This window comes from Trichoplusia ni, chromosome 21 (genome assembly GCF_003590095.1).
Source record: "Trichoplusia ni isolate ovarian cell line Hi5 chromosome 21, tn1, whole genome shotgun sequence".
In the NCBI taxonomy this organism is placed as follows: Eukaryota; Metazoa; Arthropoda; class Insecta; order Lepidoptera; family Noctuidae; genus Trichoplusia; species Trichoplusia ni.
The window spans coordinates 7,349,799-7,421,887 of NC_039498.1; the positions used below are offsets into that span (position 1 = coordinate 7,349,799).

Sequence of the window (72,089 nt, forward strand, 5' to 3'; positions counted from 1 at the left end):
GCACTAGAGACGGTACCTCGGTTTCATAGTTGCAGGTTTGCGCGATCTTAATTTTACATCTCCCCACCCCTTTAATATTCGACATAATTGTGCCAAGACAAGGCAAAAGAAGCGTCGGTCGTCCGGGAGCAAGATGGGTCGATGTCATTGTAAAAGTCTTGGGTCAAGTCTGGATGAGGCAAGCACAGGACCGTAGAAATTGGCACGAGAAAGGGGAGGCCTATGCCCAGCAGTGGGTGGATAAATGCTGTAGATACTGATGATGATAATTGTGACATCTATTTTCTTAGTTAAATCACGTTTTATTTTTTGTAGACCTGAATTATTTTCACATTTAACAGCCTATATTATCAAATTCTAGAGTCTCGTTTAAGTTTTCTGTTGGATATTCAATAAAATAATAATTCTCAACCAACCAGAAGATATTAAATATTCACAAATTAAAATTGACATTGAAAATGTATTTTAATCACTTAAATCTACCTTGACAGAACCGGTATACATTCTAAACTCAGAGACATCAAAGAAATATAGAATTTAACATTTAAATAAATACTTCTTCGTTATAAAGCTTCTTCTACACTATGGTCTAATAAAAAATAAAAAAGTCCCTCTGTTTTTCAGTGTTACACTTTTTGGGCTAAATCTTAAACTTTTGCAATTACTTGATATGAGATAAGCTTCGAGTCCACAAGAAATGGCAAAGACGGTCATCAACATTCGCGCGGGCGGAGCTGTATCATAAAGCTGGGCTAGCTTCACGTATAAATTTTAGATTAACGATTTGCCTAATGGGTCAGTCAAAGGTCAAGTTACACTAGACGGGTTTGTTACATGGATGGATTATAAACAAATCCTGACCCCATCATACTTCATAAGCTGTTGTTGTCGATATGTCTGTCAAATGTTGATCTTTCTCCTGTTAAGTTGGGGCAAGTGTGTATGTTAAATGTGGATGAGCGCTCATTTGGGACCAGACATTTTTAAATTTAAATATTTTTGCAGCTATAACCGAGAATAGCTTCGAAACACTAGCCTCTTTTAAATAAGTCGCTTATGTTTTAATCCAAAATATCAGCTATATCCATACCAAAAGTTTATCAAAATCGGTATAGCCGTTTATCTTTGAAAAGGTAACAAACACACAAACCCTTGATCAGCCGAGTCTGTTAACCCTGGAACACCCTACACATCGTTCTGCCACTCGTATCACAATGTAGACTCAGCCTAACATCTAAATCTGCTGTAGCAAGTGACTGTGTAAGCCGCTGACGTCATCACTTAACGCCCTTGGACCGAACGGCTATAATATTTAAAAGTCAAATAGTTTACCTGTTTTGATACAGCATTTTGTTAGATATGTTTGTGTTACTATGTGTGTTTAGTTGTGTGTGATTTTTTTTGTTGATAAAAGAATCCTTATTTCGTACTTATGTATATTTTCAGAATGGCTACTAGCCTGTGTGAGTTTTTATGCATGCGGTGCAGGCTCGATCGAGAAGGGGAAAATAATGTGACTTTTAATAATTAATATAGTATATTCTTCATTTTTCAGACACCACTGACAAAAACGGAGAATAAAAACATCGTGAGGGAAATTTGAAACTGAAATCGCTCGCAGTGAACTATCGTGGTGACCTGTACACGAGAAGAGGCCTGTATCTAACAGTAGGACGCATATACTCCGGCATTATATTCCATATTATAAAAAGTCGTCAACAGTTTTAACCTTTCGTACGTACTTGCGAAATTTCCATTTTAATTTTGATACCCAAGGGGTAAAACCGAACACAACTTGTTTTAGCCTCTTTTAAAGTAATCCTCACGTGTTCCGAATTTGATTCGCACTTGCGTTTTCTATGTGTATATGCTACCGTTTTTAAATCTAAGACCATTGGATTGCTTTTCAGTATTTTTGCCATAGCCTAAACGAAAAGGCGAGACGTAAGGGCATTCTTTACGAAGGTTTTGTTATGCTATGTCTATGCATAAATACAGACTGTTATCTAGTTATAGGCATGTTCTATTAGCAACCTTTCTAAGAAACAGTGACCTCACTGCATGACGACACTGTGGCGTAATCTTTGGACATTTCGTTAGCGCTGCCTCTGCCAACACACCCACAATATAGGTAGGTTGTAAGATGGTATTCTATAAGGTAAGTAGATGTGTAAAGTTATGAGTATTCAAGGTATAAATCAGCCCTAGTGCTATTTGAATTTCATTTCTGTGCGAAACATTTGTATTGTTGCTTCAAATTTTCTCTATCTTTTCCTGTAATTTGTAAATTGTCATGGCCTAACCGTAGGTCAAAATCAAGAACAAAAAGGTAACATTCACAAAAAAACTATATTTGTTCTATGAAATGAAGTTAAAAGAAAAGTCACTTACCTTTTCTGGAACTCGTGTTAGTACCTGGTGTCAGTGGTATCCACCAAACACGACATTTTTTTTTAATAAAATGTATGAGCGCTATTACTGTCTAACACTGTCAGATTACCTGAAGAGAGGTGTATTAGGGGAACATTTAAACATCTACTCGAACTCATTAATATTTAGCTGGCCTCGTTAAATTTAAGTGCACCTTAAATGTAAATGAGTTTAATTCCTGTAAATCCCATTGTGAATAAATAATTATAATTAAACAAAAAAAATAACATTCTAAAACAACTATAATTTAAATACTCACTTCGTAGTTTTTTTTCATACATTACACTGCAAGAACAGTAACATTAGTTTTTTGGTGATTTGTTTACATTTTAATCTACTAGATGGCGCAACCATAAATCTCGAACTCTTCTTGTCACCGCTAGATGGCGCTGTATCAACCTGACGTCAAAGTAAAGTTACAAGCGTCGTGTCCTAACATTTTGAACGCGAGTCTGACAAGGTTACGTGTCAAGGGTAGCGGGTTCGAGACGAGTGCGATAGAATAATATCACAAATTAACGATGGCTGATGGCTAGCGTTGAATGTTTATATTAGCTTTTGGAAATGTTGCAACGAGAATGTCTCAAGTTGAAAACTTTGTTTGTATGCAGACTAGTATATTTATATTTTTAATCTGTTCGTTTGAATAATAAATGTTTTTAATTGTGTTTTATTTTATCACCTACCAACCTTAAAATTGATCAGAACCAATTAATTGTGTAATTTTTTGCCCCTTATTGTCAAGCTTACCGATCACATCAAAACTTAATACAAGGTTCAAAAACCTAAAATAAATATCTGAAGAGAGACTTACGGCTACTAAGCTTAAATGGTACTGAGGTGATCACATCTTCCAGATACCGAATTAACTTTGGGCTGGTGAAACGACACACTGGTTGGTAAATAAGAAAAAGAGAGCGACTGAGGGAGTACCGAAGGACGGAATAAACTAGAGTAATTTTGAAAAATACGGTCTCTTTTAGCCATAGACCGGGATAAATGAGAGGAAAAAGGGGAGGTCTTTGGCCAGCTGTGGGAAGCTTATGGCTTATAATGTATAACAACATAGTAGACATTTCAATGCAAAGCCGTAACAGACACTTTAGTGGGACGGTAAGGTATGTATATAATGAACAGAGCATGGAATTAAATGTGAAATAAGACACTACTTTAAATTAAAATAATTTATTAAATAAAATATAAATAAGTATGTACATTTTAATTTAATTAATTCTAACATATATTTGTTACTGGTAACGTTACACAAATCTAGTTAGATAGCTGTCCACAATGACTCATGAGGACAAAATGTTGGTTTTGCTGTTTAATTTAGTTTAGGCCCAGATTAGAAATACGAGAAATTGTCTGGCATAGACCTACTCTAAGTAACTTCCGCCCGGTGTTTAGATAAAGAAGGATAAATACTCTAACTATTTGCTGAATTTTGATTTTAATGGCGTTTACTATTTTTTTAGATTTGACTTAAGTTAACGCATAATTCTAGGCTATCCATCTTTCCCAGGATAGAACTGTCTGGATCAACAGTTTTAATAAACCTTATTATATCATGGGTCATTATGTAAAACTTACAAAAAAAATGAATTTCTAAAATCAAGCTAATTGATCGATGATAGAAATATCTTACTACTTATAGGACCTCCTTATATTTATACAATACTTGTGCAGAAAATGCGACATTGCAAAATTAACCTTTGAAATTCGCAAAGGGTAATTTTGAGTCGTCACAATGTTGTTTTTAACAATTATGTTGGTAATTGTTTACTTTAGTTATTAATTTATGTTGGTTTTACTTAAGTATGTGTGGTTCAACAATTGGCAAAAACCCAGTTATGATTTAATTGTTAGCATAGCAAATTTCTCAATTATAAACAAAATTGTTCCTCCCATGTAACTAATGATCAGCTGATGACAATTATGAGAAAGACATCTTTTTCTTTACAGAAAATGCCGATTAAGCTTTAAACAATAATAAATTCGAATGCAATCCAATGAAATGAGGTTCGCTTTCAATAAATTAAACATTTGTAATCCTTACAAACAAACACAACTAAAAGCAACTTTTTCTGAATGCAAAACTAGAGTTTCAAATACAAAACTACCTGTATATAGCACCAATACAATCTAACAACATTCACAAGTAGCATTAACTAAAACTACATTTCAATTCTACGATACTATCGACTCTATTGCATTAGGTTGTCCTACCCTTACATAATTCCCGAACGGCGTGCTGATGGTCTGCGGGCCCGTGGCGGCCGCGTAAGGGTTCACAACGAGGTTGATATTCTTGTCTGCTGCAGTACCGGCTGTGCCCTCTCGACTCCAAGCGGCTGTGAAGGAGTTTTAGGTTAGTTTAACGCCATCTGTTGGTGAGTAGTTGGGTAGGAAGTTGGTTGAGCGCCATCTAGTGGCGAGTAGTTAGAAGTAAATTAAAAACTATTGTATCAATGTACATGATAGCTGAATCAATTCAATATATATTTGCGTATTGCAGGTGCATTTTAAATAATATTTATGAACATAATAGTTTTGAACAGCGACATCTAGTATACAAATGTTGTACTAAACAAATTATTTGAATATATTACACAACGCAACATAAAATTATACAATAATTTTACTGATTATTCATCATTTTAGAAAACTGCCTAAACATCATATATGATAAACACACGCGAAAGTAAAATGTAAACAAGTTTAAAATAGAAAACTGTAGCAATGATTAGCATACACGAAACGATTTTACTTTTAGTTAGCTGCAATCACTTTCACGTTTGAAAAGTAACAGTTAATACTTGCAACTAAGATATATTTATCTAATACACATACTCGGAGTAACTGTTATGAATACTAGGTGATTATTGTCATCATTGGCCTAGCCTTTTCCCAACTATGTTGGGGTCGGCTACCAGTCCAACCGGTTTCAGCTAAGTACCAGTGTTTTACAAGGAGCGACTGCCTATCTGACCTCCTTAACCCAGTTAGCTGGGCAACACGATACCCCTTGGTTAGACTGGCTGTCAGACTTTTTCAAGCTTCTGACTACCTGTAACGACTGTCAAAGATGTAGGAATAACAGCCGGGACCCACAATTTAACGTGCCTTCCGAAACACGGAGGAACTCGTTATGACAAAGATGGTCACCTATCTACGGACCAACCGCGTCAAGCATAGCTTAACCTGTGATCGAATCACTTATGCGGTTATAGCTTAGCCACGAGCTCCTCTACTAGGTGATTATTGTATCTGATAATAATCTATACTAATATTATTAAGCTGAAGAGCTTGTTTGTTAGTTTGAACGCGCTAATCTCAGGAACTACTTATACAAATTGTAAAATTCTTGAATTTAATTTTATGTTGAATAGACAATTTATCAAGGAAGGTTTTAGGCTATATAACATCACGCTGCGACTAATAGGAGCGAAGATACAATGGAAAGTGTGGAAAAACTTCTAAACACGTGGACGAAGTCGCGGGTAACAGCTAGTATCTAATATTTACAATACGTAAGTAAATAGTAATACTAGTTTTAACAGTAATACTAGGTTGTTATTTAACTGTTACTTGTGTTAGGTTTGTATTTTCTACAAAATATTAGGTATGAGGGAAAAAGTGGTTAGTCAAAAAATACTTTAAAAATCTATTAGGACAAATTAGTTTACTAATATAATTAACAGATATAATTATCATTAGTTTATTGTATAATTATTAAATGTCGTCAAATTACTATTTTAATTTAGATAATTAACCGGTAATTATCTAATCTCTTTATTTCATATTATTTAACAGAAAGTAAAAGATATCCACGTTTCGTCTATTTCTGCTACCACGTTTTATTTGAATCTCAACACCTAGAAGTTAACTTAGACTAATTCTAGCGCGGGTATTCTAGTAAAGGTTTCTTATGTCACTAAACTTGTTTCGGATTAAATAACATTTCATATACATATAGGAACAATCTGTCATTCATCTAAAGCAGAGTCGTTAGCAAAAGCTTGGACAGAGAAATAGCTTTCACTATTTTCATTTTCAATATCAATCATGATACATCTAGCAAAAACTAGACAACTTTCTCATGCAATTAATAGACTTTATTACATGTATGACCTAGATATACCAAGTTAGAACATTATGGCATTATCTACGCGACTGTGGAGGATTGAAAGTGATGAGAGATAATAATAATAAATAACGTCGTCTGTAACTTTGGATTGAAAAATCTGTGGTACTAAGAATCATTCTTATTTAATTTGGGTCTACTGTTACAAATGGTGTGTGGCTATGCGTTTCAGAGTGATAAAGAAATAAGAAAGTAAAAAGCTGGCATCGGTAAAAATAACTATTGACAATTGTTTGGAGCGTGATAAAAAGACGCTTCAAAAAGGCGAGGAGCAAGCAAACAGTGCAGTAGGTACAGAAAATATGCGATGACAATTAAGCCTCGTAAGACATCGGTAAAAATGAGTACTGACAATTGTTTGGAGCGTGATTAAAGAACGCTTTAATCTATACTAATATATAAAGCTGAAGAGTTTGTTTGTTTGAACGCGCTTATCTCAGGAACTACTGGTCCAAATTGAAAAAATCTTTTTGTGTTGAATAGACCATTCATCGAGGAAGGCTTTAGGCTATAAACCATCACGCTGCGACTAATAGGAGCTAAGATATAATGGAAAGTGTGAACAAAACCGGGCAGGTATAAATCATAACTTATATCTTCTAACCACGGGGACGAACTCGCGGGCAACAGCTAGTAAAATATATGTGGCGAGGAGCAAGCAAATAGTGTGCAGTACGTACAGAAAGTAACGTATTGAAATCCAGAATCTAACTGTCGAGAATTTGAAAAACAAGCAGAACAGAATAAGGACTTAAGAACACGAAAACAAAATCTTGTGAAAAAATGTATCAAGTGTAGATCTCTAGCACAAGAAGAAATTGAAGACAATTTTCACAATCGTTAACCTAGTAGACCATTCAAAATCAAATATAATACACAAGAAAAGCAGAACCTAGCACAGCAAGATTGCAGACGACATGTGTTCAGAGGAACAAAAAAAGCACCAAAAAGAGAAAAAATAAAGAGAAAAATCATAAAATTTTCAAGAAAATGCAAAAATAACCAGAAACAAGCGCAGGTAAACGAAAAATAGCAAGACTGGAAGACAGTTGTTTAGTCTCATGTCTCACTTACTTCTAGAACCTTCTAGAGTTCTCTAGAGCTTAAAGGTGAGGATCCTTCGACTGGGCACAGCCTGCGGGACTTGCTGGAGCTGAGGGTTTATGTAGTACCCATTGTCTGTTGGCTTGGGTTGGTGGTAGGGCTCTTGGCTTTGATGCCAACCAGGTACTGGACACACCAAAATAATATGTAGCGTGAATATTAAATGTCCTCTTCCTATTGGCAAAAAATCTATATCCTTCTGGGACAATAAAGGCTGAAGACATAATATAACCTAATTTATGAGTTTAAATGAATTGGGTTTCCGGCTGAAGGCTTCGAAAGCTTTTTTTCTATTTTCCTTTTTTTGCGCTTAGGAATTTTACTACTTACTGATATTTTCCCTCTTGTTACAAAACAATTTTACATACGAATTACATACCTACCAAGCTCTAGATTACGAAATCAACTTATAAGTACTTGAAATAAAATCTTTTCATTTTAATCGAAGCCATCTAACCCCTTTATTACCGGGAAAATCCTTATGAACCGGCGAAACCAACGAACTGTTTCACCCTTCCCTTGTACTAGGGACCACGGGAACGCGATAAGACATTTTCTCCCTATTTTCCCAGGGAAATCCTCATGGACTTTGTCTGCCCTGGGGAAGGTGGGAGGTATACCGGACTCTTACCGGCTAAAACCACGGGAATGCTTGTCCGATCCCCTTAAACGGGGATCAAATGGTAACGCTTTCGCAGACTACCGCAAAAAGCATCTTACCTCTGATTTAAGTGTACGTAATAGGACTGTATATCTTACATATAGGCACGTGCTCCTCATGTGCTTGCCCGTTGTGTATGTGAAGGTGGATCTCCTTCTGATGGGGAGCCTCCCAGCCGTGCCCGTGGGACTTGGAACCGAAGAGAGCGCCGATCTGGAATGGATGAGGGTTGGTTAGAAACTATATGTGTTTTATAGATAGCGGTTTTTTATTTGAAGTGATGGTTTTGTGATTGGAATATTGAAAAATCTGATCAAGTGTGAGTAGGATTTGCTCACTGAGGGTTTTGGAAAATAGGCTAAAGAAAAACTAATTTTCAAAAGGAATCGGTCATCCATCAAAGTTTTAACCGTACCTTAACTATTTTTTTATTTTAACTATTTGTTGTTATATCGGCAAGAATGAAATTTCAATGGTCTAGATACACATTAAGATACTTGGATATGGAACTCAAAAACACCCTAATCAGCTCTGCAAAAAATCTATATACTGAAGTATAGGTGTTTTTTTCTTTTTTTTTCGAAAAAAAAAAACAAGAATAATAATCTTCGTTTTGAGGCTATCATTTAAAATAGAAAATTTGTATTCGACAAACTGTTATAAGCTATCTATAAAAATAATACCGTTATTTATTTTGCACATTAATATTCATAAATCATGTATTTCAAGAGCTCTTATTCCCACTTTAATAAAGCCTACATTTGTCCAATATGACATTGACCATCAATCTATCTTTTCGTATATATGGTCAAACGTGACAAAAACCTATTGACACACATAAAAGCGATTCTCGAAATCAGACATCTTGACATCTCCCATCTCTGTCTGACACGAATATATTTCCATCTCTCTCTCGCATGAAGATGCAAAACTTTCTCTTGATGTGTAGAATGTGCATATAACAGGTGTTGTGACCTTGGAGAGGTCGTTTCGTCACGCACGATGTAGATTATGGGGTAGTTATATAGATTAGTGGTATAGGAGCAAATGCATAGTTATATATGTTTATACAGTTATATGTGCGTGTTCATTCTTCACGATATAACTGTATTTGTAGTGACGTAGTATTGTGGTCGCTTGGAGGTTCATGTTTTTGAGTACCGAGATGATTAGGAGAATGGTATAGGTCTTTATGTTAATAAAATTATTTCTGTGAACTAGAAATGCTTGCTCTAAGTCTTCTTAGGTGTTATTAATGCAATCATTACAATGTTTGTAAAGATTAACAAATAAGATTTGCTCTTTTAATAGATATAATTGGATTTTTAAAACCTCTAACGACATAAGGATTTATGTCCTTAATGTAAGAGCTTTATTGAAGAAAGATGTATTATCATGTAACGAAAGCTCACTTTGCCGCGTATAAAAAATACGATAAAATTATTAAAGGAAAACAGCGTGAGAAAGCTAAACTTTAGCCAAATGACAAATCTACAACCGTAGGTACTCAAACGTAAGAAAATGATATTTCTTTAGACATTGACGATAACAGAAGTTTCACTTGACAAGAGGATCTGAAAATTTTAAGGAGATGTTTAGATCCCTGTTAAAGGCCTGTAGGTGGTGTAGTTTAAAAACTCTGACACATGGTTGTACATCAACCATACGAAAAGAAGTTACGTGTGTGCCTCAAGGGCCAGTAATGTGTGTTGCTAGCCGGACGTCTCTTACACACGGGTAACTTCGAGATCACTTTCACTGCACAAATGTATAAGTAATTGCCTTTTCTTTGATATATATAGAGAAATGTATGGAGAGTAATGGAGACGTTCTTGTTTATTTTTAAAACTTTATTATTGTAGGTAATTTGGTATCGTAGCGAAGTTTGGCCTAATGAAATAGCTTTGTATAAGTAGTAACTGTTTTTTTAATGCCTCTGATGGATTTTCTATATTTATAGGTCTATATATTTCGACTTCAAATAAATCTGTTCAATCCCCGCGTAGGACAAGCGTTTGTCTGATCCACGAATGCTTGTTCTGAGTCTGGGTGTCATTGTGCATGTGACTAGAATGTTTGTGATACTCCCCGCGACAGAAGTATAAAATTCCTTACAGCGGGACCAAGTGACATGATCGTCACTTGGTATGATCGTCAAATGAAGGAATCAACAAATCGGATCACACAGACGTAGTTCTGAGGTAAAAATAAATATACCGACAAATGGAGAACCTCTTGAATCGCGTTGAGTTTTATAAACATACAAGTAACATGAACAAAGACACCCAGACTCAGAACAAGCATTCGTGAATCTCAAAAATATCCTACGCGGGAATCGAACAGCGAGTTGTCGTGCAGTCTGATGGCATGGTGAACTTTAACAATCGATTAACCGTGCAGTCATCTAAAATGCAGTTGAACGAATCGATACAATAGCTTTTCTGACAACGTGTTTTTAGGTTGCTCACACGATCTTCGATTTGTAATGCATAGATACGGTCAGCAAAGAAGAAATGTCACGATAAATAGGGGACTGTGTCAATAGATCAACGCAATTCAGAAAATTGTTTTTTGTATTGTGATATCAGATATGGTGATGTTGCGGGTGTATGAACGGATTTGTTTGTAAGAGGTTACAGGTACAAGCCAGTCAAAGCCAGACAATGATGAGACTTTGTTAATGTTATTCTTACATTTTTTATAATTTTAAATCAGTATTGAAAATGGAAAATAAACTGGATTCCAATGCTGAAATATGGAATCCAGAACCCGCAGCAAGCTAGCGTGGATTAATACTTAGACCTCCTCCAGATAATAGCCTTTATCCAAAAGTGAGAGATTTTTAATACGAGATATGATTTATAATGCGAGCTTATAACCATCCCTGTTGGGCACAGGAAGCTGTGACCGTTGCTCAACACCATATCTCACTACAATTAACATTACAACATCTATCAAGAATACACAATTCTCTCCAACTATATCTTACTCCAAAGCAACGGCCAAGTTTACTTCGTCCCAAATAACCCATGTCAACCAACCTTAGCAGCTCCAGCCACGAGCAGTATCTTCAGTATAACCAGCGTGACGACAAGCGTCTTGACGCCGACGAGAGCGGCGACCACCGCCCAAGTGGACGCCGCGCCGATCTGGAACACCAGCGGGATCAGCGCCTGCATCAGCTTCTTCATAGGACGACCGAAGGTTCTACCTGAAATGTGAAAATTAAGGCTTAAAATAGATTACTTGAATCTGATCGAGGGTTGTGCAATGGGGAAAAAATTGCCTGTCAGTTTGACAGACAAAATCCTCAAATCGTAAGCTCGAAAACATCCAGAACTTGAATGACGCATATTCCTATCCGTTAATCAAAGCTGTGGTCTGTGACCTATTATTCTTCAAGGAGTATCTATGCAGTCTCGAAATAGTTGCCGGTAAAATAGTATTCAAAAAATCCTTGGGGAGATTCCATCGAGAAGGAAACAAAAGAGTTAAAGTAATAGAAAACAGAAAACGAACCGGGATAATTTCCCTTAATCTAACAGGGATTCCATCATATAAGCTACTAGCTTTTCACCTGCGACTTCGCCCGCTTCGAGGTAGGTTAAATCGCGTTTCCAAGACAACTCTTCAAAAGTCCGGGATAAAAACTATCCTATGTTCTTTCTCAAGATCAACTCTATCTCTGTATCAAATTTCATTAAAATCAGTTCAGTGGTTTAGACGAGAAAGCGTAACAGACAGACAGACAGACAGAGTTACTTTCGCATTTATAATATTAGTAGGGATGTGACAAATAAGACCCAGATAAACACAACTTGTGACCCTTTTTTTGGTAAGGCCCCCGGGGGACACCCACTACCTCAGGGGAGGAAATGGCTAGTGTCAGACTCTTACTGACTAAACCTGAACCGCTGTGCTACGTCATGCGCGTTTTTGTGTCGGTGAATGGCAATGCGTTGCAATCCTTCATACACAACTTGGGACCCTGCTTCAAAACTTCGCACGATTATTAAATCATACAGTATTTTTATGTCTTTTATTAAGCACTACGGTGAATTAGGTCCATATAAGCTCAATCATCATTAACCCACTGACTCATACCACTTTTTGACGGTAAGTGTATCTTCTCTAATACATCAATTTACTTTGATGTGATTATATGGGGCAACACCTTCAATTAAGTTTATTGAGCATGACGATATTATAAACTAATATAGTAGTCACTCAATTGTTATACGAAGGGCTCTGTTAGGAACTGCGCTCTGATTCCAATTTAATTATATCGTTATCAATCATCGCTGCGTTGCGGTTGTGGAGAAACTTTGTTAAGGTATTACTCTCAGTTTTCCGATTGTTTTTGAATGTAAGAACCGGTCAAGTAAGAGTTGGACAGCGGACTCGCTACACTGAGGGTGACAAATAGGCTGAATATAAACAAATCGCTTCATCAACAAACTAATTAGAATTATGATAGTTAAAATTTTTGCTCAATGTCGATCTTTATTTTCGGTGTTTGTTATTACAGTGGCTATTTTTCAACTATCTTGCTATCATTGTGAGATTGAGACAACCTTGTGACCGATGAAGGGACAGATACTCTAGAGCCTCAGTAATAGGGTTCCGTTTTTACCTTTTCAATGCGAAACCCAAGAACCCCACCCGAAGTTTTTATCACAGAGGTCACACACTTGTCATACGTGGGGATCGAATCCATGTCATATAATGGTCGCTGGTGGTCATTTAACTAAAACCGTATCCTTAATCACTTGGCGGTCAGTCAAAGCAGTTCAGGATCACTGCTATATAAATGAACCACTACGGCAAGCACGGATATTTAGATCAGCAGGCATTTCTGCTTAAGAGATAAGACTATGTCTCCACTGAAGCTATCAAAACATCTGAGTGGTGCAATACTACGTAGCGCAACTGATGACTAATGTGAGCGGTTCCAGTAGATGTGTACACGGTACAGTATACACTAGGTCACTAGGTGGTGCGTAGTGATTGTGTGGGGAGCATAAAATAATACAAATCGCATAAATGTTATACATGTAAAGTCTGTAAGTGTTTATGTTTGTAACCACTTCACGCATTAATGGCTGAACCAATTTCTATGAAATTTGGTATGAAGGTAGTTGATACCTTGGCTCATACATAGACTACTTTATCCGACTTCATCAAGGGAGGGTCATATTTTTGCAGCTGTTAACGACATGCGGGCAGGCGAAGCCAAGAGTTTCCGGCTCGCATCCTGCCTCTCTTTCTTTTATTTGATCGAAAATGATCCCATGGGGACAAAATCACGGAGGAATACTTACACAACTCAGATGGAAACAGTTAACTTGTTAAACCTAAAGCTAAATAACCGGTCCGAATATGTTACAGTATGCGAACCACTCTCCGAGCTCCGATACTGGTTTCATCATAGTTTCCGTATTGCCGATCGATGTTTGCAAAATAATTCTATACTTACTAGCTGTTGCCCACGGTCCCACCTGCTTCAAATCGAAAATAATCCCGCGGAAACATAAAATCGGGAATAAAAACTATCCTCTATAGTGTTAATCCTGGTTATAAACGATCTGCGTACAAGTTTCGTCGAAATCCGTTCAGAGGTTTTTGCGTAAAAGAGGAACTAACATCCATACATACAAACATTCGCGTTTAGAATAGTATTAGGACGTTGTCCTAGCCTAGTAACATAATGAATACCTTTTTCTTTTTATTCGTCCTCCTCAACCCAGTTACCTGGACAAAAACATACATCTCAGCAAGACTGGTTGTCGGACTTTCCAGCTTCTGACTACGCGTAACGACTGTCAAAGATGTATAAATAACACCCGCGACAATTCAACGAAACTTCCGAAACACGGAGGAATTCGTTATCACATAGACGGCCACCCATCCACGGACCAACTGAATCTAGTTTAGCTTGATCTGTGATCAACTTGTGTAGTTTTAGCTTAGCTACGAAGTCCACACTCATAGTACATGTATAGTTAAAACTTTTTGGAGGCTGCAACGTGTCAATATAACAAGGTTAGTGCTCTTCTATGACCTATAGTCAACTTAACCATATTGTGACATGGAAAAATAGACCTTACTGCCTTTTTATAAGAACGCAATGAAGTTTGAAGGTAAATAAATATTGTAAGTACTCGCTAACGAGGTATAAGGACTTCTGAAGAACTTTATTAATCGCTGTATTTGTCGACTTTGTTTATTTAATGTTTATTATGACAAAAAGATACAAAGGTCAAGTGTTATTTCTATGGGTTTGATGTTATTTGGAGGGCAATAAAACGTACTCATAACATAATTATGCATTATTGACATAATATTTTGTTGTAGTCGCAAAAATTTTGCAATATTTACTGTCATGTTTCTAAATTGCATGCATAGCGAAGCGGCTGAGGTCACTACGCCAAACACAACATATGCGAAACGTTTATTGCAGCGGGTTCGAATCCGGTGTAGAACAAGAGTATGCGAGGTCCACGTATGCCTGTCTTCAATCTGAGTGTCTGACTGTTTTGAAACCCTACAAGGATTACCTTGCAGGAGTATTTTTTTTTAAACTTTGTCGTCTTAAAAGAATCCATCAGAGTAAGACTCTATTTTTGCTAGCACGTACCTACTAAAATCTACCATCTGTGGTTCAGCCTAAGTATGCGGTCATATTTCTAAATGCTAATAATCAACATAACTTAATTTAAAAGAAACTCTTGTGCCACATTTCATTTATTCTGCCTATCTACTGCTTGAAGTTCAAATTAAACCTGTTAAAAGTCTGATACTCTGCCTTCTTTTAGGAAGATTATAAGGAATGCTCCGGAGCTCCAGGCTAAGCTATAACCGCATAACTGAATCGATAACAGGTTAAGTTATGTTTGACGCGGTTCGTCCGTAGATGGGTGACCATCTTTGTCATAACGAGTTCCTCCGTGTTTCGGAAGGCACGTTAAATTGTGGATCCCGGCTGTTATTCCTACATCTTTGACATTCGTTACAAGGTAGTCAGAAGCTTGAAAAGTCTGACAACCAGTCTAACCAAGGAGTATCGTGTTGCTCAGGTAACTGGGTTGAGGAGGTCAGATAGGCAGTCGCTAATTGTAAAACACTGGTACTTAGCTGAAACCGGTTGGACTGGTAGCCGACCCCAACATAGTTGGGAAAAGGCTAGGCCGATGATGATAAGGATAGCTCCGTCTAAAATATTGACGCTACATTAACTTTTACCGTCTGGTAATTATCCGATGCCGTCACGAAGAGACTCGGGTAATTTCAGTTGCTACAAAAAATGGAGAAATTCTTATCTGATCTATAATAATCTCACTTTCCATAATTGTGAACAAAATAGAACACTGGATGGCCTGAATGTGGTAATCTATATTAGTATTATAAAGAGGTTAGTTTGTTTGTTACGCTGTGGGATGTTGTGGGTTCTCGGGGTTTACTAGAATGATTTTGGAAATTATTTTACCTATATAAAGCTAGATTATTTATGAGTGTTATAAGATACCTATACTGTATAAGTTCTCCTGAAAAATATCGCAAAAACAACTGGTCACGGTTCACCTAGGGGATACCTTTTACCTAATCTGCATTTAGTACATTGGTATTAACTATTTCCATGTGGTGCATTTGCATGTGTACAAAAATGTTCCCCATTAGAAAATACGTCTGTGCCCAGCAGTATACATAAGGTGGTATATTAACAGTCGTTGCGGTCAGAAACTATCTGGAAACTTCTATTGCATCTTCACCAGAGCCATTATATGTGGTGTATCCCCTCAACAACAACGAAACATACCGTTATAATGGTATACAACGAACAAACGTATCGTATATAAGTAGTTAGACGAGGACTACTACTATCTATAAGATAGAATCCCCAACCCCCAACAACTTTTAAACAGCTCGATCGATTTTTATCAAACATGTCTAAGACCGCAGCAACATTCTAGTTTAATTCAAAACCTTATTGAAATCGCTCAATCCGTTCGGGTGCTATGATGCCACAGACAGAACAGATAGACACATCAAACTTATAACACCTGTATTTTTTTGTAGTCCATCATCAATCCCCTGCCCTTATCCCAATTACTTTATTTGGGGTCGACGCAACATGTCTTCTTCCATACCTTTCACACCCGTCTTTTTCAGAGGTTTAAAAGACATATTGTTTCAGCTATAAGCAGGACAGCGTACACCGTGTAATATGCTATCTTACTTCCACACCTGCTGTATAGTCTTGATTCAAGAGATGGCTGTTGTCGTACAGGTCATTGGTCTAGTATCGTAGAATCTCTTTCGATTTTCCTCAAGACTCGCGAGTTCGATACCCGTTAAGACAATATCTATTTTAATTTGCATGATCACCCGTTATAATTATAAAGTGTGTAACAAGTGTGTTATATAAAGTGTGTAACATTGAAGTGTTATGTACCCAAAGGGGAAAAGTAAACATAGATGAAATTTTCGCTGTAATTAATTGTAATAACTACTTGCAGAATCGTTATTTAGTGCTTATCGTTTATTCGACTTCAATTTTACCGGTTATTTAACCGACGTCAAAAAGGGAGGATTATATTGATATTTGTTACCCCAAAACTTCAGGGTGGGTGACCTGATTTTGTTTTCGTTGATCATTTAACGTAAAACAGCTGTCATTTGGTGCCGTAAAAGTTTTATCAAGTTTAGCGGAGTAGTTTTTTATTCGAACTTGGTTGTATGTTTTTGTTGTTAAAAGAGAGTATTTAGACATACATAGTGTGGTGATAGCAACACGATCAATGTTCGTGTTCTTTTGGGACAACCAGTGTAGGTCTAGATGGGGTCTAAGGGTAGGGTCAGTCACAGGAAAGCACACCAACGTAGCTATCAAAATTAAGCGCAGATCCAAGTCGCTGTGGCCGAAATCGGCCAGGATATATATATATGTAGATATAGTAAGGGTGGTGACAAATGGTCATTCTATTTTTTATGTAAGTATGCTATATAATACGAGTGATTATTTACATCATTACTGGTATTATTTTCATCTGTCAAACGCATGGACGGTCAAATGATAGGATTTATTTTTGATCTGTTGACATTTAATAGATATCCGATATCTTTTAAGTGGTCTCCGCTTTCTCTAGCTTCTGGTCGAACTTATTTCCAAAGAGAAATTGTTTCCTATCATTGATTGATTTAATATTGTTATTGTAAAAAATATTATTTATAATTTAATATGTGATCTACAACAAAGAATACACAAAAACACATTTGCAAACAAAAAATTGTGTACATTTGAGTTATGGATAGGTAAACTGGTAAAGGTGCCTAATAAAAAATGTTTTAGTTTTGATCAATTAGGCCGATTTTTCAGTCACCTACCAAATAATATTTATAAGGGGAATAAATAACAGATTTTTGTCTTTACAAATTTTCGCAAGTATGGTAGGTACTAAGTAGGGACTGTTTTTTAACTACTCCGACCCTAAAAAATTTAATCCTTGAGTTGCATTCATTGGGGTTTTCTCAACATCATCAAAGCAGCAGTCGAAAGCCACCAAAGCTTAGAATAACTATTTCTCGATCACAAATCCTTGTCCTATGCGGGAATCGATCCCCGGCACTTTCCGCGCAATGGTGGTTTGTGGTGACCTGTACCATTCGGCTTTGTAATGCAATAGGTGCAAAATATCCTTCCGATAAATTCTATCTAATGACTAAAAGACAGGCTCAAAATAAAACAACTAATCACTCCTCTTTTACTTACCGACTGATGTGTCCATAGCTCTGCCTTCGTTTCCCGTATTTTTCACACCATAAAAGTCACTTTGGTTAATTTTACTGTCTAAATACTTAAAACTAACTACATTTTTGGTATCAATATCACCACTAACTAGGCTGTTTACGCCCGCGCCGTAACCGGGTCGACAAATAAAAAGTAAAAACAAACAAACGTAAACAAAATTAAACATTTTCACTCTTTTTAGTAGCAATATATGAAAACACGGTATGAACCACTTTATTATTTCTTTTAAATCCATAGTTTTATGTGACAAAGTAATTATTAACGTGTTAATTTTCAAAACACGCGCGTCGAAATTCTTAATATGGCGGACGTCATTTCGCGCCTACCGCCGCGTCAAAACTGGTTGTGAGCGCGCTCGCTATCCCATTTCTTCTTTCACTCGGCAAAAGCGATCTGCACACAGCCTACAAATAAAAGAATCGTCACTTTCGCTTTTAGCATTTATATTCAAATCCTGTCCGATTTAACTTAAAATGTGCAAGCAACAATCGATTTACTTAATGAAAATGCTAGAAAACTAAGAAAGTTTTTTTAGGTCGTTTTTTGTTTTCACGCGTTTAAAATTGGCTGAATGTAAGGTGCCTTTGTTTTTGCTTCCGCGTTAAGTGAAAATCCATTTTACATTGTTTTTGTTAAAACGTCAGTCAAATTAGTCAGTTAACGAAAATTAACGTAATATTAGAAAGTCGTTTAGTTACTTTTTGTAGTTTGAGTTACGTGTAATGTGTTCTGACGTTAATGGCCTGGTTTTTGTGCAGGAATTTGCTTTATTAGTAGGCTAGTATATTACCATAGGCATTTCCTACATTCATGTTTATGTAACTTAGTTCTCGATGCCGCATTGACCGAGCATTTTACCGGAAGGAATTTACTTACCAAGTCGTCGTATTATTAAATTAATGTAAATATATTTTTAAGTAAAAGAAACTAATGTGGAAAGGAAGATTTTTATCTTCAGCTGTTTATTTCCTGTATATTCTGCTTTCTTAACTTGTAAGTAATATAGATAATCTCGAAACAGTAATTTAAGTATAGGCACCATCGCCTCATGTGATAACAATTTCGTCAAATGTTAACTTTCTCGTCGAGTTGTCAATATTATTTTCCTTACGACTTTGCAGTAATACTGTGACTAATAATTACGTACACTTCTTGACTTCAAAGCGTAAATGTCTAAGGTAAATAACTGCAGACGAAAACAAATATAAATACCATGCCCTGTAATTATCCCAACACAGGACAAAGGCAAGGCACAGTGGACAAAGGACCCATGCCTAAAAAATGGCGCCAATTTCACAACGCGAAAATGCGTATTTAATTTTAAAATAAATATAGTTTTCTTCTAAACCTATAACTAAAAACTACTTGAAAGTCTTAAGTATATCTAATGACGGGAAAGATGATATAAATACCACGTGATTTATTTTAGTTTATTGCATGTAATTAACCTTAAAAGTACACGTAATTAATAATGATGACAGTTTGTCATGTGAATTTCAAGACATGTAATAGCATCAATATTTAATCTATTTGAAGAATAAACTATTTCATTTTGTATAATATCATAAGTTAAATCTTAAGACTTTTTCCGGAAAGCTGTAACGTGCACCTTTAGCTGTTTAAAAAGTTCATACAAATCGGTTTAATCTCCTTGCTAATAAGTCTAATAAAATTTCGTTTCGTCAACTCTCGTGATACGTCATTTTCATTTAAATTGACACGTGTATGATATTTACACCAAGAAAAAAAATCAATTTCACAGAGATTTTTCCACCTGGGCCACCGGGCCTTTCCGTATAGTCTTAAGATTTTACTCATGCTATTGACCCACCATACATCTCATACATCATATCTCATGTAAAGGGAGACTGATGAAAAGTTAATTATTAATCATAATAATCCAAATAGTTTTACTGAGCACCTACAATTATGTTTTTCTATAAAAACTACAGACATTACTAATTAGGTAGATATAATTATACTTTTCTAATCTACAAGACATTGTTATACTCACTTACTTTCACCAGATCTTTAGATAAGATGTTCATAACACAACTTTTAAATAACATTATAAAACTTCATATAAACGAGACATGAAAAGACCGCCAGTTCAGAAAGAGACAACGTTATATGCCGTGTATCTGCTATCTCTCTTCAACAGCAGCAACATTTTTACTTTAATCGTGGTAGTAGGCCTCAAGGCATTCATTAGCCATGAAAAAATAAACAAAACAAGTGAAAACTGTATATTTTAGAAAACGTTATGAGTAATATAGTCTGTGGGGAATCTCCCCAAGAGGTCTGGTACGTGATGCAGTAATAAGGGCCCTGTGAGGGTCAAATATGTTGGAAGTTGAGGCTGTGTTTCCAACAAAGATGTGACAGAGAAAACGACTCCCGCATTTAGGAATTTTAATCCTTGTGTCAAATTCGCGGGGCGTACGTGGCCGGAAGTCGCAAAGGATAAAGAGGTTTGGATGAGATTGGGGGAGGCCTTTGCCCAGCAGTGGGACCTAAAACGGGTTAGATAAAAAAATCCTTGCGTCGCGAAGAGCTTCACAAAAATTTAAGTCACATGTAGAAAGACAGACTCAGAACAAGCACTCGCATAATTCACCTATAATACAAAACAAAACAAACAAAAAATTACTGAGTAAATTTGAATCGCTCAATCCGTTCGTGAGCCACAGACAGAAAATCAAACAGTCCTTTTTTGCGTCAGGGTTTTTAAAAATACGTGTTTGCTATCTCAAAGACCTTTTCGACTAAACTATTCCGATAATTATTTTAAAACAGTTACTATCGACCAATTTTCACGTCTTCTTACCAGTAAAAGTCATATTGTCTTGCTATTATAATGCGGAAACCGCAAGTACATATTACAAAGATGCATAGATGAGAAGTCGATGACGCGTCGCGTGTTGCTCCGTCTTGCTTCGTTGAGCGCGAGAGTATTGCACTGATGTGCAGGTTGACAGCCCTATACACGAGGGCGATATTTAAAAGAAAACGAAAAATACTTATTTAAACTCCAATTACCTGAGGTCCAGAACAATGTTCAGAAGAAAAATATACAGGAAGAAATGTATGTATTTTTCGACAAGTGATTTGACTTGTCAGTTCAATATATTTGGATAATACTTCAGCTTTTAGTACTGGAAGCAATGTAAATGCCCTTTTAATTTTTGTTCGCTTAGGGTTGAGCGGAAGGGAGTGTCAGACTTGTATTGACTAAAACGTTCACCCAAGTTTCTTCCTTTGCGTACCGGGGAAACTGCAAGCCTTTGCACAATCCCGTTGGCCCGGCAGGCTTCTACGTGCCATGGTGTTTGGGTATATACATAGCTTAAGCTGGCATGTTACAATTCTGTTTTCTTTTTTTAAGTAATGTTACAATTCTTCTGATATGAAATGTTTTAAATGCAAGTCACATTTACAAAATAAAAAAACCGGCCAAGTGCGAGTCGGACTCGCGCACCGAGGGTTCCGTACAAACCTGCAAGGTTTACAAAGTTCGTTCATTACGACAATCGAGTCATATAAATATATATGACTCGATTGTAAAACGTTGCTTCATGCCAAATTTCAAGATTCTAGGTCGACTGGAAGTACCCTTTAGGTTTTGATTCCCTTGCGAGTACTTGCGAGTTTCAAAATATGCAGCTTAAATTGCTGTTTCTTTTGATTGCGTTGACATAGAAGTTTGATTTTGTTACAGCTTAAAGGTATTATAGACCTGAGTATTTGGTATGAATTTCAATTTAATACCTCTACGCGTTTATGAGGAAATAGGTAGTAAGTTTAAAATTATTAAAAAAAAAATTATTATGTGATGTAACTAAAAATTTAAGGTTTTCGGAATTTTTCCTTTATGTGTGCTATAAAACGTTGCTTCGTGCCAAATTTCAAGATTCTAGGTCGACTGGAAGTACCCTTTAGGTTTTGATTCCCTTGCGAGTACTTGCGAGTTTCAAAATATGCAGCTTAAATTGCTGTTTCTTTTGATTGCGTTGACATAGAAGTTTAATTTTGTTACAGCTTAAAGGTATTATAGACCTGAGTATTTGGTATGAATTTCAATTTAATACCTCTACGCGTTTATGAGGAAATAGGTAGTAAGTTTAAAATTATTAAAAAAAAAATATTATGTGATGTAACTAAAAATTTATGGTTTTTGTAATTTTTCCTTTATCTATGGTATAAGACGTTGCTTCGTACCAAATTTCAAGATTCTGAGTTCACGGGAAGCACCCTGTAGGTTTTGATTCCCTTGCAAGTGTCGAAAATTTGCGGCATAAACGGCTGTATCTTTTGATTGCGTTGCCTTAGAAGTTTGATTTTTTCACAACTTCAAGGGACAGTAGACCTGAGTAATTGATATAAATTTCAGCTTCATACCTCCACGCGTTCCCGAGAAAAAGGGTCTTGACAGACGGACGGACGGACGGACGGACAGACGGACGGACAGACGGACAACAAAGTGATCCTATAAGGGTTCCGTTTTTTCCTTTTGAGGTACGGAACCCTAAAAACACCCAAGTGTAGGTCCTTCAGATGAAACCTGACTTTCAAGTGTCATGTTGCTTTTGTCTATCGCGACCGTGATGTCATCGCATCATAAATATACAGTTTTTTTTAAAAAATGTCTCTTTTACAGTAAAATACTCTCTTACATTTGTATCATGTACACGGTCCTTTAAGCGTGACTATCTCATACGTGTTGGATCGTACTCTCCGCAACAGCTGACAAATAAGTTTATTCACTTGTAAACACTGGTTGTTAATACTTTAATAGTCGTTTTCATCTTGTAAAGGTTGTTGCACTGTATGGCTGCAATTGTATGTTCTTTGTCTGTCTAGGTGAAAATCCGCCATCTTGAACAAGGGGTATGACGACAGGGTTTAAAGCAAAAACCCTTTTACTCCGTGAGATAATTGAAAAATATTAGGCACGTATCTGAACAATAAAAATCAATTTATCGACCATGTGCCAACAGCGCATTCTGTCTTATTTCGGCCACACGAGAGAAGTGCTAGATCGAAGCCGTTGGAGGCAGATTAACCCCGCTAAACGTTGAAGTCTCTCGTGGGAGAGAACAATGAAAGTTGGCAAATGTCTTCAATCAAAGTTTAAGAAGGGCTTATGACGTAACATTAAAAAGTTATAATACATAGTGATGTCACGCGCAGGCTTCATTCAGTGTAATTCGATAATTATTATTCATCAAACTATTTAACGGGCATTAAGAGAAAACATGGTCATCTCTATAATTTTTAAGTCCCACAAATAAATATATTACCACGTTTTGTCCTAATGTGAAGTAACTTTTCCAAGAAAATGACCCACAATGTCGCAACAATTGTAACCAAAAAAAGCTATATAGGTGTGCACGTGCGCGGTAGACATGTTTTTTAGATAACGCTTGTTATTAGAAAGTTATATGCTTTGCTTTGCTTACATCAAGGGCAAGATTGTAGCTCCGAATGACTTTAGACCAATTTAAAATAATGATTTTAAGAATTTTACTTTGGTTAATGATTGCTTTACGATGGTTATAATTGTGCATGGTAAGCTGTGATACCATTTTTTTTTTTATTTACTTTTTTTCCAAAACTTTCAGAATTTATTTCCATTCATTGATTTAATTCCCAACAACACGGGGCGTGACATTCACGGTCAATACAATTCCATTTCCAATAATTCATCGGCCATTGTAATAGCGTAATTGGGGCACAGAAATGATAGAACATAAAACGTTATAGTATATAATAATAAATAAAGTAAATTGTACTGTTTTTTTGTTGTGGTTATTTCATAAGCTTCAATTTGATACCCATAATGCTAGGATAAAGCTATGCTAGTGATATTTCGACGAATGCGAAGGACCTTAATTCTCAAAATCCGACCAGACATTTGGGCCGCGAATGTGCCTAAGAAAAAGACATGCAAAATAGGAAAATAGATAATATTCCACAACATTCCTAGACAACTGATAAACATATAATAATACTAAATTCATACATAATATAAACAACATCTAGACACAGAAGAAATGATCGTACTCATCACTCAAGTATTTGCCAAAGTTCGGAATCGAACCCAGGATCTCAGTTGTAGCAGACAATCCAACTAACCACTAGGCCACTCAAACAGCAAATAAAACACCAACTGTGTTTAACAAATAGGTATTTATTTGAAATATAATTTACAACGTAATTTGATAATAGTTCATAACTAACCTAGAAAACTTAATTAGTTAAATTAACCTGTTCATTGTTACTCTGACTATGATATTGTATTATTAACATTTAACTATTAATGCAGTTTGGTTATCTAAAACTTTGTCCTTTTGCACACGAGGCAACGCAAGACATGACGGCTGTAGTTTAACCGTATCTAGCATCACAGTTATAAACGACTAAAGTTGTTGTATATTGGAGACCTATGTTGCCACGTGTGTAAAAGCCTTATTACAAGCAACATTGAACAGGTTAACTTTGTAACTTGAAAATAAATTATTCAGAGTTTCGTATTACTAAAAGATTTTTATTTAATTGTTTAAACCATTTTTACGCTGAATTTCCATTATATTAATAAATTGGTCAATATATACATAGATAAAATATATTTTTAATCTAATTTTCATTCAGTGCCATACTACGAGCTTTAAGTAAGACAGTTTTAAATGTGGGAGAGAGATAGCACGTTATATTGTATAGCGGCTGTCTCGCTTGTACATATACAACAGTCGCACTTAAAAACTTCAGATTAAATGCTCTTATTAATTAGTATGAAGTGATAATGGCATTGAAATCAACAATTATGGTAATATGAATTGAAAAAGTAAACATATATATTGCAGTAATCGTTAAGTTAAGACTAACAGTAAAAAATAATTTATCGCAGTCATAATTATTTTTCTAACATCTAAAATATTTCGTTTAAGCAATATCAACAAGTGCAAGTGAGAACAGATTCACTTATGAAACTTAACTGTCACTTAAGTTTAGGAGTCAGCGTTCGTTGGCAACAAACAATTGGACAACAGTTATCTGCTATTATCAGCTATCTTCAAACTATAACGAAATTTAGTCGGTGCAAAAACAGATCTTCAACACGAGTCAGATATTATAATAGTTTCGTTTCAGTTTGAAGACTTTTGCACAACTATCTCGCAACTGTTTTGTTGTTTTTAATCGCTGGATATAATTGCAAAGAATATCGATAATATATAATATGGCCAGAGAGTGGCAGAAAGAGATTTCTCTATCTTTATCGTGGCGTTTTACAAGCATGTTGAAAGGTGACGGATTACTAATATACAATTTTGATTTTTGTTTTAATAGACAACGGTTTATTTTAAATACCACAAAAGAAACCTTTCTTTGAGAAAATACGGTGTTAAACAAAAATATTGGCCATGCCTTAGGAAAATGTCATTAAGTGATCATAATTGGAGGCAGGACCAAAATTAAATAGGTTGTGAACACACTATTCTCTGAGAGAAAGTTGTTTATTTTATTTAATTATTTGTTTATATACACACTGTATCTATGTTCTTTTGATATCTTATGTCAAATATCTGCTGACAAAAAAATCTTGAGATATAAGTACCTTTGTAGCTAAAAGCCTTGTATTTTTTTTAATGTTTATTAATTCTTAATGAGTTGTGTGTATTTAATCAAATAAATATGGTATTTAAAATGCCTGTTTTATTTACATGATGAGTCAACAGAAAAAGTTGATAAAAACAATAATATTGAAAAATGAAAGAAGTTGTCATTGAAAGAAAAAAAAATGCTAAGTTATTAAAATTGTAATGAAAACTGAAATTTTTATTTCATGATCATGTAAAAATCACTGAATATTTTTGTCTATTTGTCTATTTAGTAGATAAAAATTGTGACTATAAACTTTTTTGCCGACTTTATTTTTATGATTTTTGAGTTACAATCCAATCTGAGTGCGGTAGTTATAAATTATGTTTAATGCAGACATTATGTGTTTTTTTTTTGAGAAAACCTACTCTTTCTAATTTTATTGTTTTTGAATAGAAAAAAGGTGTACTTTTAAACAGATTCTCGAGGATTTCTTGTATAGTTTATTTCGAAAGACAGTTAAAATCGGTATGCCCAAGAGTTCGCCTTCTGTGCATACCGATTTTAACCGTCAATTGCCCGACAATGGGATCCTAAAGCCCAATAATTGTGTATTTTAGATATTACTACTAAAAGGAAATATTGTGTTGCGTTAAAAAGTAGTTTTTCTCACTATTCCGTAAACATTTTGAATAAATTAATTCTAGTTGCTTATCAACACTTAATGTGGTGATTATGACGTTCAGTTTCAGTGATCAAAATGGTGATCAATCCTCGTAATTACCTAAAACCGGATTAAAAGTCTATTGCAAAATAAACTCCAGTATCTAAGAAGCCAAACTTGAGTAAGACTTGATAACCAGCCACAAACAATATTGCTATAATCATGGTGAATGAAAATAAATCTGAATCTAGTGATTAGTTCAAGTAGTGATCACCGTACCGACTGGTGATTAGTTTTAAATTCACAAATGCCTTTTTGGTTGTGTTTATTTACATCTGTTGCGTGGAGTTTCCGTTCCAAGTGTTGTTGTCGTCGTCGGGGGCGCGGTCGCTGGGCAGGCGGTGGATGTTGCCGCGGCGGCGGAGGGCGGGAGAGGGGGGCGCGGCCGGGGGCGCGGGGGCGCGCGCGGGGCCCGGGGGCGCGGGAGCGGGGCCCGGGGGCGCGGGGGGCGCGGGGCCCGCCGCGCCCGTGCTGCGCCCCGCCGGCGGGAACAGCCGCGAGCGGACCCACGCGTACAGCTGCTGCGACGGCTCCAGGATCATGGTCGCGAACATTTGGGTGAAGAATGCTGTAGGACAAATAATATGATGTTTTTTTAAAGGTTTTGAGAATATTTGCTAGAGATTTAGAAACGACGATTTAAAAAAATAGTTGGACACTAACTAGAAGTCTAAAATCAATGAACGGGCGATGCACATTTTTAAGTGCGCTTATGGATTCGGTTCCTAGTGAACTTTTGTGAAGTTAAAATTGTTTGTGTGTGTGTGTGTCCGTGTGGGTACTGACTGATGATGCTGGCGATGGGTCCGGAGCGGGGCACGAGCGGCGCGGCGCGGCGCGGCAGCACCAGCAGCGCGGCGGACGGCGCCAGCTGCAGCCCGCGCAGGCTGCGGCTGGGCTCCGACAGCTCGCGCCGGGGGAACGCCGTCCACAGGGAGAACGACGACGTCGATAACTAGGGGGAATGAATTATCATATAATTTAATAATTAACTAGTAAATTATGCTGGAAAAAGTAACAAAAAACATAAGAAAATTCAAAAAATACAATTGAAAATATTCAAAAATGGGACAGGATTTGAACTTGCGACTCCAGGCTAAATTTTGAAGAGCTTTTGTACTTTATGTATCGATGAAGACAGAAGACAGTAGATTTTAGCACATTATTTAAGTGAAGTAACTGCATCAGATAAACAAATCAGTAACTTATTTTCCAGTTATTGCTAATTTAATCTAAAAGTCAGATCTTCCAAACCAACGTTTGAACATTTTAATGTTGATATACAGGGATGATATGACGGATGGGCGTTAAATTACATTACATGTACTATACATGCTTAGTATTAATTCGACACGGGTAAAAAATGAAAAGGAACGAAAATGTTTTTTTTTTTGTTTTCAAACAAACTAAATAGCTTACAAATCAAGTGAAACGTAACCACCCTTTGTAACCGATAAAACAGAACAAAGCGGCAACGTGGCACGCGCCCCGAGCGCGGCGTGTGGTATCTCGTAGGTATAAAGGCGGCCTGTATGAAGGATTGCAGCGCATTGCCATACACCGACACAAAAACGAGGATGACGTAGCACGGAGGTTCAGGTTTAGTCAGAAAAAGTCTAACACTACCCATTTCCTCCCAGGAGGGAGTGGGTGTTGATGAAGATTCCCCCGCCTAAGAAAAAAAAGAGGTATAAAGGCGACTTAGCCCTCCGCTGGCGTTGGCTTTTATGATAGGTAAGGCTTTCAAATAGGCACACAAAAACCACCAGAACAAAAACAATAAACTTTTAAATTCACATTAACGCACAATTTATACCGACAGAGAATACTGTTACTTATTTTTGTTATCAAACCACTTCGTCGGTAATCACTTTAATTTGTCTAAACCACAGCCAAAGTGTTCTATCACAATGACAACAGTTAATCACAAAAAAAGCACGAACATTTAATAATAATAATCCCAAGTTACGTGTACTGTCACAAAAAATACTGTCTTTGTCTGCTAGCTCATTTAGCGTCCTATCACAGCAACAAAATAAAATCACAATTAAATTATTGTCTGCGCGCGAATTTGGAAAATACGGCGAGGAGCTCGTAGCTAAGCTATATCCGCATAAGTGAATCGATCACAGGTTAAGCTATGCTTGACGCGGTTGGTCCCTAGATGGGTGACCATCTTTGTCATGACGAGTTCCTCCATGTTTCGGAAGGCACTTATTGTGGGTCCGGGCTGTTATTCCTACATCTTTGACAATCGTTACAGCTAGTCAGAAGCTTGAAAAGTCTGACAACCAGTCTAACCAAGGGTTGTCGTGTTGCCCAGGTAACTGTGTTGAGGAGGTCAGATAGGCAGTCGCTCCTTGTAAAACACTGGTACTTAGCGGAGACCGTTTAGACTGGTAGCCGACCCCAACATAGTTGAGAAAAGGCTATGCCGATGATGATGCGCGAAATCGGCAAATCAAAAGCGGCACAGGAGCTTCCGCGTTACGTAACATACGTTCCTGAAGGATAGCGTAGGCGCACCGAGGCCCCACTTACCGATCGCAGGGATCTATAGTCCAACGAGACGAGATAAAGAAGGTAAACAAATTTTCAGGGGTTCATAGCATTTCTATTTGAATAAACTATTATAAAGTTCGAATTCTGACAAAAATGAAAGAATGAACTTGTTCACAACATGGCGGCCGAAATGTTGACAACTGCCGCACTGACTGCTTTCTTCTACCACGAAACACACAACGACAGCTGTCATCGATCAACTCACGCTATTTATATGCGCATACGAGTAATAAGGACAGGGATAATAATCCCTCGCTATCGCAACGTAACTCAGTATCCGGTTGTTTACGTTTTTTATGTCGTCTCGTTGGCTATAGGATGCAATAACAACACACTGACCTATTTCTTTTACGCGCGGAATGTTTTGCTATGATTGTCACTGTCATCATTAAATTGCAAGTGTGTATGTGTATATCTTCCTTGTTTGCTTTGCCGTCTTTTTAGCGGAAAATATTTGGTTGTCCTTGCTTGACTTGCGTCAGAGCGGCAACAAAGCATTGTAGGCTATACTCAGATTTATCGTTGTAAGGTAAATGACCTATGCGTGTAGACATAATCAGGTGTTAGGAAAGATACATGGTGTTCAAACGCGGCAAAAACTTAAAAAATCATTTGCGACTAAACTACTGCTCCAATTTTATTGATTTTTGGTACAGAGCTTGAAAATAGTACCTTGTATAGACAGCTGAAAGAAACGCCCATCTGTCGTATCAACCCAGTATAAAACTAACATTCATAAATTTTCTTCTTTCTATTATTTTTAACTATTTATTTATTTATTATTTACTACTATTATTTTTAAAATTTAATATATAAAATTTCCGTGTTACGTACGGTAACTTTCTCGGTTCTTAGAAACGGCTTTACCGATTTTTACCAAATTTTATATGCGTAATCGGTAGTCTGAGAATCGGCTACTATTTATTTTTCATACCCTTAAGTGATAAGGGTTGTCCACCCTTAATATTTGAACGAAATTTTTTGTTTTTATTTTTTTATAATGGGGCTTTAAAAATAATTTATTAGGCAAAAACAACGTTTGCTGGGTCAGCTAGTTATATTATAAATATACAAATAGAACACACAGTTCTGTGCACCTAGGAGTCATAAAGTCGAATCAGTCAAATTAGCATATTATTTGAGCAGTCCCCTACCTGCAGGTTATCAGCCACGTATCGCTGCACGTCGGCCAGGGTCCCGTCGGCGGAGAAGTGCGCGGTGTGCGAGCTGCCGTCCGGGAGCTTGAACTGGATGCGGGCCCCGCAGCCGCCGTCACCTGACGCTGGGGGCGGCGAACCAATAACTGTACCATACTCTATATAGGTATGCTATGAATAAAGCAGTAGAGGGGGCCCGGGGTGGTTTTAGTCGGTTGAAGTCCGACATATCCCCACGCCGTGCCCCCGACGTGGGTTGAAGTCATTAGCGTTTCACCCCGGAAAAAAGGGCTACTGATGCTGTGGACAATAGGTAACTTAACTAGTGTTGCACGAGGCTTGTGTCACGTGACGCCGAGGGAGAGGCGTGTTAAATGTCTAGTTTCACATCACAAACCAAACGCCAAGCAACTGACCTGAGCAAGTGAAAAACTAAAAATCGAATTAGATAATATCAAGCTAACTAAGCTGCTCAAAGTAGCCGAAGGCAGATTAAAGTCTAATAGAGAGAAGCGACTAGGAACAACAAAAAAGGTTGTCGAGTTAGATCCCTACTCCCTTCTCCTTCCATCTTAGGACGACATTTCCCGTATCCCTCCTTCCTACTTCTCCCGTAACCCTCCCTCCTACTGCTTCCGTGTCCCTCCCTCCTACTCCTCCCGTCTCCCGAGTACTCACTGGCGGGGGCCTGCAGCGAGTGTTGCGGCTGGCTGGGAGGGGGCAGGTCTCTCGCGCGCCTCTCCAGGCGGTCCTGAGCGATCTGCTCCAGGATCCTCTGCCGGGCGAGGTTGTTCTCCATCTTCTCGCGTTTGCGTTCCTCCTGCAGGCAAGAAAATACTTTGAGCTCGCTAATATTTACTACTATTAGGATGTTTCAAAAAGGTTGAGAAATTACGCTCTTGTGTCAGGGGGATTTTTGTCTGTCTGTCTGTGATATCATAGCTCTCGAACGGATTGCTCATCAGTGCATGAACCTTAGTAAGATCTCACCTGTATTTGTTTAAGCTCCTGGTCTGCCTGCCACCGCTTCAGCTCGGCCACTCCCTTGCCGGCCGCGCGGCGATCTAGTTCTTTCTCCTTGTCTTGCTAATGAAAAGAAAGAGAAAGAAGATCATAGGATATATTTAAAAGAATTCTGCAGTTCATTTGAAGAACTGAATTGTTTGGTAAACTTTTTATATGGCGAAACACGTGATGTGATAAACGTATTTTAAATAGTGTTGTTCTACTTGTACTTTGGGGTTATAAAAATTAATAGTTGAGCAATGCAAATATCTTCATGACATTAGAAAATTCACTTTAAAACTATGACGCGAAAGTTCATAATCGTTTGACGAAAAAATACTTCTCCATAACAAAACATTAATTATGTACTTTATTCAGCAGTCTTAAGGTATATTTTCAAATGACCCTAACAGATATACATACCTCCTTTTCTTTATCTGCCTTCTCCCTCCTTCTTGCTTCTATGAGTTCCTTAGCTCGTTCCATCTTCTCTTCTATGCTAGCAGTACTCTCAGAAGTTGGGATACCCACCTATAAGGTTACATGCCTCATAACATATAAAAGGAGACAAATTGAAAAGCTTACCCTATTTTGCAGTCGATTAAAACAATTATTAGAAATAAAAACATCATAATATAAAAAGTGAGTGCAACTTAAATAGAGAAATAAACTATTATTATTTAAATGGTAAAAGTAACGGACTCTTTGATCAAGTGGTCGTGAATGCAACTACCAAGCAAGGTTTCAGGTCTGAAACCCGAGTCATGAAATGTTTCAACGAGTTACAATTGCTAGTGCAAGCCATCCCTGCTATAGAACTCAAATAGGGTATTTGACTAAATCTATACTAATATATAAAGCTGAAGAGTTTTTTTGTTTATTTGAAGGCGCTAATCTCAGGAACTACTGGTCCAAATTGAAAAAAAATTGTGTTGAATAGACCATTCATCGAGGAAGGTTTTAGGCTATAAACCATCACGCTGCGACTAATAGGAGCGAAGATACAATTAAAAATGTGAAAAAAACAGGGCAGTTATAAATCATAAGATATATCTTCTTTCTACCCACGGGGACGAAGTCGCGGGCGACAGCTAGTCTAACAATATGAATCTGTTTGGTCCATCAGTCAGATTTACAAAATATATTGAATAGGTATTTTTCTTTTTATCGACTAAACAGTTTATTTCGTCAAATACCCTATTACTATAATTTCGGAACCTTATCTTACTATGGATACTATAAACCTTAAAAGCTTGGAAAAGCAAAGTTTAAAATTAAAAAATCTTTATAAACGATGCATTTAAAATAAGTGACACTTATTTGACACACAATCTTATTATTCGTTTATAACCTGATCACTTTGAAAAAAACTACTAAAAAAACCTTCATAAATACAATGCATATACTAATTAAGCTATATTTACCAGTAGTTCCTGTTCGGGCGTGGCGTTGGGCGCAGGCGTGGGCGTGGGCGTGGGCGTCTGCAGGCTGGGCGTGGGCGCCTGGCTGGGCCCGGGCTGGTCGGGGGCGGGGCGGGGCCGGCGGAAGCACACATCCCCCACACACACCACGTCCGACTCGGGGGACTGCTTGGGGTCCAGCTTGGCTACTTTGGCTGGAGGTGATGAGTCTAGAGCTGGTGGTGATTGAGGTTTACCATCATATATAAATCTTCAGTATACAATTGACTAAATCTAATAATAAAAAAGTTTTTTATAGTTAAACTTTACTGGTAAGTGACGTCACACGAGTTTTAATCACGGTATCCTCTTCATTTTTCCTCACTTTGACTTACATTTTTTTGTCAATTACATTATTAAATTCAGTATTGCAGGATTTTTTTTTTCAATTCTACCAGTTTATTTTCAACCCAGCTCGGGACAGCGGCCTATTTAAAGTCGGGAAAGGTTTGAACATAGATCACGCAAAGTGTGAAGAAAATAATTTTCCTCTTCGTCGTCGTTTTCTCTAACAGAGATACAAATATTCCAACAATTGAATTAGAATGCAAGATTATTTATAATTTTGTAGACAGTAAAAATTCGTCTTTAAATAACTGATGTGAATTGATAAAAACTTCGATGGATAGATATATACCACTGTTTGGCTCTAGATATTGTAGTTAAGGATCAACTTAGCGCGAAGAAAAATGGTTAGGTATTCAATCTTGAATTCATTAAGTCCAGTCATGAATCAAATCGAGCCTTAGCATAATCTGTAATTCTGTTTATTTTTTTCAAACACACAGTTAAATTCAGGACAAGCATTCGTTTACACAAAACGCTTGTCCAAGGTTGTTTTGAGGTGCCCTCAACCACTCGCCTATCCATACAGTTAGTACCCATTACTCCAGTTCTCCTCATACCTGGTCCAGCAACAGTCTTGGCAGGTTCCTCAGCCGGCTGCGCGGCGGCCGCGGCCTCCGCCTGGAGGAAGTTGACGGTGCGCTCGCGGAGGTTCTGCGCTGATGTGGAGGGCTGGACGCCGCCAGGTGTGGGGGACGGTTGCTTGTCTTTGACTGTAATACAAACAAAGTAATTTATGTCCCTTTGTTAACACGTTAGCTCACTACGGTTTGGTTATTTCAGTTTCCAATATTTGGAAATCCAGGTTTCTTCACAATGTTTTCCTTCACCGTTTGTCAGTGGTGTCTTATAATATTATTAAATAATAATAATAATAAATCTTTATTGCATTAATTGTGGTTACATTAAAAGGTCTTAATATAAGTTTACAGCTCTGCACAATTTACCTACATAGGCATGCAATAGGGTACTTAGCTTACATAAAATGTTAGCTTATGAATTATAGATATAAAACAACATTAAAATAATAGGCAGTACCAAAAAAAGATGTTCTTACATTAATATTTCAGCATCCCAGTTTTCATAAGTTAGCTTCAAAGTATTCTTTTAAATCATAGAAACAATGTTCAATTAGAAATCTTTTAAGTACATTCTTAAAACTCTTTAGCTTAAGTGATCTTATTTTACAGGGCAAGTGGTTGTAAATTTTTATACTAGTAAAATACATGTTTCTTTTATACATTTCATTATTAGGTTGTGGTATTATTAATTTATCTCTGTTCCGCAATCGCCTATTATATTCTTGAGAGTTTTTGTCAGGAAAGTAATTACTGTTACATTTAATGAATGTAGCTGCTTGGAGAATGTATATTCCTGTCAATGTTAAATATCCATATTTTTTAAACGTCGGTCTGCAAGAGGTTTCATTATCAAGGTTATGAATTATTCTTATACACCTTTTTTGAAGTAAAAAAGTAGTTTTAGAATCCACGGAGTTACCCCAATATATTACTCCATAATTTAAAATTGAATAAATTTTAGCGTAGTATGCTGATTGTGCTGTTTTAATATTAGTTGTATTTTTTATTATCTGTAGTGTATAGCAATATGTTCTAATTTTTTTATTTAAATTTTCTATATGCAATTTCCAATTTAGGTGTTTATCTATATTTAGACCCAGAAACTTTGATGCATCTACTTCTTCTAATTTATTATTGTTATAACTTATATTTAGATTTTTCTGTGCAGCTTTATATGATTGAAACTGTATATACTTTGTTTTATTTATATTAATTTTAAGATTTAAAGTTTTTAACCAATCAATTATTTTAGCTAGAGAATTATTTATTTTTAGTTCGTATTCTATTTTATTCATACTTTTACTAGTAAAAAATATTGATGCATCATCAGCAAATAAGACAGATTGATCCTCTATTATTTGCGGAAACTCATTAATATAAACCAAGAACAGTAAGGGTCCCAGGATACTTCCCTGTGGAACTCCGACTTTTATATGTGTGTAAGGTGACCGAGTGCGAGACAAAGTTTTGGTTTTAGCATCTGGAAATGTTATTTCTGTTGCTTGTTTGCGCTTGGTTAAGTAGCTTTCCATTAATTTTAGAGGAATACCTCTAACTCCAATATGTGCCAACTGTTTTAGAAGTATGGCATGATTAACACAATCGAAGGCTTTTGACATATCTAAAAGTATAGCTATAGCAGGCATTTTTGTATTAATTGCATCTAGAATTTCTTTAAGAATTTTAAAAACTGCTAAAGTTGTCGATCTTTCTCTACGAAAGCCACACTGAGCATCGTTTAATATATTATTTTTTTCTAGGTAGTTTACTAACCGTGTATAAATTACTTTTTCAAACAATTTAGAAAAGATTGGTAATAGTGCGACAGGTCTATAATTCTGTATTTGATTTTTATTTCCATTTTTAAAAAGCGGTTTAATAATAGCTTGTTTAAGTTTTTCAGGGAAAATACCTACTTCTATCATAATATTTGCAATATGAGCTAAAGGTTTGAGTATTGGTAATGCACAACTTTTAATTACTTCTACGGTTATATCGTCATATCCAGTACTTTTTTTGTTTTTTAGTAATAATATGTACCTTAATAGTTCCATTTCGTCTACTGGTTCCATAAATAACGATTTTGTATGACTATGCCCCAACGGTTTATATTCTTGTTCGTTAAATTTTTTATCATAATTTTGACTTACATACTTCATATTAAAAATATTCGCTATTTGTTGTGGTTTCGTTACTTGTTTGTTTTCCTCTTCTATATAATTAATAAATTTCTCAGCACGTTCGTTATCTGTTATTTTCTTAATGTAATTCCAGATTCCTTTAGTTTTATTTTCAAATTTCTGTATCATATTTATATTAGCTTGCCTTTGTCTATAACTTATTATTTTTTTCAGTAGCTTTTTATATTCTTTATATTTACTTACAAGTATTTTATTATCTGATTGTTTCTGTGTTTTTATAAATAACTTTCGTTTTCTTTTGCACGAAATAACTATGCCTTTTGTCATCCAAAATATGTTAGCTTTATTTTTTACTTTTGTTTTGTTAACAGGGAAACATAAATCATAAAATAACTTAAATTCTTGAATAAATGCGTTATATGCAGTATTCGGATCTTCTGATGTGTATACATCACAGAAACTTAAACGCGATATACAGGACCTAAATTTAATTATATTCTCTGGATGGTAATCTCTTCTAAAAATAAATTTTACTTTTTCTTCTGATTTAACGTTTTTATTAGTATGTATTAATTGGGCAGTGTGATCAGATAGCCCAGTTTGAATAACTTCGGATCTAGTTTGTTTTATGTTGCTAATTATATTATCTATGCATGTTTTTGACGTTGGAGTTATGCGAGTTGGTTCATTAATTTCAAACTTAAGGTTATAGATATCTAAGAGATCTTTAAATTTTTTAGTATTAGTTGAGTCCTGCAATAAATCAATGTTGAAGTCACCTGCTATTATAATATTTTTACATAGTTTCTTGTCTGTTTTTGTTAGTTTATACAACATGATGTCTAATTTCTCGAAAAATATATTTATTTGACTACTTGGCGTTCTATAAATACAGATAATAATACATTTTACCGATTTTACATATATTCCACAACATTCAAAATGTAGTTCAACAGCGTGTTCATCAAGCCAGTTAATTTTTTGGAATTCAATGTTTTTTTGTATGAAGATTGCTGAACCACCTCTTTTTTTATTTTTTCTGGAATAATTTGCTGCATTTAAATAATTAGGTAACTTTATAAGTGACTCACAGCCATTTGTTATGAATGTTTCAGTAAAACACAATATTTGGGGTTTTTTATCTAGTTCCTCTAACAATAGATGAAGTTCGTACAATTTTGACAATAAGCTATGAATATTTTGATGAAAGACTATAAGATTATTTTCGAAAAAATGAAATGTCATTATTTTCAATACTATTAGTTTCATTCCCTACTTCAGTATACACAAGGTTCCCAGTTTGGGTTGAAGCGTTTAAATACATGTTATTGTTATTTGTTACTTTTTTTGGTTGTAGATTTTTAACATAAAGTTCATAATTGTTTTTATAGCCTACACGTAAAATTTCTCTTACTATTGTTCGTGTAATACTCATGAAGCGCTGTTTTCGTATAGGTATACCCGTATAGTGTCCCATTATAATATCTAAGTATATCGAGTGTTGGAATTGTTTACATATGCAGCTAATTTCATTGTTAAATGTGTATTCATTCATGTATCTATTATATGGTACCTCACTTATTATTACATTTGTGTGGTTAGTTTTACTTAACATATAGTATAACATTGATATGGCTTCTTTAGGGTTTTTATCATTACATCCAGCTAACACAATAATAAAATCATTTTTAGAGAAACCTGATGATAGTTTCTGTGTCGGTTCTAGGACATCCTGTAGTTTTGCTCCTGGTTTGAAGAAAGTAAAGACTTCATACTGTGATCCTAGGAGGTTTGATAAAGCCTGTTGCAGCCCTCTTCCTTGATCATCCGCAAGGATCAAGACTTTATATTTTGGCTTAATTACATCCTCACATTTTTTCGGTGTATCTCGTTCTGTAAAAATTCGCTGCGTATTTAATATTTCTTCATTGACTACAGTAATATTATTATCTTTGTTCATTTTCTTTAATTCTTTCATTTTTTCTTCATGTGTATTTGTTTCTCTGCTGGTACCTGGCTTAATTAATGGTTCTTGAAAAATCAATGCGGTGTTATTTTCTTTGTTTGTATCTATATTTCCTTTTTGTTTAATCAATTTATCTGTTTTGTTTTTCTGCGTAGATGGCGAAGAAGCACTAATTTTCTTTGTTCTTTCATTTTTAAATATTTCTATAGTGTTTCTACACTGCTCTAATTCTTTCTGTAGTCTCTCATTTTCAATGCATAAATTGTCGATTTTTGCATGTGCACCTTCAAGTTGCAATGTCATTTGATCCAACTTGAATTGTAACTCTTTTTTTTCCATTAAATCTACATCAATATTTGGTAAACTTCTCTGTGTATCTTCCAATAATACATTACTAGGGTCGGAGTACTCATCTTCCGATAAAATAGAGACATCAATATTTGATTGCGACCTTAACTTACTTCTTTGTGTTACAAACGACATTTTAGTCGATTTTGTATGTTATCCGTTTAGACTGAAATAGTAATTTCCGAACGTATTCCTTGCTTGTTTATAGATCTGTGGCAACTGTCAAATGTCAAATGTCAGTTTCAATTTTATTTGACAATTGGATGTAAACAAATGTTTTTTTTTTTTTATCTTTTGTGTTGTTTCTCCTTGTTTTCATATGAAAGTACAATTACAATTTTGTAATTTTGTAATTAATGAAATCACAAAAAGTGCATTCAGAGAGTTATTCGTCGTTACTCGTTACAAGAGATAGTACATAATTTGAAACTGAGATAAATTGTGGTGCTTAGGTCCACTTTTAACTGTTTATTATTTATTTTCAATTTTACTTTAAAGAACAAATAACTTTAAAAAACTTTCAAAAACTTTCAGTTTCATTACACCCAAATAACCCAAACACACCGCAAAAAATTGTCCTAGGTGGGAATCGAACCCACGACTTTCGTTAAAGCAGTCACTAACCACTAGCCCAAAAGACTAGTCAAAATATCTTAAAAACACCTTAAACTTCTTTCATTTTTGACGTTTCTTTTAAACCACTCCTGCAGTAAGGAATTCAATCCTTATGTCGCGGTAGTTTCACAAATATACAAAGTACGTGCATAAGTTGTGGAACACTCACAGTGCTCCTCCAATATCCTGTCGATCCTGGTGGCGAGGTTGTCGGGCTGCACGCCCGCGCAGACCACCTCCAGGGGGGTGCCGTTACGGCCGATGAAGAACAGCGAGGGGACCGGCACGAACTGGTCTGTACGGGGTTCAGGAAGTTGTTGTGTTATGATGGGGTTGTGGGTGAATGTTGGGACAAGTGAGCCTAGATATGTTGCATCTATTGAGAAGTTTAAAACATATTTGTTATGGAGAAAAAAGACTTCTTGAGCATTTACAATAGTATAAAATACACAATTAATGAAATCCGTCGGAAAAAAGGTAAAATCTGTCATTTTGGAAACTCTGCCGAAAATTCTATCAGCGTGGCTAGCTACTGGAGTTATAATATAAAACTCCCAACGTCTTTGATACAGATTAGACAATTATAGAAACGAACTAGATTCTTTGTGACCTTTCATCACCAGGCCCCCCTGTCTTTCTATTCTTTCATCATCAGGCTAACCCTCATAAACTGTGACAGAAAGACAGTCGAATTAAGCACTAAAACTAAAGATCGAGACTGTAACAGTCATGTATTTGTGTGAGGGTAATAAATAAACTTGAAAGTGTGTACAGAACACTCAGTCGCGAATCCGACTTGCAAATGACTGCATTTTTAACGAAGCAACCTTGTACTCAGCTTAAACCTGCCCGAGGTCGCAAGTACACCGATTTCTGACCGTAGTCACATCAACATACATTTCTAAAACTTCGATTCTTAAAGGATACAGATCTGTGCGAAGTGCGTGTAGTTGGTGGAGCCGCTCTTGAGCTTAACGGCGAGGAAGTTCCCCTGGTCGGAGAGGCGGGTCACCACCGCGGAGTCATCGATGGTAGCCGCCATCTCCGCCGACAACTCGTTGTCACCTGCAAATAAATATATATAGTCGCCTAGGTTACTTAAATAGACCAGAAGGGTTGGAAAATACCAGGTAAAGTTGGTATGGTCATGGCGTTGATGGGTGACCGAACTTCGTTACAAATTCATTTCTCTTTAGCGTATTTGTACGGAATCGAAAATGTCGCGAGTTCGACTCGCACTTTCAACTATCGAGCTAATATGGTTCATGAGATACAGCCTGGTAGCAGATAGTCTTAGCCCTATGATAACACCTAGAGACACTAGTGTAAGGATTTAAAAGTTCCAAAAAAGCTGCCTATTTTAGTTTTATAGAGGTATCGTTTACAACCTTTGGGTAAGGAATCCACAAAATAGGAAACAAAAATATCCCCACAACTAATTACAGGAATGCAAACATAAATACTTTAGTGTGGTGTTACTCATTACTGGTGTTATTTTAGAAGCGTGGGCGGCGGCGATAAATAGCTTTTAGGTACAGGTAGCGAGTACCTAGGTATTATCCACGGTAATAATTATGAATGAGTGGGCAATTTGCCTCTTCAAACTTTGACATATTAGAAAAAAACGTATTTTTTCGTCTAATAAAGTATATATTTTATATTGATTAATGGCAGTATGCTGGAAAGTCAATCGTTTTATTGTGAGGTTCATGCAATTTATAGTCATGTGCATACTAGTTTTGGTAGCAAACCGAGTAAATATAAGTTTAAAGCAATATGATTGGGTATTAATAATTCATCTGTTATAACTACATCGGGATCAGTTTCGGAAGGCACATAAAAATGTTGGTTGCGCCCTAGCGTCCAAGGCTATGAGAATGCGGGAACAGAGAGTGCGACAGTGTATGTGTTCATGCTTGTGCACTATAATATGTCCTGACAACAGCCCCCATGGCTGACAACTGCTATACCATCATGCTGTTTATGTTAGGTAAGATAATAATAGCAATAGCTTTACTAGTTAATTATTTGAAGACATCTTATTCCTACTTTTTAATAAGAGTGAAAGCATAAAATTCACTCTTAATAGCAATAATAGTCTTTCAAAAGATTCTTGTCAAAAAAGGTGATATACTTTTATTATTCAAATAATCATTAAGAAGTACTCAATGTTATTAATTTCAGTTAAATTAAACTGAAGCACAATGGGCCGACTTGGAGCCTACGTGCGGAAAAAGGAGCCCATCACCAGTAACCAGTAACCAGTACTGGTTACTGGTTACTGGTGATGGGCTCCTTTAAGTAACAAGGTAACCAGTAACTGCAAGTAATAAAAATTAGAATTATCTCATAAACAAGTTTAACCGATAGAACATTTTTTGTCACGGCCGTTGCCAATTGCCAATACATTGATGTTACGAGATGGCCGCGTGCCAATTCAAACATTGGCAAGTAGTTCCACTGACTCACTGACAGGTGGAAACATTGTTTATTTGTGAATTTAATAACTTTATTACTGGGCACATGTAGTAGTTAGCGGGTAAGGTCAAGGTGATTGCAAAGCTATTAAAAATGTAAATCTAAATTAATTATTACTTGTCGAAGTTATTTGACATTTTTGTTTGCTTATTTGTGTGGTCATGTAAAAAAAGATGTGTAAAAGTGATGACATATATTATCCTATTTGTACTAACTGTTTTAAGGTTTAAAAATTAAGCCAGTGTATTTTTTTAATAGTGTTTGTGAACATTTGTAGGCTGTATCACGTAAGTGTTTCGGCTACAAATATTTATGTTTAAAATCATAACAAATTTTGGTGGTAGAAGTTTTTTTTTGTATTGCAAGACCTGCATTACTCATTAATGGAAGAATTGATGATAATGTTCCATTATAAATAATTATTTAAATTACAAAAAAAATGTCATATTCAAGGTATAGTTTTTGATGTTCACGCAGACAAGTCTAATAGGTTTAAAACAAAAATAGTTGCACCATTCCTAAACCGCATTAAAGACACGGCTTCGGCAGTATAGAAATACTTTAGGAAATTTGTTTAGGTCTTCAAGTCTTGTAAATGATAGCTGTAGTAGAAAGAAAATAATGTATTGAAAAACGTAATAGTAACTAATTAACCACCTGATGCAACACTGTAAGGTTAGACTATTTAATTGTACATTGTGATACAAATAAATTGAAACTCCAAATTCTTCGCATTTCAATGCAGAAACAGCAACATAGCTATAACAGCCATTGTAAATTATGACTCATAACATGACATAAGATGGCTATAAAACGATGTTTACGAGCATTTAAACACCTTATTGATTAGTTCACCGGGTCTAAACGTTAAATGCAAACAATTACCTTGATTGCGACATTGTTAAAATATTGACGTCAAATTATTTGTTAACCTAGCACGCTGACATTTTGACCTACATTTACATCAATTTTTATAGAAGTACTTTATTGAACGTACTAATAAGGGTCTGAAAATCTTATCTAATTAAATATTTAGCAATAAAAAGTATTACCTTCGACAAAAACAACGAATATTGCATTTCTTTGCTTCGATAAATTAACCGCTTCGGAAATACTGCCCCCGTACCAATGCATGCTGGTTGGACCGCAGCGGCAGTTTTCTAGTTCAGTTATAAACTATGGGGGATTATTTTATCTATTTAGAGACGAATTCACAGTGTTTGGTTTTCTACAAAAATATTACAGCGACATGACACAACAAATTTTGACAGCTGACGTGTTTATTTTTGTTCTTTTCTGCTAGTCGCCGACTGAGTGCGTTTGGAAAGTATAATTATTGAAATGGTCTGTCTCCCAAGATTTCAATTTCTTATTGTAATATCGATTCAAAATTATCTTGAATTTACCAATGGATAAAAAAAAGAAACAAATGCGTTAATCATTAAATAACCTCATCTTAAAACCTTACTGTGCTTAGGAATGATTTGTTTACTAAAAATAGTTGGGTACAGTAACAAATGTTCTGAACAGTCTTCAAATTAACGTATTACTGTGCTAAAATAAGAACTGACTCTAAAAGAGCATCTCTGATAAGAATCATGTTGATTTGAATATGTCGGGTAATACTTGAAATAAATGAATGATTTATTGTATTGTCTATGAACCGTTCCATGTGACCTTGGAAATTACTACTTGGTAACAGATGGCGCTGTGTATTCATTTTTCAGAAAAACTAGCGTTGATCTATTGAATAACAGATGTCGCACTCGACGTTCAAACCATATTTTCTATAGCCATACTTTTGTTAGTATTTTTTACCTATGTCATTGATAAACTCTATGTCATTTAAGTTATTTAGCTTAATGATTAATAAAATATTCTGATGTGGATCGAGTCTCTTCGGCAATCTATCTTTTTGTTTTCCGGTTTTCTCAGACTGTGAAGGGATGAATGATAGTTAGTTGATTGTTCGAGAATTCTATTTTATTTAACATATTTGGTATTCATATTGAACTTATTCCTTTGAAGTGTATGCTAGAATAAGGTGTTTCCGAAGTTTTTATTTTCATAACTTGTATTTCAGAATTAGTAGTTATAAAGAGTTCATACCTATGCCTACAAACTTTTACCTCTTATTCAATTAATAACAACTAAAGTGAAACTAAGTTGTTTTTTTAAGTTCCAACAATATCTACTAATTTCCTTTAAATAAACACCCTAATACATCAACCAATTCCCGTAACGAAACATTAATTCTTTTATTGTAAACACAACACGCCTCGCGCCTGTCAGAAAGAATTCAAATTAAAATTGTTAGCAGTTAAGAAACGCGCGACAATCAATCCGTTGTCTTTGGTCTGTGTAAAGCTAATTCTGTGTTCACAATTAAAGAAGCCATCAGTGCCTAACGAGCGCTGTGAGGGCTGCTAATAAGTATTTAAACTTACATTTATTATATTCAGTTTATCATAAACGATTTTTAGTCCTGTGAAAACATGGTGTCTTTTTTGTAGAAAGGGAAATATTACAGATTGAAATTTAAACCTATTTATTTGAACAGTCTTCTATTGAAAACAAGATAGAGGTTTAGTTACAAATTAAAATGCTTAGCTATAATACCTTATATGACAGTTTAATAACTTACATGACGGTTATGATGCTTTAACTGTCGCATTAGGCATCGCCGGTATTATTAAATCGTGGTAATGGACTTAATACATAAAATACATATTTTAGTCTTCTGCAATCTGCACACGTTTACGTATATACGTTATTATACGTTTTCGTATATGAATAACGTTATTGCAATTATAATATTAACCCCTTTTATTGCTTCAATTAGCATACATCCCTACTAATATTATAAATGTGAAAGTAACCCTGTCTGTCTGTCTGTTACGCTTTCACGTCTAAACCACTGAACTTATTGTAATGAAATTTGGTACAGAGATAGTGTTGACCTTGAGAAAGAACATAGGTTATTTTTTATCCCGGGCTTTTGAAACGCGATATAACCGACCTCGACGCGGGCGAAGCCGCGGACGAAAAGCTAGTAATTACATAATAAGGAGTTAGAGCCTCCTGTTAAGAATACAATGCCTGTGTTAGAAGGCTCCGCTCTCTCTAACTAACTACACTACATACGTAATAGTTATGTGAATAGTGCACCTTAAGTAACATTTAAACTACTGCACTATTTATTTACAATAAAATCGTAATCCCCAGCAATAGGTCAATTTAGCTACAGGCTTGCAAAAACATAAAAAGGAAAATCTAAATAAATTATCATCTTCAAAATATTTTTTGCTTCATTACAAAACTATTCAAAATTCAATAAATCACATCAATTAAGTTTCATTATAACAAACAATTAAATTACCAGAGACAATTCATCATTATTTGTCAACCCTATTATCGAGCTGTCACTGTGATTGATACGAATGGGCGGGAAATTTTGACGTTTGTCTTGGCGGGAACTCTCGTGAAGGGTATTTAGTGCGATCGATGTTCATAGTTTTATTTTTGACGGTTTCATTAGGTACATGTGTCACCGTTTAAATTTGTGATTAACTTTTAAGAGTATTCAAAGGACTTTTTGTCTCTTTTCGGTTAAGTATCTGATTTTACAAAATGAATAGAGCATTTGACTGCAGCAAAAAAATTAGTTCATCAGTAAAATATCTATATAACCTTTCGACATTTCGGAAATTCTTCTACATTCATCGAATAATTAATCGATTATAAAAATCTTAAAACACACGTTTTTAACCCATTCAAATTTTATCAAAGTCGGTCTTAGTTTATTAGTTTTTATAGTTGCAAATAACATGGTCATCGGGACTGAAGCTACCCTGAAAATTTCAGCCTGCTAGCTTATCGGGAAGTGCCTCAAAATTGAGTTACAAAAATCCAACCGTAACGACAAACAAGAAAAGTCGGTGAAAAAAAAAATATGGGAAAATGCTAGCCGGCTAGGTTTACCTCAATAATGTAAACCTCAAAAAGTTATATATTATGGCCTTTTTCTCAGCCATTACCCGGTTCCCATGGCAACAAGTAAAACAAACTACAAATCACTATAGTTAGCAAGAGACACGAGTAATAAAACTCCGGCAAGTCATCCACAGCGACTGCCTCACAGCTGCCGGCCATTTTTAGATGAAAGGCGCGAAAACACCATTTCACGACTCATTGACATTTTAAAACGTAATTCACACTTGCAAGTAAGTGTTGCCACAGTTATAAAGTACGGCAAGTCGTGCGTGTTGCCAGCTTCGAAAACAAATTGTTTAATTGCCATGTTTATAAATAGATTGTCGGGTTTGTATGGGATCTAATTAAGGGTTGGTGACAAGGAGTTGATGGTGTTGTATGGGATGTGTTTCGACTGATATATTGTACTGACACATCCTACTGACTGATGATTGAGCTGTTATTTTGAAAGTCGTTAAGTTATCATGTGATTATGAGTATTTACAATCGCTAGGAAAAAAATATAGTAGATATAGGTAATAAGAACAAATCTAGCTAGTTCGTAAAGTATATTGACCAAAAAAGAGTTGTTAATAGAGTTAGCCAGCAAAACCACTGCCTCGCTATAATAAGTATAGTCAGATCACCACATATTTGCGTACGCCATCATGTGTTGATAACGCTTATCAATAAACGGTGACATTTTATAGTAACACACCTTCTATTTGTGCATCTACCACATTTTTATCTCTGCATCGCCCTAAGGTCGACTGGTAGAGAAAGCGTAAGGCATTAAGTCCGCCTACTTCTATACTAATATTAAAAAGAGGAAAGATTTGCATGTATATTTGTAATGAATAAACTCAAAAACTACTGGACTGATTTCGAAAATTCTTTCACAATTATAATGCTTAACTATCCCAGATTAACATAAGCCATATATATTTTTGAAAAGAAAAATAGGGATCCTCATGAAATGAAGTGATATACATGAGTTGAAGTATCTTGTAAGTCTTGTAACACCTGTTCTGTGTTTTGTAACATTGTAAGCAAATCCTAAGTTGTGTTAAAACGACTGTAACTTAGTCATTACTTCCTCTTACGCCAGATGTCCTGAAAGATCTAACGAACCTAGGTCTTATTTTACCATACAGGTGACATTACAAGTTATTACTGAATACTAACAATATACTCAATCATATTTTACAGTAAATACGTAAAAACATATTTAATAGTATGTAAATAAATGAACATTTGTGTGTATGTTTGTTAATTCTATACTCTTAAACGGCTGGAGAAATTTTGATAAATTGAATTAAAATTACTGAACTGCTAATTGTTAATTGGGTTTTGTTACTCGGGTTTTCCAAAAATTAACGGATATCGAATGACAGTTTTCAGTAATTAAACTTTTTCGTGAAAGTTTGCGTTTTTTTTATATTTTGTTAAAAAAATGTCTGGAACATCTGGAGTATTGAGGAATAAATTACTTTTGCATCCATTGTGTGTCACATAACTTTTTTAATCTCAAAGAGCTTCTGAATTCGTCGGTACCTACATGTGTGATTTTTTGTGTGAACCTACACCGATTACGTTAAGACGTCTAATTTATAGCCACACTAATTAGCCAGAACGCCGACTTTACCTGATGGTCACAAACTATTGCAAAATGACCCCTTACTATAACGACGGGGGTACACCCTCAAAACTTACCCCTTGACAACCCACTGCGTTTCGATAATCGATTGAATTTAAACAATACTGGGGTAACTTACCCCGTTGTTAAGTTTTGACCCCAGCGTTTTGTAAGCTTTTCATTGTATTAAATGTTACTGCACTTCTTACGGTGTTTATATTTTATGGATAAATTAACACGATTATGATGTTACCTGCAGACAACTGCAGTATTGAAAAAGCAATTCGGTAACATACATTTTGCGATAACGCTGTTTGATAAATCAACATGATGTTTCTATATTATTTTTCTGTACACTTAAAATCATTTTAAAACATAAAAAAAATAGATTTAAAAATCTACTACCCACGCTTATTAATGCCACTCCATTCAAATTTTATGTCCAGCTTTTTTTATAATTGTAATTTGCATTTTCATCGGATTCAAAGTGCCTCAAAATTGTGTTGTAATAATTCAACCGGAACGACAAACAAACAAACAAGAAAAGCACTTGCTTGTATAAAAACGTGGGGAAAAACATATTTACATTCGAATTGAGTAAACTATATTTTTAAATGTCCATACAAAAATTATCAGAATAGATGTGAATAGCCTTTTTTCTTTTAACATTTTTTTAAAACTAAACATGATTGCCTTAAAGTACGATAAATATTAGTTACCTATATATCAAAAACAAACCGTGGGGTAATTTAAGTTGGTGTAGTAACGTGCCAAGCGCTGGCGATGCTTCTTCAACACCCAATCATTATCAAATTACATATTGATTGCACAAATTACCGCACAGACCTATGCATGGGTAGACGCGGCAAAAAGTAAATGTCAAAAAAGGACGAATGACGATCACATTTTTTTGGTAAGTTTGTAGTTTTCGGTATGCATATAATAATATATTTATCCAACAACTTCCAGTTAATATTATTTTTTGGGTGTGTATTTTTGTTCTGGATCGTGAAATGCGCAGGTCGGTTTGCCGAACCCTCAAACGGTTCCAAAATTTAATAATTACCTTTTCACACGGGCTGTCAATGTCAAACTAGGAGCCCAGTTGTGTATCAGACTTTTAATAAAATGAACCGATCAATCATAAAACATTGTTTAATGTCATAAAACACTCAAAACCTCCGATTCAGCATTCTGGAAAACATGGTGAAAAGACCAGTCAATATTTTAAGCCACTCGAATTAAATAAAACGAGACAATTTTTGCCAGCTCTATTGTTTCTGTGGTCTGTATTACAAAACAAACAACAGTCCACGGTTCTGTGGCGACAAATAACACTCATTGAGACCTGAGCATCGAGCAACCAGCAATTATGTTTACCGAACTACCAATATACAAATGTTGGGGCTCTTAGGGCCAACATTTGCGCCAATTAAAAGACGGCGTTGGTACTTGGTTGTGTAGAAATTATAATAAAATATTGTGTTTTATGAGATGACTACAATAAATTACATAAAGTTATAACAGATTGGTATCTATTTCCTTCGGGTTTTTTTACGTACGAAGTTAATTTAATGTTTTGTGGCGTCTGAAATTCAGAACTTTTTTGGATGTTACTATGTACCTAATAAGTTAATTACTATTGCCGATGAACCGATGTGTTCTTAAAAAATGTCTGGTTCAGGTTGACTGGTTGTTGTCGTGCAACTCGGGGGAGGCTTATGTCTAGGCTTAACTCGCGCGGAAAGGTAGAAATTGCATTCTTTATTATTTTTTGCATTTTTATTGGTTTCGCAAACATACATATCATGCACGCAGACACCCAGACTCAGGACAAGCATTCGTGGATCACAAATGCTTGACCCTCGCGGGGATAGAACCCGCTCCACGACGCGCACAACCACTCGGCTGTCTTTTCCAAACATTGGCCCCAACATTGGCCCAACCCGCCAAGTCGATCAATATTAATTCGATAATAGGCCACTATTGTCGCAAGCCCACAATTTGTCCTCCCCTTCACTACCTGAATATTACTCAAATTATAACTTCGCATGTTTGCTGGGTAATTATCATGTTTGTTTTTATATTCTACGTATTTATTTGTACTTATGTTTCGATAAATATGATTTCAATGAGGAATTAAATTAATCTAACTTCAAAACAGACTTTTGGATATTTCCTAAGGTATGTTGATGCCTAAGATATTAAGTATATCAATTTTTAAACTTTGTTTTAACTGCAATACTGTATTTTGTAGAACGATTTTCTAGCGGATCTAGAGAGTAATGTTTAATTGAGACAAATGTTAGTTATATTGTGAAATAGCTGTTGCCAGCGACTTCGTCCGCGTGATATAAGTTAGGAATTTTTGAACGGAAACCCTAGAAGATGAATAATTTCCATCGTATCTTCGCTCCTATTAGTCGCAGCGTGATGGTATACAGCCTAAACCTTCCTCGATGAATGGTCTATTCAACACAAATATAATTTTTCAATTTGAACATGTAGTTCCTGAGATTAGCGCGTTTAAACAAACAAACAAAGAAACTCTTCAGCTTTATATATTAGTATATAGATATAGAAATATTCGGGACAGTGACGGTTATTTAAAATATAATGACATACCTATAGATAAGTTATTTGTGACCTGCCGTTTTTTTTTAATTAATAGTTTAAAATGCATGATCACAGCATCATATACGCAGGATTTTTTTCAATAATGGTGTTGAACAATATTATGCTGTGCACACATTTATGAAATTTTATTTAATTTCCTCTGAGTGTGTTTGCTGTAATTTATTAGACAGTATTTCTACTGGTTTTCCCTAATTTGTTAGTTATCCAATTATAAACAGGACGAGAAACATTCCTATTAATTTACATCCACAGAAACATTTTAACTATTTGAATAAAGTTTACAATTTCCAAGTTAAAATAACCGTGAAAATACGGAATACCGTCAAAAATATACTTTTTCAAGACATTTTGTCTGAGTTTCGTTCCACGCAATAAATCTTGACATAATTAATTATGCCATTAGTGAAAGCGACCAGTTTGGCAAGAGCCCTGATATTGTTGGCGATATTTTTGGAAGACCACCCCTAATGATGAGAGGAGATTGTAACTATAGGGTTGTACCTAACATAGTATATCTTTTTATTTTTGTGGTGGCCAAGCAGTTTTGGATCGAATATGTGTGCTATGTTTAGCAATCTAACATCTTAAATGAGAAAGTATATGAGTGCGTATGCTTGAGACCTTTTCGCGCCTAAACGGTTGAACTGATTTTGATGAAATTTACAAATCTATGTGCTATAGAATATCGTTAAAGAAGGATGATTAATTTACAGTTAAAATCGACCACGACTCGTAATTTACTTTTCTTAGTTTGTGGCCAATCAAAATGTGATTTATTACGTTTATGTGACATTATTAAGTAACTCATCTAGTACTGCAATTACTAAAACAATGTATTTTTTTTCAGATACAACCCTGTAAACTTGTCCTATAGTATCTATCTAACCACAAATCATATCATAATACATCTACCACAATGAATCTCAAAGATTGTCAACATTTAAGATCAAAGCTAAGCGTGGGGAGGTTCAAGTAAGGCTGGTCGTATTTAATGGGACATGTCATTTTGAGAGCGCGCGGTAAGTAAAACGGAACGCGGCCGGAAGCCACGCCCCTTCCGCCGGGCTGTCATCGTGACAGCGCGCGAAATTACATGCCACAGATTATGTTGCGGTTAGGGGGCTTAATGTAAGGAGGTATATTGCAGAGGTAGGTATACATTTATCTTTTGCGAGAAAAACCTCTAAACAGAGAAATAATGTCGAGTTACTTCTTATTGGGCATTTCTGTCTCTAAGATTTGAGAATTTTAGCAAGATAATAGCTTACTTTTCTTTGCTCAAAGAAAACAATTCCATTAAAGCTTTCAACCCCCTTTTTAGGTGGCTGTAAGAACGTCATAGGTACTACCTGTACAAAAAAATAACCATATTATTATTAAAGACAATTTTTACCTATACTTATGTTGAAATCATGTTAGTCGTCTACTTATCTACCTATTCCATAATGTCTGTGCATTTATTGTATTCGGAACTATTATCAAAATAGCCACACATTTGTTATCCACCATCTTAAGTTAACATAAGGCAGCGGCTACACTTGAGTGTCTGTGGAAAATAATTAAGGAAGCAGTTTGGAATGACTCAAGATGGTCAAAATATTAGAGTATAGTTATGTTTTTAGACTATCACATTGATGTCTATGTCCTATCATATTATGGTCAAGTAGAGGACCTAGGCTTGATATCGAGTATTGAAGCATATTTAGGACATTTTTGTCTGTAGGTACATCATTACATGAGCTGCTAAACATAATTCGTTATTAGCAGTTCAAAGTGACAAGTGTGTATGAAAATAATGCTTTGATGGATAGCCGAGTGGTTGAAGTCACCACGCCAAACTCACTGAGCACGTCGTGTTGTGGGTTCGATCCCCGCGTAGGACAATAATTCGTGCTTGTTCTGAGTCTGGGTGTTGTTGTGCTCGTGATTAGTATGTTCGTAAAGCTCCCTGCGGCATGAAGATTAAATTCGGAAACCTTTAGCTAATACAAATTATTAGTGTCTTTACAAAACTGATTACATCCAAGTGTAATTTAAAAAGCTACTTTGTTTACTTAAAAGCCTTCTTTCTAACCAGGATCTTACCTACGAAGATTACTTCACAGTAAACCACTTTTACCTATTAAATTAGTAAACATTCCTTAACAAGATTTAATCATAATCCTAAAATTATCACAAGGCCACGATTAAATTAAATCAGTACTGTGACTCTACCCTAACACAACCTCCCCTAGTACAGACCCCCACACATGACAGCAACAGCAGATCACAATTTCGACCTTATCGATCTGACATAAGGTATATTATCAATGTAAACTGTTACCAGTCATGTGTGGTTGAGTGTATGAGGGTCGCTTCGGCAGTTAAGTGGCGTAACTTAAATGTATAAATCAATAAACTGTTATGATCTGTTTGTATTTTTGTAGCTATATACAGGGTGGATTCAATTTGGGAAATATATTTCAGCTAAGTAGCAGTGTTTTACAAGGAGCGACTGCCTATCTGACCTCCTCAATCCAGTTACCTGGGCAACACGATACCTCATGGTTAGACTGGTTGTCAGACTTTTCAAGCTTCTGACTACCTGTAACGAGTGTCAAAGATGTATCAATAACAGCCACAATTTAACGTGCCTTCCGAAACACGGAGGAACTCGCTATGACAAAGATGGTCACCCACCTACGGACCAACCGCGTCAAGCATAGCTTAACCTGTGGTCGAATAACTTATGCGGTCATAACACAGCCACGTGCTCCTCATCGTCATAGACAGACATTTTACTTATTTATAATAACATATAAAAGTAACAGATGGTTTGTTAAATAAAATCTATACTTAATATATAAAGCTGAAGAGTTTGTTTGTTTGTTCGTTTGAACGCGCTAATCTCAGGAACTGCTGGTCCAAATTGAAAAATTCTTTTTGTGTTGAATAGACCATTCATCGAGGACGGCTTTAGGCTATGAACCATCACGCTGCGACTAATAGGAGCTAAGATATAATGGAAAATGTGAAAAAAAAACCGGGCAGGTATACCTAAATCATTACTTATATCTTCTACCCACGGGGACGAAGTCGCGGGCAACAGCTAGTTATTATCATAATATCATCAACCTGTATCCACATTGTGCGATAACTATTAGTATTAAAGGAATCTTTCAGTAGTCCATAACTAGAGTGAATTAAAGTAGGTAACTCTTAAATTACATTTTATTAAAAATTCAACCACAAAAAGAAGTCAACAAAACATTCTACAATGGTTGAATAACAAATTAAATATCTACTAGTAATTTGTTTAAAAAAAAGCTTGTGTCCGTAAGAAAAATAGAAAATTTAAGCGATGCGATGCATTTTTAATAGATTGCTCATTAACATTGTGACGAAAAATGTCGTCTAATTAGATTATTTATAACTTTTTTTAACGAGGGTTAAACTTGAACGGATAATTAAGGCACATCAAAAATAATACTACCAGATCAAAAAATAATTTTAGTATTAAAAAAATAATTATAGTAATAAAAAGATCAAAAAATAATTATCTATTTCGCCTAGCTTTACAGAGTAAGAATGGTATATTTCCTTTCTTAATGGATGTTAAGTTATTTGGATAACTTGATGTAACTCAAATACTCAATGTGAACCCCTTTTGGCCAAACTCCCCTAACAAAACTTCATTTTGTCACAATTGTGATGGCCGTTGCTGACAACTGTCAAAAATGACAAAGTAAAAACTGCCTTTGAAAAGCGCGCTTAAATTAAAGTAAAAAATTACAATTAAATTGTTTACGAATAAAATTAAGTATTTACGCTGTTTCAGCAATCTTGCCTTTGATTAATTTTGAAACGAAATAGCTTAAACGACATCTTATTACTGAAAAATAAAAATAAATGCCAACAGTTGAAAAAGTAATATTTGGAAAAAAACCGACAGCATCCATAGGAATCAGAAAAAAACAACAAAATATGTTTTCTAACTCGATTTTTAAACAACAACAATTTACATTTACGCGTTACCTATCCCTTATCCCCCTAATCACAAGGTATACTTTCCCGCATCTTCTCGCAAAATAACATTGTACCATCCCGATATTAGTTCCGCATTTGAAGTGCAGTGTTACAGTAATGGCGGCTGACGTTCGGATTCGCGTAACGAATGCGATATTATAATATTAGTAATGCCCGCGAATTGTGAAGTGTGAGCGATTTGCAATTCATATTATTGTGTTTTGAATATTTTAGTTACATTTTGGAGCGGAGTAGAAGTGACAGCAACGTTTAGTTAAGTGCTAAGTTGTGTTTTTGTAATCTAGGGTGATTTTGTAGTTAAACCTTTTTTCGTTGAAATTATAAATACTCATAAGTGCGATATAAAACTTATTTCATTTCTGCTGTATGCTAAAACTATCGACAAGGACAAGAAATATTACATTATTGGCATAAAATACCTCATACCTAAATATCGAAATCTCTTTCATGATCAAGTAGGTAGTAGTATCTGCTAGAGAATGATAACTGAAATATATTGTAGATAAATCATTTTTATATTATCTACTTTTCTACTCATTTATTTTTTTATCAATCTTCTACTTCTTTTTACGAAACTAATTCGATATCTGCTTTCAAACACATTGAATTTGCTGATTACCGCATTTTATAAAGATATCCAATCTTACTACTGGGCACATAAAGGAGTAAGATTGGATATCAGAAGCGTAGAAATCGCAAAAGATCAACTTACGACCCGGGTACGATCAATGTTTAGAGTTTTTGAACCACCCAGTGTCGACAAATGTGGAATGTCAAATATTGAAAAAAGCATGTGAAGGGAAATACCTACAAATGTATTTATTCAAGAAAATTATTGCATTTTATTCGTCACCCCCTCAATAAACACACGAAATACACAAACAAAAAATACTTTATTTATATCTAAAATATTCCTCAAATCAAATTACCCACAATAAACAAATTACAAAATAATTTAATGAAACGCAAACTCTAACGAGATTAAAAATCGCCGGCGGCTGAACGCGGCGTGTCATTTACACATCGTTAATGAACGAAAATTACAAGAAAAAAAAACGTCAAGCGTTTCAAACTTCGAACCCTATTAAACGACCAATCATGGCGCCGGGATTTGATTGCGGGGCGTGACCACGCTCATTACTTACAAAACAATTCAGTCGACGAACTGACGAATGTGTATCTATCTCGCTTCTTTGTATGGAAGCGAGATAGAGATGGGTGTATTAGGAAGCAATTTGCTCGGATCGTTGAGCAATTCACAGCGTGTTTTAATATTTAATTTTATGGCCGTATTAAGTTTGTTATGAATAAGATTATTATATTATTGTGGATTTATGTTGGGGGCGCGGTAATGGCGCGTTCTGTATCCACATTAACGGCTGGATGTGATTTGTTTGCGACGGCTGACTTGATTACGGGTCTGTGGTAATGTCGTATGAACTATAAAACGCCATTAGGGAACTCTCGAGAGATTTACTTTGACTTATAGTTACAGAATCACACGGGAAAATTGGTATATTTTTGTAGTTTTAATTATCGATACCTATGTTTAAAATGACTATAGTTTATGATACTTACCTATGCAGCTTAAGACTTTGTATAGCTATCATGAAGTAACTTGCTTAGTAGTTCCCTAATTATATTTTTTAGAACAGTATAAATTATACATATATAGCTACAAATTAATAAACCTAACCCAGTAAAGGCACTTAAAATCGGGCAAAAAAACACAAGAAGACAGAAAAAAATGCGATCAATTTCTATTGCCTCTAAAACGTAAAAAAAATGGGGTAAAGCAATCATTATCGCTTGATTAAATAACACAAGTTCAAGATTTAAGCCACACAGTACCCTAAAAACGCCGAAAACAAGACAGCTACAAGCCCAAATGGAAACCACCTACGTCATCAAATCTATTGTCTCACAAAAGATTATTCAGTGAGCGTTAACCGTGTGTTATTTACTGCATCGGCTTGTGGGAACGGCATACGAGACCAGACTCGGAACGGAGAGAAAGGAATGTGCCCAAATGTACGAAATAGAAGTTAAACCTACTAATGGAGTAATAGGTATATAGTTATGGAGATTAGCATACGATTTCTAGTGGGTTTTGTTCTAGCTGTTGCCCGCGATTGAACTACAAATCGAAAATGATTACATGGGATCATAATTTTGGGAAAATATATGTCCTATATGTTAATTCTGGTTGGATACTATCTGTGTACAAAGTTTCGTCTGAATCCGTTAAGTTGTTTTTGCGTGAAAGCGGAACAAACATCCATACATGCAAATTTTCGCGTTTATAATATTAGTAATATGATTAAGATTCTCTTGTGAAAGATTGCCACATATCGAATGCAGGGTGTGTTGGGAATTAAAAAGTAATTTGATCCAAATTAAAATATCTAAAACATATCCTTGATAAAAGCCCCTCACAAGTTTAGGTTAAAAAAAGCCTGTATTTGCCACTATAATTTACAAGTTAGTGACTACAATTAAATAGAGTTTCATAATCAATAGGATGGATGTCATCACCTTTGCCTATATGTCCTTTTTTAAGTTAGCTACAGTCGACATTTCCTAACTGGCCTAAGCCTAACGCTAAGAAGAAATGTCGAAACAAACTCAGGGGCCATCACGTCTCTCTTAAAGTCAGACAATGTAGTTTTCCGTAATGAGTAAATAACGGCCTTTTCTGGACTGGCAAAAAGGCAATCAATATTCTATAGGTACTCAATTTTTTAATTACTTCAATAAGAACATAATAAGTATTTTGTATTTCCGTTCAAGGTTTTATTAAATCTTAAAGTCCATAAAGTCAAAATAACTTCTCATCAACAAAAACCCATCCTCATCAAATTCTTCATCTTCACCATCAACCATCTCTATGTGTCTGTCAGGGTATGAATAATGTCCCCATCACCATCAGCGGTGTACCAAATAGCCACAATCAATTTAGTGGGGGCTAAGTGGGGGTGGGGACAAATTGCTCTCTAATGACCAGCTCTCCGCGAACTGGCCGTGCTGGGTTTAGACGGGATAGTAAACACTGGAATGGTAGTAGAGGCTAGTAGGTTTATTGTTGAGATTTTTGTGTTCAAAATATTTATAACTTTAAACTTGATTCCTTCCTTGCTGAGCTTAAATAATACCATGGTTTTCTATAACATATTTATGATTATTGTGTAATTTAAATTTGTCTCTTTTTCTTGAGTTCTATTCAGTATGGCTTCGTAATTATGGTTTGGTTCAAAGTTTCGTTTGTCAGACTTTCAAGTGAATGTATGATGTAGACTGTAGAGTATTGTAATTTTCTAGTAACGAAGGTGATAATTAGACTCCAACTAGAGCCAGTCAAACCAAATTATTTTGAGACAGATTTCATGTCACATGTTACCAACTTATGTACTACTAGCTGTTGCGAGCACGCCCGCTACAAATAAAAAATTATCCCACGGGGATATGAAACTGTCCCAAATTTTAAACTATCTTTATACCAAGTTTCTTCTAAATCTGTTCAGTGATTTTTGTGTGGATGCTATCGCTTTTACAATATAAGTAGGATAGTAGGATTTACCCCGCCATCAAATGCATCACCCCACTAAAAACAAACGAACCAAAATACATTCCAACAAATCTCAAAAAGTCCATTAAAATTAAAAATATCAATTACAAACACTAAAAACAACTATAGTTATAATTCATGGCGTACACGTGACGTAACACAGGAGCTAGCATCCCCAGTCCCACATCCCCTGAGAGCAACAGATTTGAGTAAAGCGACTGAATGACTGACAACCACTTAAAACTCACCAGAGATTGTATTAATTAGCATATTGTACTGGTGTTTGTTTACTAGCTGTGCGACGCGGTATTACTTGGATTTGTTTTTCTTGGGCATGATTTTCATAACTTGGATAATTTTTTGTTTTTAGAGTTACTCTGAAAGCAGGTTAAACTGCCTTAATTTAACTCATTTTATATCGGCCTTTATTGTTTAGCTTTCAAATGTAAAAAGATAGTCAAATGTGTGTAGTATTAATGCTAAAAAAAAACTTTTGCAGTAGTCAAATTTTTTTTTTTCTGTTTTTTTAAACCGATTATCTGGATGAAGACTTTATGTTTCATGTACATGTTATTGATAGATGTGTAAGTGTCAGTATGTTAAAGAATAAGGAATATTGTGTGTCTTGGCATAATAGGTTGTAAAAGAAGCAAACCAATACCATCCATCGTCAAACATGACTATCATGTTATAAGATGCTGCCCGCGACTTCGTTCCCGTGGGTAGAAGATATAAGTTATGATTTATACCTGCCCTATTTTTTTTCAAATTTCCCATTGTATCTTCGCTCCTATTAGTCGCAACGTGATGGTTTATAGCCTAAAGCCTTCCTCGATGAATGGTCTATTCAACACAAAAAGAATTTTTCAATTTGGACCAGTAGTTCCTGAGATTAGCGCGTTCAAACAAACAAACTCTTCAGCTTTATATATTAGTATAAGTAAGTAAGTATAGATAAAAACATTTTCTGTTTGCCATATTTTTAGATTTACTCCTAAAATAACTAAAATCGGAAGAAAGTAACGAATCCATACCAAACGCAGCACAAAACGATAAAAGTTCGACTCGGCGCTGACATCGACAAAACATCGTGATCACCAATTACCGATGTACTCTGCCTCCACAAATACCAATACCTTTGGCTCTTTCTAACATATACAAAAGTCACTTTCTGACCCTTTCGCACACACACAAAAGAGTTCCTAATCATTTCTTACTCAGACTAAGAAGGTTGCGAGTGGAGATGTGTGTAAGTAATTTTAAATCTTATGTAGTGTAAAATAGAGTTTAAATTCGATAATAGGTTAGATTTTTCTGAACCCGACCATTGTTTAGCCAAAATTATCTCTAAGGCAAGCAGATAAGGTTGATTTTCGATATTTTTTTCGTGATAATAGGCTTGTTAGCGATGCATTAAACGGATAATAATAGAAGTATTATGAGGGTCGCAATAAAGCTTACATTCCCTTGTCCGGTTGTAATAAAATAAAATAACGTTTTGACTACACCCTGTAGTAGGCGTGGCGAGTGAGTGAGCGCGGGCAACTCGCCGGGCACAGACGTATGCACGCGACAATTTAAATCGAGAATTTATTTTTAAAAATACATTTTTAAACCGCAAACAATTTTTACAACAGTGATTTGTTTTTAAATAAGTGATATAATAGTGTTGTGTTAAAATAAATATGGACAGATAAAGCAATAAAATTAAGACTGAAAAGTGATTGTGTGATAATGGAATCAAATTTAGACTTATCAGAAACTCAGACGCAGAAGAAAATCCCTAAGCCGTTTTCTATAGAATCGCTGATCGGGGATAGAAAATCACCGGAGATTGACATTGAGAACAACGTATCAGAAAGTTCTAAGACTTCAGAAGATGAAGAAAATGAGAGATTGGATGGATTGAACCAGATGAGATATTACGCTCCGTTCCTTCAGCAAAATGGTTTCCCATTTTTGTTGGGCTATCCTGAACCTTGGTTGAGGGTGTTGGGGACTGTTCCAACTCCAGCAAGAGATCGGGAAGAAAAGAGAGAAAGCCCTGTCAGTGTTGGGAGCGAGGCGGAGAGCGATGGCGGAGAGGATACTAACCCAGGTTTGTGTTTTTAAGTTTTATCGCAAATGGTGCAGCAGTTTTAGAGATGAAAAGGAAAACATCAAATTATCAAACATTAATTATTTGTTAACAGCCACATTAGTTTTAAAATCCGACTCGGAAGTGTAAGTGCCCGCCTCCGAGATAAGGAGTGCTGTTACATTATTCATTTAAATGATTATCTTTACCTAATTAAACGTTGCTGTAATTACTTGTATATGTACCAGTGTGTTATGACAAGAAGGTTGAATTCGAAAGTTCCTTGATTGTTTTGTGTACACAAATACTATAAACATAAGACATAGGTCACATAGGCTCAGATGTAGCTCAAATTGTATTGAAATAACATACATTTCTTTTTATTCGTAGCTAATGATTCATGACTTTCTAATTTTGTCTTCATATCTATGCTCTATACTAATATACAAAAGCTGAAGAGTTTGTTTGTTTGTTTGTTTGAACGCGCTAATCTCAGGAACTACTGGTTCAAATTGAAAAAATCTTTGCGTTCAACAGACCATTAATTGAGGAAGGTTTTAGGCTATATAACATCACGCTGCAACTAATAGGAGCGAAGATACAATGGAAAATGTGGCAAAAACGGGGAAAAATATTAATCTTCGAGGGCTTTCGTTAAAAAATTCCTAATTTATATCTTCTAACCACGGGGACGAAGTCGCGGACAACAGCTAGTTATAAATACTAGTTATAAATAAACTCATCCTATTGCGATCCATTAACAGACATAGGCCTCCCCAAAGTTGCGTTACAACACCCAGTCCTCCGCCCTTTGCTTAAAACTGAGCTACCATATTATATTTGTTTCAATCTATTTTCACTATAACTAAGAGTCTATTCTTTGCTGCAACGTAAACCTCAGAAATGGAAGGAAGTTTTTGATAGTATATTGATCGATGAAACTATGTCTCATTACTCGTATTTATTGCATTACTTTTGGACACGAGATTGAATTGTAAGCGGTTTTTCGACATTAGCGCTTTTAGATTTGTAGGTAACTGGTCTACTCATTCTAGAGAAGGGTGGATGCGGTGGGCAAGAGATAGGAGAACACCATAAACAAAGGAAGGCCTTTACTCAGCTGTGGGTTATACATATATAGATAAGGATGATAATAAAACGATGATGAAACAAACATAAATACATACAAACAGATCAAACTAAAAGCCTCCTTTTTTAAGTCTGTTTATAAAAATCTTAATATTCCGCCCGCGGTGTCTCAAACAAACATCAACATTAATGCATAGAGACTAGTTTAAGATATGGCAAAATACAGCCGTGTTTACCTTTATCACTTAATTTCGGGTAGCATATATATTTTTCAATCAGCTCTGCAAAATTTGTATAAGTAATTATAGATCTTTCAAGAATTTGCCTTTTTCCTCTTTCCATTCCATTTTAATGCCGTGTTTCCGACGGTAAATTTTGCAAAATACGTTCGTTTACAAGTGAAACTTCTGCTCCGTTGAGCTTAGATAGATGCTCAAATTGCTAGTTTTGGGATAAAATAGTATTAATATTAAAAGTAACATGTTTTCCGTTCGATTTAAGATTATGCCTGCATGTTTTTTTTATATTTTATGTTACGTCCTAATATTTATTTGGCCCTCTTTGCGACTTTCTCTTTTTAATGATAATGATCGCGATTTTCTTTTTATCTCGGTAAACAATTGTCTTTACTGGATTTTGATTTTAGTTAGCGTTACAAATAATAAGCGTTTCGCGCAAATCATACAACACTTTGGCTTGTTAGAAGATAGGATAGAGAATCGCTTAGTAATTTGGGGGAGCCCTTTGCCCAGCAATTTAAACCAGTAGGCTTTTTCAAATAAAACAATATAGGAGACTATCAAATGAGGGCAAAGAATATTTGTTTTATTGCTCTTATCGGCACTACTTAGACCTCCCATAAGAGCACCATGAAGCTATTTATCTTTGTAATCAAATCCTGTACTTATTTTTGGCGCAAAAATAACATTCCCTTCTACTCTACAACCTCCATTACACCTTTATTTCCCTTCGAGATCTTCCTCAAAACACATCCAGATCTGAACACCTCTATCTGCCGACGTCTCGTAACAGATTCCCTGAGTCCCGCCGATATATATCTCGTGAATGATGACGTATCGACGTCAGACACGCCTTCAAAGCATTACCAACACACCTTGGATGTTGGAGCTCGTCTTTGCGACGGTTTTAACCGACTGCATCCGAAGGTTGGGTATGTTTTAGTATAAGGTAATATTTATGCCACAATTCAGAGAGTACTTAACAGTGGTAAATTGAATTTGTTAACAAATCCGCTTGAATAATTGGTGGTCTAATCTATTAAATGTAATGTGAATCTGATTATTTTTTAGTTTAGTTAATGTCATGAAAACCAGATTTAAAAAATAGAGGTCCAAAATATATACCATTTATGGCATGAATGCTTTCCGAAACACGAAGGAACTCGTTATGACAAAGTTGGTCACCCATCTACGGACCAACCGCGTCCAGAGTAGCTTAGCCTGTGATCGACTCACTTCTTTCTCTCTTGGGCTGTACAACTAATTATTTACGTTGTCAGCAATGATTTTCAGCGTGGCTCAAAAAAATCTAGGTTCGATTGAGGGTATCAAACCAGGCCAGGGCAATATCTTTTTCTACTTAGTAGTACTCGCTTAATGCCTAGCTATCTGGCCTACACATTTCTGGTAAAGTAGGGATAAAGCTAAGTTCGCATAAAAATTACAACAATTCGTCATACCCAATTCTGTACTCTGAGGTTCCAATTTTCCCACTCGACCCCAGGCCCTTACCATAAAATCAACAAATAACCCAATTAGAAATGGCTGCTTGACATTTAAAGAGATTATTTCACGCCACTAGGACGCATCTGTAGCGTGAAATTGACGCGAGCTGTTCACTTTTGGCGGGAATTCGCCAGGTGACAGCTGTCAATTTGACCTTTTTTATGATACGTATTTTTGTGACTCGTAGATATGACCTAAAGAACTTGTTGTATGATTTAATAAATAAATACCGTTTTTTTCTCGATTTTTTAAATTAGTGAGTCACCGCCACGCGTTTATAACCTTTGGAGGTCCTTTTTAAGCGATTCACATAAATTTGGCAGTACGGAGATGAATATCTTTCATTAGGTACTTGCTTGTCAAGCAAGTTAGTAAGTATATCTAACTTTGCAATAATACTGCAGACACTCGAGTACCTATCCATCAAAAAGAAAAATAAAATCGTAAATTTATTATAGTTTTGTTCTAAATTATAATTCAATATGGTTATTTCAAAGAGTCCGTTCAAAAATAATTGGGCGCGAAATGTTGGATGCATTGGGGATCAATACCTCGACCCATACCTACTTTGTAAATTCAATAGATTTTTTATTTGATCTACACTTATAAGATGTTTAGTGTTTACGGATGTACATTATATGTCATATTATGTATGAAACCAACAAATCTAAATCTCGATTTACCTACGGAAAATAAAAATATTGTGTAGTATCGTTAGAATAAATTTAAATTTTATCTTTATTAATCACTTTTGCTGCTCCATAAATAGTGTTCATACACTTTCGATAAAGCACATCAAAAGTTCCGAAAATTTTAAATACAAGAATCCTTGACATGAACATGAAATCGAATAAAAACCGAAAACTTGCAATGTTAGAATTTATGTAACATAAAATAATTTGCGGATGCGAGCAGCCGAAGATAGATCTAGATGGTGTTCAATAGGGGAGGCCTATGTCCAGCAGTAGACGAATATGGGCTGATGATGATGATGATGAAAATAATTTTAAACCGACTCTACAGTTTATACCTTTGTTTGCATTATGTAGGAAACTAGGAAATACAAATCCCACATGTGCGACACACGCTAAATTATTCCTTCCGTCGGGAAGATTCTTATTTTAATAAAAACTTTAAGCACAGATCTCATTGTAAATACCGAAAAAGGAGGCACACTTTTCACTGTTGTATAAAAACAGCATGCTGTCACGCAAAAGAGAATTTTAAAACAATACTTAATAAAATTATGTGAGAAAATTCCGTCGAAATCTATAAAACTCAATAACAAGACAATTCAGCTTAACCATAAAACGAAATTTACAATCATCACAAAAAAGTGAAATAAACAAATACATCAATCGCACTACAATACCCAATCCGTCTCGTTCGAGGAAAACTGCCAAAGTGACAGCGAGAAAATTTAAACTGAAATAAATCGTGACCGCCATTTTGATTTGGTAATCGATTCATCTGATTCGAGTAAATCGAGTACACAATCGATTTAACTCGCCGCTACATTCTATAAATTTAAAATTCGAATCGCGAATGCGCGGGGCTTTATGCATTTACAAAGTACGTTTGCAGTTGTGTTTTGGTTTTCTCGTTGTTATCTGTGCATTATGGCGGCAATATTAAAATGGCGGACTTTACAATTCGTTTAGCGCTCTCGATAACTGTCAATCGATGTGCGCTCGTGAGGAATAAATATATTTATTTGTTAAAGGGAGCCTTTATCGCTGTGTTCATGGAAATCGAGTTTGTTGGATGTTTTTTAAGATGGTAAAATATAAGGAAAGATGTTTTAATTTGTTTGTTATAAAAATGGTAGCTATTGAGTTATTGATTTTACCTTTTTTTATCCAAGCTATACAGGCTATGTTTATACTGCAAAACAAATTGATTTAAATTGAATCAAATATACAAATCGGGGCCATAATTCTAACTTTTTAATTAGGTACTTGCTTCAATAATTAATTACTATTGCTATATTCCTAACTTACCACTGCCGTTTTATTATAAGCTCTTGTGGTCTGTGGCAAGTTTCCAATACCCCAAGCTAAGGATCAATACATTGATGCAGCATTCATGTTTCTTACTTCCTCATTAATAGTTATTATTGTTTCTTTGTATCATTTAAGTGCTGGCAGTGAAGTACTTCGCACCAGTTGTCGAGAAGGTTATTTCAGGGTTTCAAGTGAACCATAGTTACAATAAAATTATGTCCGAGAGGGTTACCTCAGCTCCGGTACACAGAGGGCAAAGGAAAGAACACTTGATGAGAAATGAGTCAGTTTTAAAAGGCAGTTTTTGGTAATTTTTTATGGTAAACTAGCTTTCCGCCCGCGGCTTCACCCGCGTCGACGTCGGTTATATCGCGTTTCCAAGATAACTCTTCAAAAGTCCGGGATAAAAACTATCCTATGTTCTTTCCCAACGTCAACTCTATCTCTGTACCAAATTTCATTAAAATGAGTTGAGTGGTTTAGACGTGAAAGTGCGTAACAGACAGACAGACAGACAGAGTTACTTTCGCATTTTTAATATTAGTAGGGAAGTAGGGATTTGGCGCCTTTTGAAATAGAATTATACCAATTTGTCGAACGGAATTCTTCTAGGCCCAAAAATGTCTTTAAATCATCGGATATATTTAAGGTTTTTACTCATAAAGCTTTGACTAACTAAAAGTGAGCAAAATTCTCGACTTTTAAGTGATTATACAAAATAAAAATCAATATTCTATCTCATTCATAACAACCATGTCTCAGCTTTAGCCTACTATCATATTAAGTCACTGTACATTAGCCACCTACTACTACTACTACAAAAAACTATAAATTAAAGATTACTTTTTCCCAAAACAATAATCTTTATTTCGGTCACCATTTAGCTTCCCCTCACAATCTGAGGTTGGTCCGAGGAGGCGTGGCGCTGACTCGGCCGGCCATAGCTTTTTATAGACCATTCGGACGAACTGAGACGTCGCAAAAACTGGGGAGACTGACACACGACAAAATACCAAATTACGTTTGAGTTTTGAAGGGAAAGTTTCTTGGTTACGTTGAGAGGATGAAAAGTTCTTGAGAAAAATATTTGCGTGGGTCTGTGCGCTGATCGAAAATGGTTGACTTAAATGTTTCTCAAACGGTTTCGTGTTTCAATATCCAATGTTTATTGCTTCCATAATGTATATTTTAATAGTTGGTAGGTTAGGCATAGAAACAATTATGGACGCTACTGGGCGCATATTTGTAGAGAGGAAGAATGCTTTCTTATTAACTAAATGATGTTGTTTATTGCTAGTTGGATGCATTTTGTGGTATGATATAGAGGTTTTTAGGACTCTTATACAGACTGAATTCATAACCACCACGGAACCCATTTTTTTATTAATTAGTCCTAAAATGATGAATTTCTATGAAAACAAAGGTCTATTGAATCAATTAGAAAATTTAAGTTTCATACTTATAGTTATTACAAACATTGGCACCATAATTTTAAACAAACGAATAACATTTATCATGTAAAATTGTTTGAACATTCGTAAGTAAATGTTGCATCAAATTGAGCTATCAAAACTCTTTGCTACATACTTCATGTAGCCACTGTCAGCTACCAACTGCACCGCAATAAACTCGGCTATTAGATCAGCAATGACAGATAAACTGCCGCCATTACAGAATGCGCGGGAAATGGGGAGCGCTAATAGTTTTCCTGACAGATAGTCACAAATCATCTACTAATAGGTTCGGTTTTTTTGTAACATGAAAGTAATGAATCTACGTTTTTGGCTCGGTGTTGAGTATAAAGATATATTTACATACTTTTAAATGCGAATCTTTCGGAAAAACGGCCAAGAGCGAGACAGATTCGGGTCACAAGGAGTTCCGTACAAATAAGAAAAAAATGTATCACCGAATTTGCTTAGAAGATTTTAACCCATCGAATTGGTGATTGTATTAACCTCTGGTTATTCGAAAATTTATTTTTGCTGTAATAGTGGCAACATAATACAGTATCCGTGAAAATCAAGTCTAGTATCTGTCATGGTTAAAGAGATGACAGCCTGATGACAGACAGACCGACAGTCGGTCAGACTATGCGGGGCAGGATGTTGATCACAGATACTTGATCATTCTAAGGTGCACTACAACTCCTGATCAATTCAGACGACAATTTGACATGTCTAGATGATAATATTTTTATCCCACAGGTAATGAATCCGAGGCAGACCCAGAAGACTCAGCGGACAACCCTCGCGAGAGCAAGGCGCGCCGGCGCCGCACCGCCTTCACCTCGGAGCAGCTGCTGGAGCTGGAGCGGGAGTTCCACGCCAAGAAGTACCTCAGCCTCACCGAGAGGTCGCAGATAGCGTCCGCGCTGAAGCTTAGTGAAGTACAGGTAACGACTTACAAATAAAAAAATAGATGAAAAATATCACCACTTTTAAATGGTTTGACAGATTTTTCCAAACTTTTGTCTAAGGTCACTCGCACATAAGATACTCCTTTCATACGAAACAAATTAAGTTAAAATGTAAATTAAGGTGATGCTCAACACTTCAAACAGCTGGACGAATTTAGACATTCGAGGTGTCGCCGAATTTGACAGAATTGTGGTAATGACATATATTATTTGACGACCTCCGTGGTCGAGTGGCATAAGCACCGGTTTCAAGGTGTCGCTAGCTCTGAGGTCCCGGGTTCGATCCCCGGTCGGGTCAATGTAAAAATTCACATTTCTACATTGTCTCGGGTCTGGGTGTTTGTGGTACCTTCGTTGTATCTGAATTCCATAACACAAGTGCTTCAGCAACTTACTTTGGGTTCAGAACAATGTATGTGATGTTGTCCGCATTTATTATTTATTATTATTATTATCAAATTTATCGAAGCGGCTATAAAAATGAACAATAAATGGGAAGGACTTGTTGTTCTCATAATAGAACAATGTATGTAGATTTTGATCAAAATGTATTGAAATTGCAACCTATCAGCAAAATATCATAAATCATTCAAGACACGACGGTATTTGTGTTAGGTAAATAGTGTTGCCATGATAAATTCAAAATGAAAACATACAAATTACACAACACTAAAACTAGTTCACAGCGCCATCAATATTTTGTAAAACTAGATCTAAGACTGCTAGCTAAGTTTACAACCATTCAAATTATCTCTTCTTCCACAGGTAAAAATATGGTTCCAAAATCGTCGAGCGAAATGGAAACGGGTGAAAGCCGGCCTCGCGTCCGGCAGCCACTCCAGCAAGAATACGTCAGGGACCAAGATAGTGGTCCCGATACCTGTTCACGTGAACCGGTTCGCAATCAGGACCCAGCATCACCAGATGGAGAAACAGAACCTACAATACAGGCTGGATAGGCAACAGCCTTTGCCTGGCAGCCTACTCCAATCGCAGACGTCGGCCTTCCTCAGCGCGACGAAAATCGATTCGAATCGTCTCGATCGCGAATCGATACTGAATCGCAACCCCTATGACGTCCCTGGGCGAATGTCAATGAGCAATAATTTGAGACAGTTCCAAAACGGACGGCCGAGTTAATTTTTAGTGATGTATTTATTTTTGTCGATTTGGTTTTTCGAGCTGATTCGTTTTGACGTTATTTTGAATTGATTCCAAAGAAACAGTGCTGGCTCTATTTTCCAAGTTAAAACAAAAATTTAAGTATACATATAGTATATTTGTGAATATAGGTAATGTTGAATTTTAAATAACATTTGCTGAAATCCTTCGTATATAAACGTGCCCAGAAATGGTTCAATACTGAATGAATAGCATAAATGCATTCAAATGACAATTCTTTTTAATATGTCTGTATGTTTGTAAAACCCCCGCCACACAAGGATTAAATTCCTTACTGCGGGAGTGGTTTTTAAAACAGTATACTTAATTTCGATAGGTCACGTGACTTGGACCTGTCATCGTACATTTTGAGTTTCCTACTGACATTGACGATTGTAGAAATGTCACTGTCACTTGTCAGAGGGACAATTTTCTACGAGATTTTTTGACTCTTGATTGGGATAATGTATTTACATGAGCAAAGGTCCAACCAGCTTCTGAAAACCAAGTCGACGCGTAGTGTAACATGTATATTATATAAAACAATGCCTATAATAATGTCAAATTATTATCAATATTAAAAACGTGTGATCTGTAGTACTGCATTTAATTTTACCTCATTTTTCTACGCACATTAGATATGTTTATAGTTAACCCGAGCCTGCATCAATATCGGTCCTGTTATTGCAGAGGTACAATGTTACAAACTAGCAAAGTTTATTCCTTCATAATATTATTTATTTGTTATTGTAACCATCTTAATGCTTATTTTACCTTTCACCCCTTTTCTTGGTCTTTTATTAAACAATTTATTTGTTCCTTTCAATATTTGATCCTATTTTTAAATCTATACTAAAATTCAAAACATGAGGTGATTTCTGTACGCTCAAATCTCTGAAACTACTGGTCCGATTTGATAAAAGTCTTTCAGCGTTAGATAATCCATTTATTAAGGAAGGCTAAAGAATATCACCATCGTATTAGGTATAGGACGCTATGATTAGTAGGAGCAAAATAATAATTAACTATGGACGAAAGAGCTCTATCACAACATTTCTAAAAATAACACCTTTCATACTCACCCTGTATGTTTGACGGGCGTGTCCGATAGACAGCTCTCTTGCATGATAACCGGCAAATAAAACCCAACCTTATGTAGAGACGATTAAGGTTATATTTCAACAAGAAATATTTTGTTTGCATTAAAAATTAGAGCAGATTTTTACGTTATTACCAGTTTGTTTAATTTAAGACTACATTTAATAAACATAGAGTTCGTTTTCCTCTGCTGTTACAGATCCAGATTTGTTGCCTAAACTAACTTTGGCTTAAAATAAAAGATAACGATACATTGTTGATGTTGCAAAATATAAAGAAAATTTAACTAAGTTTTTATAAAACAGTCATTCAATCTTGGTAACTGAGTTTTAAATTCTTATTGTTACATTTTTATTTTAGTGTTAGTAAACGGAAAAGCAGTTTGCTTCTGGAGAGTTTGTTGTGTCGTTTCTTCTCTCACAGCAAGAGCACTAGGGAGGGCGAAGCTGGGTGCTGTAACATGTAACTTAACCTTCAAAAAGTGCTAGAAGCTATTAGCTTAGAAGGCTATTTTGGATAAATTACTTTTCGATGGATTGATTAATATAATGCTTTGCCCGGTCTAATGTGCAAACGAAACCGTTAATATAATCTTTGGTTGATTGTGTACGAACGCACAACCAAGTTGCGCACAATTACAATTTGCTGCCATGAAAAAACACATATGGTCGCAAATCTTCCATAAAAACACATTAATACTATAAAATAATTTACTTTATTTATAATCTAACTATTAATAACAAAACGAGCAACAGTTGTGTATCGCAGATGTGTCAGGCTAACGCTAATCTGGGGCGGGGCGGTAGGGAGTGACACAATGACACACAGTTAGTGTCATTGTGTAGTCAGCGTTTAAAGTCAGATATTGTAGCGGTTATGGCACCTGGTCGGTGTAATTTATAGGCTAAACAGGAGTTTTCAGTTTTAAATTCGCCTCAAAAACGTTTGGTCAGTTGCGTCGCTCGTTTTAAAGGTTTGTCGAATATTTTTGATATTTCCACGGTTTTTATCGAAAGGATAATCTTCAAATAACTCCTAGTTAATTTGGGCTAAGCTAAAAGAAAACGCACCCATTGAAAACCAGTAGGTATTTACCTACAACTGCAAGAATTTGTGAGATGCGCAAATGCTTGATCTGAGTGAGGTTACTTTGGGCATGTGACTTTAATGTTTATGGACAAAAGGACTAGATCTCTATTTTTTTTAAGAGTGATAACCAAAACTACCTTTCTAAGTTAATCTAGCATAAGTATAACTCCTAGACAACCAATTAGTTACGTGTGGCGGTTTGTTGGGGGCGTGGTTGACTGCAGTGGAGTGCAAACGACATTATCGTGGTAAGATCAACTAGAGCCATCACCTTAACGTTTTGAAAGTGCCTGGACAAGGGCCTATTCGAAATAAAATCTCTTGATTTTGATCAATTCTGAGATAAATCGGTAAGAAACTTCTTATTACTTAAGTACGTCGACAGATGACATTTGTGAACCTGCCAAGAATCCTTAGGGCCTAGTAAAAGTTGACTTTTAAAGTGGGTTCGTCTTAAATTTAATTCCAATCCCTAAAACCAAACAAATTCGTTTATCTTTAGCTTATTTCTACAGAACCCTTAGTGCGTGTCCAACTTGCAATTGCCATTTTTTTTGTATGTAAAAAAGTCTGCAAAATTAATGCTTGTTTTTAAATTTCAGCCATATTTTGAGGTTTAAAAATTAATTCTATAATAAGCCTAGAGAACATTAAATACAGAATCTTTATTAACAAACTCCTAACGGCATCCTACTACATCTATACACAACAATAACATTTTATCCCATATCTGCCTCTGTCCCCCGTCACGCCCTGCGCCATTACCAGCGTATATTTGTGGGCGGTCCCCATTTAATCCATCCATTATGATCTTATTAATTGTCCCTTTACAAGGGTCACAAGGCGAGAATAAAATTCACAGTCAACTATAGCTATAAACTTTTAAAATATACGGCGGAGTACGCTGAAGTCTTTGTGCCACAATTAGACGGTTTTTTTTCTAACAGTTGGCACCCCTGTCTGTCAAATGTTATTAGTAATTGTTGTGTATTGTTGATTATTGATGTGTAAAATATTGTTTATGAGTAACGTTTGCTAGATTGATAGGTGTAGAAATTGAATTTTGATTTGATTTGATCTTACTGATGGCAGAAATCGCGAATTTTTTTAATTTCCTAAATAAAAAGGGCAAAAATTGCCTATTATCAAGACTGAATGACCGCCTGTCAATAGACTGAATCCCATGAACCATGATAGAAAGGTGTAATTTTTACTGACGATGTATTTCTGTAGCTGCTTATACAACGACATAATTAAATTAGCAATCGAGGTTGAGTGACGCCAGTGACGGTGGTAATGTTATTTCTGTGGGTCAACATTTATTGCAAGTTTGTTTTTAACCATTTTGTACGAATTTCTCATTGTAGAGAGTCCAAATCGCGATTGTTGCAGTTGCTGCGTTTAATATCATCACCATCATCGTCCTAGAATTCTCGCTATTTAGCTTGATTACAAGAATTTTACAAAGACTGAATGTCTGACCTCCTTAACCCAGTTTCCTGGGCAACACGAATACACGATACTCCTTAGTAAGACTGGTTGTTAGACTTTCTAGCTTTTAACTACCCGTAACGACTGTCAAAGATGTGTAAATAACTGCTGAAACCCACAACCCACAATTTAAACACGGAGGACCTCTTTGTGATATTGGTGTGGATGGGTACCACGGACCGACCGTATAAGTGTACCTTAACCTGTCATCGATCAACTTATGCCGCTGTAGTTTAGCCGCAGTCCTCTGTTAGGTTCTATAGCTTCTTTTCCAAAATTACTTAACAATAACATATTATGAGTATCTCTTAAGCTCCACAAACAAGTGATATCGTGATAATATCTGTCGGCTCCGCAGCCTCACAGCGCTCGTGTCGGCCGGGGGACGCTGATATGAATGTTATGCTCCACCGACTTCTAGGGATGGGAAAGTATCGATAGTTTTAGTGAAGGAGTGGGAGTACGAAGTTTGATAAGAGTGAATGGCGATTTTGAGTTGTATATTGAAGTCTTTGCGTATAAGGTAGATATATGGAAAAAGGTTTCTGTCAATTTAGCGCCAGTTATTTAAGTCCATATTAAATATTACCGGACAAATAATTGTAACGTCAGACTTCTTCAATCCATATGAATTTCAATGAGGGTGATTCAGCGCCACATTTGAATAATACTAAATACTAATTATTTCATTTTACTGAAATTAAATCATTAATTTATTCCGTCGATAAGAACGCCATCGCTTCTCCTTGGCATTTTTAAGCTAGTTGAAGTACCTAAACGTTTCCTTGCTGGCTAGTGACTACCCTGAGAAGAAACGTCGAAAAAACCTTAGGTGTCATCGCCTCTTTTAAAGTCCAGACAATGTAACTGGAGCAGATAGAAGCAGAAGATAGGAGGCATGGGTATTAAAACTCATTTTGAGGAAAGACTCTCTAATGAACTGCATATTTAAT

The 72,089-nt window shown here is 35.7% G+C and overlaps 3 protein-coding genes across 4 annotated transcripts; 1 reads left to right on the forward strand and 2 right to left on the reverse strand.

The window, feature by feature from the left end:
• Window positions 1-4,455: 4,455 nt before the first annotated feature.
• Window positions 4,456-18,644, reverse strand: LOC113504092. Of its 2 annotated transcripts, none has more exons than XM_026886194.1 (4): window positions 18,109-18,644; window positions 11,381-11,550; window positions 8,438-8,552; window positions 4,456-4,781 (listed from the first exon to the last, which is right to left on the reverse strand). In XM_026886194.1, exons 1-4 carry the CDS (start codon window positions 18,380-18,382, stop codon window positions 4,618-4,620), a joined length of 723 nt encoding a protein of 240 aa, XP_026741995.1. In that variant the 5' UTR covers window positions 18,383-18,644; the 3' UTR covers window positions 4,456-4,617. The 2 variants fall into 2 exon arrangements, with proteins under 2 accessions (XP_026741995.1, XP_026741996.1); XM_026886195.1 differs by lacking the exon at window positions 4,456-4,781 and adding an exon at window positions 7,608-7,804.
• An 8,095-nt stretch (window positions 18,645-26,739) lies between these two features.
• Window positions 26,740-42,422, reverse strand: LOC113504322 (UBX domain-containing protein 4). The gene is made up of 11 exons (XM_026886577.1): window positions 42,181-42,422; window positions 39,578-39,715; window positions 38,820-38,945; window positions 33,560-33,712; window positions 32,619-32,830; window positions 31,618-31,725; window positions 31,180-31,275; window positions 30,868-31,009; window positions 30,187-30,314; window positions 27,257-27,425; window positions 26,740-27,038 (listed from the first exon to the last, which is right to left on the reverse strand). The coding sequence occupies exons 1-11, from the start codon at window positions 42,260-42,262 to the stop codon at window positions 26,740-26,742; spliced, it is 1,653 nt and encodes a 550-aa protein (XP_026742378.1). The 5' UTR covers window positions 42,263-42,422.
• Window positions 42,423-58,632: 16,210 nt separating this feature from the next.
• On the forward strand, window positions 58,633-67,550 carry LOC113504254 (homeobox protein unplugged-like). The gene is made up of 3 exons (XM_026886470.1): window positions 58,633-59,062; window positions 66,086-66,273; window positions 67,063-67,550. Exons 1-3 carry the CDS (start codon window positions 58,699-58,701, stop codon window positions 67,435-67,437), a joined length of 927 nt encoding a protein of 308 aa, XP_026742271.1. The 5' UTR covers window positions 58,633-58,698; the 3' UTR covers window positions 67,438-67,550.
• The last annotated feature ends 4,539 nt before the right edge of the window (window positions 67,551-72,089 follow it).

Excerpts from the sequence above, each read along its gene's own strand:
- LOC113504092 (XM_026886194.1), bottom strand. The coding sequence starts at position 18,382 with ATGGATTTAAAAGAAATAATAAAGTGGTTCATACCGTGTTTTCATATA. Across the intron at positions 11,551-18,108 it reads AGCTATGGACACATCAGTCG|GTAGAACCTTCGGTCGTCCT; the intron begins GTAAGTAAAAGA and ends TTCACATTTCAG. Across the intron at positions 4,782-8,437 it reads TGAGGAGCACGTGCCTATAT|CCGCTTGGAGTCGAGAGGGC; the intron begins GTAAGATATACA and ends ACTCCTTCACAG.
- LOC113504322 (XM_026886577.1), bottom strand. The coding sequence starts at position 42,262 with ATGCATTGGTACGGGGGCAGTATTTCCGAAGCGGTTAATTTATCGAAG. Across the intron at positions 32,831-33,559 it reads CAAGACTGTTGCTGGACCAG|CTCTAGACTCATCACCTCCA; the intron begins GTATGAGGAGAA and ends AATCACCACCAG. Across the intron at positions 31,010-31,179 it reads AGGAGCTTAAACAAATACAG|GAGGAACGCAAACGCGAGAA; the intron begins GTGAGATCTTAC and ends TCTTGCCTGCAG.
- LOC113504254 (XM_026886470.1), top strand. The coding sequence starts at position 58,699 with ATGGAATCAAATTTAGACTTATCAGAAACTCAGACGCAGAAGAAAATC. Across the intron at positions 59,063-66,085 it reads CGGAGAGGATACTAACCCAG|GTAATGAATCCGAGGCAGAC; the intron begins GTTTGTGTTTTT and ends TTTATCCCACAG. Across the intron at positions 66,274-67,062 it reads TGAAGCTTAGTGAAGTACAG|GTAAAAATATGGTTCCAAAA; the intron begins GTAACGACTTAC and ends CTTCTTCCACAG.